Genomic DNA, 72089 nt, shown 5'->3' on the forward strand with positions numbered 1-72089 from the left:
CTTACTCAAATATCCCACCTAAAACTTACACGCAGCAAGTTTCATGAGTCTGTGGTAAAGGGAACATGGAAAGTGGAAAAGCAGGGGTCACTTTAACTTTACATATACATATACCTGGCCCCTGGCTTATGGTGCTGGGTAGCCAAGGGCAACAAGAGGGCTTAACCTTTATTATGAAGCGTGTTACCCTTGCCCCTCACGCCCAGGTTCTACTCACTGTCCCTTACTTTTGGAACACACCAAGCACCTTCTCTGCCCACCTTTAAGACAAACCGTAAAACTCACCTCTTAAATGTAGCGCTCCAATAGCCTAGACTCATGGCTACTATCCCACACCCACAGTCACTTCTACCGATGACTGGCATCTACTGCACTTATTCCCTCAACTGCTGTTTATAAGTTTCCCATCATACCACTAGTTTGTAAGATCTCCGTGGCAGGAATTTCCCTTTTTTAATGTCTGATCTTATTGTACTATAATTCCCTGTACTGTTTGTCTCTCTGGTAGAGCGCTAAGTACAGCTGTGGGTGCTATATAAATAAAGATATTAATACATTAGTGATATTGCCGTTTCTAGCTAGCTGACACTACGCGTATGGCAGTAGCGTCCCTCACTGTTAACGGAACCTTTACACGATGGCTTATTAACCAGCTCCCTAAATCATTAAGCTATAAACTTTGAAGGCGGAGAAACGGAGCTTGGGCTACTAGCCACAGTCTATAAGCCCCTCCAGGTACACACCAAGTCTGGGTTTGGGGCTATTACTTTATCTGGAGACAGACTCAGCAGTATCACTGATTTGACCCATCAGGCGCCAATCTTGCACACCAGTCTGTCAAATAATCTAGGTCTCAAGCTCAGTCTTCAAGGGCCACCAACAGGCCAGGTTTTATGGATATCCCTGCTTCAGCGCAGGTGGCTCAGTCAAAGACTGTGCTGAAGCAGAGATATCCATAAAACCTGGCCTGTTGGTGGCCTTTGAGGTCTGAGTTTGATCTGATCTGGGTGGTCGGGCAGTACCACTGACTGTACCTCACAGGTATGAACACTATACTTTAGTGCCAACAAATATTTAGGCGTTAGTGTGACAGATCAATCTGAACCCCTTAAGTGTCAATCTAGCACTGAAGTTACAAACTTGTAAGGGGATCAACAGAGTTTACCTTGTCTATCTGTGGCTTCTGGCTGTGTTACAGTACATTCGGTGCTACTGTGTATCAGGTTACGTGTAACTTGGCAACAGATCAAAAAGCTACTGTAGGGAAACGCTGAATTTGCTACTGTGCATTATATGGTGTACTACTGGGCAGGCAGCTAACTTAAAAGCCTCCATGGAGCAACAAAAGCATTGGCACGGTAATCAATACCCCTTTAATAGAACTACCTCTCGTTGCCATCCAGACATACACGTAATCTGGGTTTGGGGCTGTCACGATAGAGCAGGTCTTTTAACACATTTATGTGTTTGGGATCATTCAATAGGCAAAACAAGGCAGTGAAATAAAATGGGGTTATTTGGATAAAACCTCGGAAATACAACAAAACACAAAATATAGATATATATACACACTTACTGGGGCCTGAGGGTTGAGATCTAGCCTTTCCTAGGTGCAGTGAGCTCGATTGCAAGGGCTTACCCCGATCGGAACCTTGTTGCAGACATCCTGGATCGAGATTCATCAGAAAATCCGGACCGGCACCTAGTCCTGACAGTCCTGGAATGGTTTTCGGCAAGAAATCTTGACCGCGACCGCTACGTTCTAAAATGAGAACTTGGTCCTCGCGTCTGACTTAGTCTCTGCAGGGCAGACTTTCCTAGCTTCAAAATGAAGCCGGTTGCTCTGCCATTTGGAACAGAACAACTTTGAAAGCCCGACCTAGCTTCCTCGACTCAATCCACAAAATCGTCTTGCTCTGACTCGGCCGTCTCCTTACATACACTTCGCTAAGCTATCCTTAGCATGGAGGTAGGAGGAGCGACCAGAGCGTGGGAATTCCTCCCCGCCAGCCAACAGAAACAGGGGCTTGTCTCTGGGCTGAAGTCAGAGGAGGAGGCGTGCCAAGCCGGCTAGAAAAGCCGGGTGAGCGGAAAATATGATTTAGCCAATGGGAGAAGCGCCTACGAGCTGTGTCTCCCTCAGCTAACTCATTGCCACCTGCTGGGCAGGCTCCACCAAGTCTGGCAAATACAAAGGTGTCCCCAAAGGGTGCCCTTTGTTCTCCGACTTGGCAATTCACCCTGCCTTGCCCACCAAACGGTCTCACCTCTGGACATCCTCTCCTCTTTGAACTATGGACGCTATACAGACATGCCGGTGTCTATGCTTATGCCCTGGCTGACTGTATAGAGCCTTATAGTAAATGTCTAAAACATTATACAGTACACTTTAATAAAGTATACACATTGGGGAACCTTATACTTATAAGGGTAATTGATTTGGGATATTTGGGCTCAAAATCCAGGAGTCTGGGGGACACTGGGTTGCCCCGGTGTAATTCACCCCTTGTACCAGCAAATCATGCCTGCTCACCGGGGAGAATTAAAGGACTACCGGTAACATCGGGCGCCGAACTTCTCAGGGACAAGGAAGGCTTCAGCATAGGCACTTCAGCGCAAGGGAAGGTCTCCGGAACACAGCAGCTACAGTGCAGGGGTTCCAGTGTAGATGCTCCAGCATAAGAGGTCCTCAGGAATAAGGAAGGCTGTAGCATAGAGCTTCAGCATAGGCGCTTCAGCGCACGAAGGCCAGGCGGGCCAAGCAGGGTTGCTTCTGCAAAGCACAGATGCAGCATAAGAAGTGATGAAGGCCTCTGGAAGCAGGGTATGCAGACAGGCCACAGGAACCAAGAAGCTTTAGTGCTGGGGATCCAAAGCTTCAGCACAGGAACGGGAAGACCCAAGGTAGGCCACATAGATATGCTTGTAGCCAGCACAGGTTACCAGGAATACAGTGATTCAAGAATTATGCTCAGCCACTTCCTGATGGAAGGGCTGAACCTAAATAGCACGGGCAGCCAATAGGGACAGAGCTGCATAGCTGGCAACATGAAGCAGACTGCAGTCTAAGTCCAGAACCAGGTGATTCCAATTGCCCAGTACAGGGAGGGATTTGCCTGGAAGCTCTACAGCCCTGTAAGGGTGAGTTCCAGCCAAAGCCAGGACCGGAACCCTTACAAGTACTAATCTCACCTCATGGGTGATAATTGTGAACATTATACCTTCGTGCCTACAAATATTAAGAGTTAGTGTGACAGCTCAATTTTAACTTTATACCGTAGGCAGAATATTACAGACACTTATAGTGAGTACACCATATTATTTGAACCATATACCTAATAAAGTTTTCTTTTATACCATTCACTCATTTTTGCATATCCTTCACACTAGTAGTAAGGTGACCGAGTGCGTTCTTGACTGGAATCGTTCTCAGTTTCTTTGTATGTATATTCTATATATCATACATGTGTAGGGAGAGGGGAAGGGAGTAGGGAGATAGGAAGGCTCTTGCTAAAGTCTAATGTGTTTGGAGCGGTGCTCTCAGGAGCAAATATGCATTACTTATAGACAATACTTGCAGAAGCAAGAGAAGAGCTCCTGTTTAAAGCACTCAAATTCAGTTGAAATTATCAAGTTATTAAGACTTAACACGTATTAGAATCAGAAATATAAAAAATGCAAACACAACACGTAAATAAAAATTGCCAGATTTCGCAATCATCTGAGACCCTTTTGATTTTATAGTAATAATCCCAGAAAATAGCGGGGTTAAATCCTGATATATAGAATGCCAGAATGTAATATAAATACTTTAATTTAAATAATAATTAATTTGCAACACCATTTTCCGCCTCCTAATATGGCGCCATTCAACATGAATTGTTCAAATAGTCACATCATTCCAGGCCCTGTCTTTCCTCTAGTTTGATGTACTGTGTACACCTCATAGCCTGAAACATATTACTTTTATCATTTGTATAACTAATATAATTACGTACCGTTGCACACTCACATAAAAAGTTAAATAATCTACTATTTTATCTGAAACAACCCTTCACGTCGTATATCATCATGAGGAATGAGCACATTATGCTTTTAATTGTCTTCACCATCACTACCATTTACTCACAGAAAGAATATACTTTTATTTTGCCGCAAGGCTCCTCCAAAGCATATTGTGTTAAAAGAGAATGAACTCAACGGGATATATTGTGGAAACCTCTATGATACAACTAAGCAAGATGATGGAATAACACAAAGACAAACCTAGACAATGAAAAGAAACAAAATATGAGTAACAGATTGTCAAGTCAATGTTATTACCTTGGGGGGGGAGGGGGCCTCCAGCCCCGCTGCAATGCTGCTCCGGTCCCGCGCACAGATGCAGAAGTTGGAACCTCCGGGCGGGCCCAATTTCTGGCTCCGACCAGCGGAGCACCACTACAGCAGCTGGGGCCCAGGCACTGCCCGGCAGCAAGTGAAGCAGATCCACCCCTGGTCCCCAGCATGCCTTAACCCTGTATCACATATCCTTCAGCACTGTTAGAAATCGGGGAACACGTCCTCTGCGACGTATTCCCTCCTTACCTGTTGTCTCGCAGTCTTCTACTCTGGCACCAGCGCGTGCGCACCACCCCGCTCTGCTTATAGAATGCGCGCGCACGCGCAGCCCTTCTAGAGTGCCACGGAGCTTAGCTATGCCCCCTCTAACGCACCACACATTTCTCACGCACGGCGCGCACACACACGTGACGTCACGCCTTGCTCCCCAGCTGCGTGGCAAGTACTTACAGCCCACTTGTCTCCTGCAGCCAATCCTTGCCTCCTCGGAGGCCGCGCCTCCGTTCTGCCTCCCTTGTGACTGGTTCCTGTGTGCTATAAATATCCTGCAGTTCCTGTCTTACCTTGCTGAGCATAACTAGTTGTAGCCTTGTGCTTCCACGTCTGTTGTTCCCTGCTCACCGTCTTGTGCTTCTCTCTACAGTTAACCCTTTGTGTACCGACCCGGCTTGTAATTGGAAACTCCTGTGGATACTGACCCCGGCTTACCCTCGACTCTGCTGACTTCTCCAACCCCGACCACAGCTACACGGACTATCACTATTCTGACCTCTCCAACCCCAGACCACGGCTATATGGACTTTGACCATTCTAATCTCTCCAACCCAAGACCTTGGCAAGTATCTAACAAGACTAACCCACTCTCCAACCCAGACCCAGCTACGTTGACAATCCGCCTGCCAGGTACGCTTCCGCTGCTGTGGGTGTGTGGTCAGTTACCATCGATGTAGTAATTTAAAGGAATTATCCTTAATTATAGTGCAAATTGAACTTTTGCCAGCACATTTGCAAATCTCCCTTCCGTATCGAATTATTTATCCAATTCCTCTGCTCATTTACTCATAAATGAGCATTTGCTTTCCTGATCAAGACATATCAATGATATGTAGATTCAGTAAATTACCCCTTTATCTAGAAACCTCAAACTGTATAGGGATTCAAATTGTCATTGGTCATTGGGGGTGAAACTATGAATGCAGAATTCCCTCCGGCAAAAATGTTTTAATTGGAGGTATCACATATCTCACTAGAGGGTAGACAGTGTCAGACAGTGTGGCAAACGAATATCCACCTTCTCTATCAAATGAATCCTGGAGAAGCCCCTAGCTATCCACGGGTCAAAGTACTTATGGTGTAGACCTGACGCAAAGTCTGGTTATTAAACACTGGGGTAATACTAGGTTTGGCGGTGGTCAAGTTTCAAAGAGTCCCATAACAAAAGGGAGTGTATAATGACAGGGTGGTGAAAGAGTCCCTGAGGGCGATCAGATTTGGGTTGCAATAGCAAGAAGTCCAGCGCCACCATGGCACATTAATATTGTTCAATATCAACCCAAGCTCTCTCACTTCTTCCTGAATTCCATAACAGCAGCTGTCGTAGTTGGGAAGTCTGAAAATATGATCGCAAATTTGAGACTGGTAAGCCACCATACTCGATTGCTCGCATCAGAACAGACTTCTTTAGCTGAGGTTGCTTCTCGCCCCAGATGAACTTAAAAATGTGCCTTTTGTAAATATCCTTTGATGGGACGGCTATGGGAAGACTCCAGAAAACATACAATATTCTCGGCAACAGGTTCATCTTAACGGAGATGATTCTCCTGATCTATGATATACTGTATTATATTTTCCTCAGCACTAAGAGGTCCTTTCTAAGGATTTTGATCAGTTGAGGATAATTGAAGGGCATACAGAGACTCAAAGGAGCCTGATGTCTGCCAGTGAAAATTCAAAAATGATCGATATTTTTGCTACCTCTTTAGGCAAATTTTAAATTGAGTTCCCGACGCCCTTCCGAACCAGTTAACCAACTCAAAAAGGTTTAGCAAGGATGTAAGACGGTTTGACAAGGTCAGGAGGACATCGTCGGCAAAATGGGATCTTTCAAATTCTATGCTTGCCACCTGTATCTGGATTGGCTCTAATAAGCGCCACTAACAGTTCAATTGAGAGCGCAAAGAGCAAGGGATAATTGGCATCCCTGTCTGTTGCCATTTGCTATGGTGATCACGCTGAGCAGTAGTCCTGAGCATTGGACTTTTACATGGGTGACAGGTACAAATAATGCTGTGATGGTCGTCATGAAATTATTTGAAAGGCCATACCCTCCAGTAACCGAAAGAGAAACCCCCAATCCAACCTATCAAAGGCCTTTTCCACATCTAATAACAGCAACATTGCTGGGATCTTAGATGCTCCAGCTTTATGGACCAGGTTAACCGTTCTCCTGGTGTTATCCTGGTCCTGTCTCAAAGGTATAAATCCCACCTGCTCAAAGAGGTATGTACAGTCATATGAAAAAGAAAGTACACCCTCTTTGAATTCCATGGTTTTACATATCAGGACATAATAACAATCATCTGTTCCTTAGCAGGTATTAAAATTAGGTAAATACAACCTCAGATGAACAACAACACATGACATATTACACCGTGTCATGATTTATTTAACAAAAATAAAGCCAAAATGGAGAAACCATTTATTAAAGGGTAAGAAGAGGTAATGCCCACTTAAAGAAGGAAAGAAGTATGAAATCACATAAAGGTATCTTTATCCTTGTTGTACAATACCACTGGGGAAGGTGCAAGACTGCCTGAGGGGTAGCGTGGGACCGCCTTTCAAGCCTTCTAACTGGGTCACTGTTGTTATGGTGTATAAATGTCCTCCGACGTTGGATACAAACAGCAGCAGTACCCGACAGGCAATGGAGATAACACACGCAGCCCACGGTTAACTCCCTCCGCAAACACAAACAGCTGCCCAGCCTCCGGTAGTGTGTAGAGATTACTTTCAGTAAACAGACCGCTCCTCGCTGCAGCGTGATGACGTCACACAACGCGTTTCATCAGCATCAGCTGACTTTTTCAAGATCCCGACACTGGGAATTGAACCAGGTTCCCCTGCTTCAAACTCAGTGCCAGTCAGTGTCTTTACTCACTGAGCTGCTCCTTCTCCATATACATATATACACAGCAAATTGAAAATAATGAAACGTCTATTGCTATTTTTTGCGATTCTGAAATGCTGCTATTCTCTGGAAGAAAAGGAACAGTTATGCTACAGGATTCTTCAAAGAAAAGCAGGAGGAACCGCAGATACAATGTGCCTTTCAAAGATAAGCCAGTGTATATACATTCATGGACAAGTGAGGATGCAAAAGTAACCTCTACTGATTTGAATTGATCTGTCAATGGAACAGATGAATAATGTAGCCAGGTATATTTCATGGTCAACAGCGACATCTACAGGAGTTTGTGCCGACACTGCAAGAAATATTGCTGACATCGCATAATAAACATCGACCTGATTGGCTGGGACTGTTCTTAGGACGTGGAGTGATTTGGAAAGTAGAATTACTATAGCTTTCAGTCTATCATGTTGGTACACGTGCATGTAAGAGGGCTGGTGTGTGTGCACGCACCATAGCATACATTCTGTGAGGCCTTATTAGCTGAATAAACCATCGCCTATTTGCCTACTTGATCAAGTATTTTGTATACAGTTATTTAATTGGCGACCACGAAGGTACTGAGGACACACGCTAACCTCGGACATAGTACACAGGACTGGACTACATGGTGACCACCTTTTATCCAGGTCTCCTGATGCAGAACGCCTCGGGATGGATGAGACTCCGGTGCCAGACCAACAAGAGTGTGTGAGCGTAGAACATTAATGGCAGTGGTGAGGAGGGCTGTCTACTATTCTGTGATTGGCAGTCGTGATCCGGGGGTAATCCCAAAAGGCTGTACACCGGTAATCAGTACAAAACACAGAAACAGGTGGTCATTATTAATAGGTTAACGGTTAAGGTTTTATGTGCCCTACCCTGAGTAAGAGGGTTAGACATAAAAAGTGGACTGATCACCTGCTTTATTCACTATGGATACTTTAAGTATATATGCTGAAGCAGGGATATCCTGAAAACCTCACCTGGAGGCCCTTGAGGACTGGAGTTTGCCACTCCTGCACTAACCCATCAACTTCTCCATCAAGCCCTTTACTTACCTATGGCATTAATTAAAACCAGAAAACCGACTACAGGAGAGGGTAAGGGAGAAGTTACTATGACAAAGCATGAGGAAGATAAGCTCCTGTTAACCCTGCAGCATGTAAAATTGCATGAAAAAGGACAATCTGAAGTACAAATGTTTGTTCTGCTTCTTAAAAGCAGAGCCTTATTGCTGCAGCTTAGGCTGCGTCCATAGAGGGGCAGACCTTGAATAAAGGCAGTGATCGCGTCTATACAGCGTGCGGGCGCGAGCTGAAGCGGGAGGGGATATGCGATGCGTGTGAAATCAGTCAAAACTGATTTCTCGGGCGGTCACGTGAGCGGTTCGTCCAATGAGGGCGAACCAGCTCCGTGACGTCACTGGCCCGCCCATAGACACGCCCCCGGATAGCGCACGTACTACTGCCAAGGAATCAGCCTCCGCGCGCCTGTAATGTCTATGGACGCAGCCTTAGTAGTTTAACGTAAATAAAAGACTATCTTCAGTTTTAAAGTAAATATGGCATATGACAAGGCATGTACTGTATTAAGTTAAAAAGAAAATTATGTTTTTTGTTTTATGGTAAACTGAAGAGGTGTAATTCATATTGGATAATATGTGTTATTGTGTATATGCGTTGTAAATAACGTATAATACAATTTCGAGATATTGATATTGACGCTTTTTCCTCCGCAATATAACAAAGATACGCACTTTCCTCTGTTGCTCGACTGCTAAAACTCTGACTCAGGCCCTCATTCTCTCCCGTCTTCATTACTGTAACCTCCTGCTGTCCGGCCTTCCTGCCTCTAACCTGTCTCCCCTACAATCTATCCTAAACGCTGCTGCCAGAGTTACGCTACTCTTTCCTAGATCTGTCTCAGCATCTCCCCTCATGATATCCCTCTCCTGACTTCCGATCAAATCCCGCATCTCACACTCCATTCTTCTCCTCACTTTTAAAGCTTTACACTCTTCTGCCCCTCCTTACATCTCAGCCCTAATTTCTCGTTATGCACCATCCAGACTCTTGCATTCTTCTCAAGGATGTCTTCTTTCTACCCCCTTTGTATCTAAAGCCCTCTCCCGCCTTAAACCTTTTTCACTGACTGCCCCACACCTTTGGAATGCCCTTCCCCTCAGTACCCGACTAGCACCCTCTCTATCCACCTCTCTATCCACCTTTAAGACCCAACTTAAGACACACTTGCTTAAAGAAGCATATGAATAGCACTATGGATATTCTGAACACATGATACATAAAGCTTGGCCCCATGCAGACGCACTTACCAGAACTCCCTCCTACTGTCTCTGTACATTCTCCCTACCTACCAATTAGAGTGTAAGCTCCTCGGAGCAGGGACTCCTCTTCCTTAATGTTACTTTTATGTCTAAAGCACTTATTCCCATGATCTGTTATTTATATTATCTGTTATTTATTTGATTACCACATGTATTACTACTGTGAAGCGCTGTGTATATTAATGGCGCTATATAAATAAAGACATACAATACAAATAAAGACATACAATATCTGCTGGGTGTGTATTCCAGATCTCCAAAGATAGTGACGGTAAAAGGAAAAATGTAACATTACATGGTTTTTGTTTTATAGTGATAACCTAAGTGCTGAGGTGCCACTCTTACATAGTGCATTCAATTGACGGAACAAAGTTAAAAGTATTTAGTATTACTTAATAGTGAAAAATTATAATTAAGGTAAAATAAATTGCAGGAATATTTACATAGTAACTGTTGCAATATTATGCTACAGTAGATAGTCAAATACTGATATGAGAAAAGCATAGAGAACTGCTAAATCTAACTTAAAGCAACAGCCCAAGCTGCCGTTTTCCCCCTTTAATATGAGCATCAATACAATCCACACAATAAGTAATTAGCTATGATGCCGATCGATCCGTTCTCCTGTGATCGATCGGCAAAGATTCGGCTCGGGGGTTCACTAAATGGTTGTCAGTGCAGCAGAAAAAAAACAAAGATGCAAAGGTCTGTGGGGAAGATCATGTGACCAGGCAGTCACTAGATACAATTGGTGCACTGCTAGAGAGAGGGCAGGGCTCAAAAAGGGGTGTGCCAGAGCCTGTTCCAGAAGAGGAAAGTGATGTGACTTTGTAAATGGTTGCTATAGAAACAAAAAATGCTGGTTACATTATAATACATTAAAAATGAAAAAGTTGTTGTTTTTTTTTTTTAATACTACACGTATTTTCTCATAGTACAGAACTGATTTATTAAAAAAAAAACATGTAGGATATTGCTTGGTCTTCAAAAGCGGCTAGTCATCCCAAATTAATAGGGATATCCCGACTCAAACTCCGTTGTCCACCCCTGTTTTACTCAGTCCCCCCTAAACAATACTCCCAAATCGACTTCATACTAACCTCCATCAAATTTTCAGGTAACATCGCAAAAGTAGACATCGATAACATGACATGGTCTGACCACGCTCTGGTAACATTAACCCTTAAAAGGCATTAAAACAGACAGCCCTCACACCAAGGTGGAGAATAAACAATATTCTCTTGGGGATCGCCCGAGACGAGAGACATAAGGGATGCCCTTCTTCAATACTGTTCTTCAAACAGAGCTCCTTATACTTCCTCCCAAATCTGACTCTATTACCTCCTTCCACACTACTGTTGGAAGTACCATCATTCCCCCAGTAGCCCAAGCACGCTGCTTAGGGGCCACACTCGACTCCTCTCTCACATTCTCCCGTCACATTCAAAACGTATCTAAAACCTGTCGCTTTTTCCTCCGCAGTATTACAAAGATACGCCCTTTCCTGTTACTCGATTGCTAAAAGTCTGACTCAGGCCCACATTCTCTCCCTTCTCGGTTATTGTAACCTACTGCTGTCCAGCCTTCCTGCCTCTCACCTGTCTCCCCTGTAATCTATCCTAAACGCTGCTGCCAGAATTACTCTACTCTTTACTAAATCTGTCTCAGCGTCTCCCCTGCTGAAATCACAATCAAATCCTGCATCTCACACTCAATTCTCCTCACTTTTAAAGCTTTACACTCTTCTTCTCCTGCTTACATCTCAGCCCTAATTTCTCGCTACGCACCATCCCGAGTCTTGCGTTCTGCTCAAGGATGCCTTCTCTCTACCCCCCCCCCTTGTATCTAAAGCCCTCTCCCGCCTTAAACCTTTCTCACTGACTGCCCCACACCTCTGGAATGCCCTATACCTCAATACCCGACTAGCACCCTCTCTATCCCCCTTTAAGAACCACCTTAAGACACACTTGCTTTAAGAAGCATATGAATAGCACTGTGGCTAATACTATACATGATACATAAAGCTTGGCCCCCTGCAGACGCACTTACCAGAATGCCCTCCTACTGTCTCTGTACGTTCTCCCTACCAATTAGATTGTAAGCTCTTCGGAGCAGGTAATCCTCTTCCACAATGTTACTTTTATGCCTGATGCACTTATTCCCATGATGTGTTACTTGTAGTTATTTGTTATTTATATGATTGTCACGTGTATTACTGCTGTGAAGCGCTATGTACATTAATGGTGCTATATAAATAAAGACATACATACATACAATACTATATCCACAATGACAACAATCAAGTCTCCCTCGCTGGGTGGCCCACAAAGCTACAGTGAGGGGAACATTTATAAGCATGGCATCATATGGGGAAAAAAACAAGGACACCAAAATCAGGATACTAAATGAAAAATTGTACCAATTAGAGAGGATAAACCAGCATTCCCCCTCCCTCATTCTGAGGACGGACACAGGCAAACACCAAAGTCAAAAGGTCGTTGCTCCTATAGATTACACATGCTTTAAAGTGAAATACAAAATCTCCTAGACTAGGTGAATATAATAATTGCAACAAAACAGTTGTGATAAACTTGACTAAATAATTGTGCACATAAAATGAATTAAAAAAATTTCTCTATATAAAATTGAATAAAAAAATATATGGATAATGACTTCCTGCTCAAACCCTCTGAAAGGCCCTCTGTCTTCGATAGTCCCTAGTAAGAGATAGGTCTTCAAAATCCAGGGGGAGCAAGGGAGAACACAATAGAAAAAAAGAGAAAAAAATGAGTGTAGATGTCCTTTTAAATAGTGAATAACACAGGTGTCTTGGCTCCTATAGAGTGCCTACTTACCGTGTATTAGAATATAGTGGGCAAATCCAAAACTGTGGCTATTTTCTTCCTTTGAATGGGGACCAGAGGATAACATGGAGGAATGGTACCTCAGAGAAAGAGAGAATTGGACACAATAGCGCTGATCAAATGAGAAAAATCTTTATCAATAAAAAGGGTTTTGAATCGTACTCACAAGGTGTACATTCTTTAAAAGCATTAAAACCAGGAGAACTAGACAATCGGCACCGAGGACATATCACAGTCTTACCGTATCAGGCATGGCTCAGACAACACATCCGCCTTCCCCAGTTTCTCGTGTCTTTGCCGACGTCCCACGGCGTCACGGAACATTACTTCCAGGTTTTTCGAGACTTCCAGTTTTGTTTTCCCCGTCACAGAAGGTAGCGTGTCTAGGCTCACTGCAAGTCTCTGTTGTAGCGTGTCTAGGCTCACTGCAAGTCTCTGGTATAGCGTGTCTAGGCTCACTGCAAGGCTCTGGTGGTTTACTCACCCTTTTGGCTTCCACTTCCAGTACCTAAACGTCCATGGGATCCATCTCAATGGACTTCATAAGGGAATTGTCTCCATCCTGAGGGAACAATACCAACTTGGTAGCAGTAGATCGTCCCACTAAGATGAGTCACTTCATTGCCAACAAGAGTCTCCTTAGGATCGGACAAGACTGCCGATTTTGGTAATCGAGGGAATCTTCCGCCTTCACGGTGTACCGGATGAAATTTCTATCTGACAAGAGAGTAGAGTTCACATCCAGATTTTGGAGATGTTTTTTTTTTTTTTTTCAACCCTGGTAATCAGCCAGAATTTGTCCGCTTTCTACCCATAGTCTGATGGCCGGACAGAGGACTAAATCAGACTCTTGAGCAGTACATGTGCTGTTTTGTCAAAAGAATTTGCATATAATAATGCCCAACATAACTCGATCCAGCAGAACCCATTCTTTGCTAATTATGGCTTTCATCATACCTTCAATTCCCTGCCTTCCAGTTTCTTGCCCCCTTCCTGCGGTCTCAGAAAAAGTTTCTTCATTGCAGAAGATTCAAGAAACCTTAAAAAGAGACTCTTCGGGGACTCAGGAACAGTATAAGAAAACTGCTGAACTGGATTTTGAGACCAACTCCTGTTTTTCATGTCGGAGATAAAGTCCGGCACTCCACCAAGAATCTACATTTGACAGTTCCCACCATTAAGCTTGGCCAGAAATATATTGGTATCTTCAACATCTGTGCTCAAATCAATTCTGTTTCATTCCATCTGAAACACCCTTATTCCATGAAAATATAACTTGTGTTCCATGCGTCCCTATTAAAACTATTCCGGAATAATCCTTTTCCTGGGCGAGCCCTTTCTCCACCTGACCCCATCCAAGTTGATGACGATGAAGAGTGCATAGTGGAAAAGATTCTGGGTTCCAAATTTTCGAGAAGATTCAGTACCTGGTACAGTGCATGAGCTATGGTCCTGAAGCGAGATCCTAGGAGCCAGAGCAGAATGTCTTGGTTTGGAATGCTCCACAGTTAGTCAGGATTTACCACAAAATATATCCGTCAAGGCAAATATTGTTCATAGGACCCTCCTTGGAAGGGGACTGTAATGTCAGGGATGTCACTGGTGGGTCTGGAACCCTGGTCTCCACACACCCGACTAGAGTTCTGCCTGTCTGCCACCAGGACTGTTGATTGTGTGGTGCTATCCTAACAGGCATCCTTCTGACGCGGCTGATTCCCTCACGACTATCACCTGTCTCCATCAACTGCCAGGCCTTTATAAACCTCTCCTTCCTGCACCATGCTAAAACACGTGGTACTGTACTTCCCTCAAGTGCTCTGATGTTCAAAAAAGTGAAGCCTCACAATACTATAGAATTAGACTAAGGTCCCCTCAAAGTAATGGTTCCTGCTAGCACACGTTCCGCTTTACGTGTAAAATAATGTCTGAATTATCAAAATGGTATCCGTGCACGAAAAATGTCTTAATTTGGGTTTTTGACAAATAATATGTATGTATGTAGATCTTTATTTATATAGTGCCAAAAGTGTACTTAGCGCTTCACAAAGAATACAGTACTTTTACAACAATACAATTGTGTAGTAAAGTGCAGCAAAATTAGACAATTTGAAAGGAAATCCCTGCCCTGAAGAGCTTACAATCTAAGTGGTATGATGGGCGACTTACAGAGACAGCAGGTGAGGGAGTAAGTGCTGTAGATGGCAGTGCTTGGCCACAATGGTTGGTAGGAGTGACTGTGGGTGTTGGACAGGAACCATGAGTGCAGGCTGTTCGGATGCTTGATTTGTGAGGCGAGTTTTAAAGGTTAGCCAGTATTAAATCAGAAGGTTAACACCATTAGCAGGGACGGAGGTGGCAGGGCGGCGTGGGTGAGAGCAGGTGTGTATATGGCTGGGTCCAGGATTAGGAGAGATATCCCCAGCAGCAGGAAGGAGTAGATACAGGGTGTGATTAGAGGATTTGTGGGGATGCTTTTTATAGAGGGGTAAAGAAGTTGTTGGGAAAGAGGTGTATAAATATCGGTGCAGTGTATGGGCACAGGAATAATTTAAATTGATCATTCATATTGCTGATTTAAAATGCTGAGTGGGAATTCTAAATTGTTACGTTGATTGATTTAAAAACTTGTAATGTAGCTTTTGTTTAATGATTTAAGTAAAGAGAAGTCCATTCTCGCCACCCTCATTTCTTCTCTGATGCTACAGTACAGACCTCTACAGCTAATAATGAAACACGGCTATGCTGAGGGGAGATGCAGAGGAAATAATATGCAATGCATTGCAGACCATTTCCCCCCCTTGAAAAGGTTGTGTGTGGCACCCATTGGTGCTTTATTCATGTTTTACCAACACCTTGCTTTCCTTTGCGAGAGAGCTTCAGAGACATTTAAATGCAGCAGATACGTTTGATTTCATTTCAGTTTCTTTCCTTCGTTTTTGTTTGGGGAAGAAAGAAATATGTCAAATATGGAAATGGCCAATGTGATTGGTTGTTTTAGATCTTCAATACACGTTATCCATGCTGCAACTTTAAACACGTTAAGTGTGTTGTATGTTTTCTGTGATGTCTGTGTAACCGAGGGGTGTGAAAACTGGGGGGAGCGCAAGATTTTTCAAGGGGGCGCGGTGGTTGCAGACGCCCCACGCTTTCCCCCCCAAGGCATTTAAATTAATGCGGGGGGAACGCATGAGGCATCTGCAACTTTACTTACCTTGTCTTCGGCAACGCATTGCCACGGCAACGTGACATCAAATGAAGCCGCGGGATCATTTGATGTCGAGAGCCGGAGACAAGGTAAAGGAGGGTGGGCGCTGAGCGCGAGCAGAGAGGGAAGCCGACAAGGGGCGCTGCAGGTAAAGATTGCACACAATGTGTAACCCATCTATTTCCCTTAGACTGACACCCACTACAAAGGTTACATAGTTTCATAGTTACATAGTAGATGATGGTGAAAAAAGACATACGTCCATCAGGTTCAACCTATGCTAAATTTAGATGACAGATACTTTATCCTATATTTGTACTTACAGTATAGTTGGGGGCTCCTCCATTAAGTGTCACTTGACACGTGGCCATAGATCAGACAACAAGGAACAAACCACAAATCTGTCACTTTTTTTATATGCCAATTTTCTATATTCTCTAAAACAGCTAGATTCCTTTATTCTGAGTCTATATACAGTATAATACAGCAAGTTTCACTCACTGCCGGATGATATTACGCTGAAAGCTTGCAAAATCAAACACTAAAATTTAGCGACATTATTTGCGTTTTGACTTGTCAAAATGTTTCGCAAGGAGTCGATGTTTCGTAAAGAAGCTAAATTAGTAAGGGGGGGGAAGTAAAATGTTGCCACTGTGTTTTGGATAGTTTCACATGAGATTGACAATGGGCCTGTGAGAGGTTATTATACCAAGCTTGTGCTTTCTTCCACCAACTCTGTGTACGGTGTATCCGAGTGTTTGTAATAACGTCTTCCCAGGCTCCTTGCTATTGTGCGACCCAAAGTTTCTATAGGACTAACAAGGCAGCATTTACTGAGTGGATAGAGGGAAGAAAGAAGACGGCACTCCAGTGGTTTGGCAAAAAAGGTTTTAGTAGTGCAAAAGTACAAGGATCAACGTTTCCGTGCTAGTGTGGACCTTTGTCAGTAAAAGGTCCACACTAGGAATAAAACGTTGATCCTTGTGCTTTTGCACTACTAAAACATTTCTTTTTTTTTGCCAGGGCCACTGGAGTGCCATCTTCTTTCTTACCAGGATCTGCCATACCCCAACTCGCTGGGGTTTTCTGAGCACCAGTGGCTGCTCTTCGCCGTAACTGTGAGAGCACCCAACTTCTCCTTTATCATTTACTGTGGCCAGTCAGAGTCTCCTTGTGCGGTCTTCAGATCCACACCTGGATCATGGGACACCACTCAGAACCGGACTGGATTTCACTGCCTTCTCCTTTTTAACCATAGCTGGCTTCCTGTTAGCTGGCATCTCATCTGTCGCATTAGTAACCCACCAAAGCTAAATCCGCTAATTCCGTTTGGCTGGCAATTTCCTTTTATACATCTATAACCCCTCCCTGAAGTAGAAATGATTGGGCTTAAAATAAAACAACGAACCAGAAACTAGAACATGAATTCCAACTGAAACCCTGCCCGACTTCTATAGATAACTCACTAATTATGGCCTAATTACAAACCATTCCAGACCAATTATTGTGACATTGAAGGTGCAATTTACATTTACAATGAAGTAAGCAATGTTCCTCCAAATAAGGTATTGGATTTGAGTTCACTGATGTTATAATGTATTTCAATGCAGATTTCTATAAATAAGCACATAGGCAGTCATTTATCAAAGTCTGCTGCCTGGAAACATGGGGAAAAAATAGTGCAAAATGACTGCCCAATATTTATCAAAGAAGAAAATAACACTGGTTTGAATGGAAATGTTTTTCCTTGGTAAATGTGTTACTTTTGTGTTGCCTATTTTGCAGATGTGAGATTTTGAAAAACAGACACCAAAATAGATAAATTGCAGTTTCATTATCATTCCTCATTTCTAGATATTTTTCAGTCAAGAAGAGGGGGCATAGGGGGGAGTGTATGATTACATTACCATTCTGGCAGATGAAAAAATATACTTTAAACTACACAATCAATAGCCTCTAATCTCCAAAGTCCCCGTTGTCAATTCAAACTTTAAGAAAAATGATTTGAAACCTTTTATTGGTGCAATCTCCAGTAACTGACCAAAATGCATTTGAATCTAACTGTATTTCTTAAACAAATGTAAAGATGCTAAAATCAAATACTTGTCTGCTTTTGATTTCTGTTGAAATTTACCTTGAATTCCTGCTCTTTGGGGCATCTGAATGTGAGAGTGTTTGTCAGCCCTTACCCCTCTCTAGGGTAGATACTCGAAGAGCTTTTAAATCTGGGCTACTAAAGTGACGTTACCTAAATAGGTACGGTACGGTTTTTTCCCCTCACTTTAACGGATATCCACAAAGTGAAATGATATGCACAAATAGCCATTCACCAAACTAGCATCGTTACGTTAGCTGTATTAAAGAGGATTCTCATTGCGCAGAGACGCGTTAACCAATACACTGCACTCGCGCATTGGCCAAACTTTAAAGTGTGTTCCATTTAATGCGCAGACGTGTTATCAGGGAACCTGCCACAAAAAAAGGGGAGGAGGTGATTTCTTAGTTTTAATGATATTTTCCCTGTTAATTATTTCTGAATGTATTTTCCACATAATAGTGAAGTAACTGTGTGTAAATAAAAAGTTTTGTTCACAACTTCTGTCTCTTGGTAATTCTTGCTATAATATGTAGACAGTATTGTACACTGATACTTAATACAGTCAGCGAGCGAAACATATCCGACATTCACTTTAATCAATAAACCATAATAGTTTATTACACAAACTTCTACAAAATATCCAATGCATCTCTTGATGTGTTTCAGATATTTAAATGGTCCCCAAAATATATTTTTGTATGACACATGTAATGAAAGGGTTAAGCCCAACACTCAGTACAATAAGTACCACTTAAGACCTTAACTTTTGGCTTGCAGGCGAATTCACAGAAATAACTATGATAATCATTGTCTGGATGTGAGTAACAGCAGGTGTTGCTGTGACGTAATTATCGTAGCGTTATTTCCATGCACTAACATTAACAGAGGTTTGTGGATCTGCGATGTTAGGATAACGGCTCATTAGGCTATGATTTGCATATGAGTAAGGCTGCGCTTATAGTGCCTTGCGACGTCGCTCCAAAACAAATGCATTGTTGCCGTCGCAAGTGCTTATAGTAAGAGCAACGCGACGGGAGCGACGTCACGACCAAAAATTTGGTAGACGGTCAAATTTGATTTTTCAGAGGCTGTCGCTACATGTTACAGCCTCTGAACCAATCAATGGCCAGGTCACTAGCGACATTGCTGCAAAGCGAAATTCAACTTTCGCGGGTGGCGACAGCGACAGGTGCCGTCATCCGTCGCCGTCACTATACGCACGGCCTTAGTCAGACTTCCGTTAAAATGTATTGATGCGATGTCTCTCTGGTTAATGCAATAGCATTGTAACTAGGGTGACCATGTTTTCCCTGGGACAAATTCCGCGCTTGCGCGAATGGAAAACACCCATAGCACATGCGCAAACACCCGTCGTGTGTGAGCAGCTGGCAACTTCCCTTCCACGCATGCGCAATGGGTGCTTGCTTGCCGCGCATGCACACTCGGCACTTGCCAGCCACTGGCATGCACAATCGGTGCTTGCCGCCCGTGCATGCGCGATGCGAGCTTGTCACCGCGCGCATGCACAATCGGCGCTTGCTGGCCACTCATGCACGCCAGCGGCTGGTAAGTGCCAATTGTGTCTGCGTACGAGTGGCTAGCAAGTGCCGATCATGTATGCGGTTCCAGCAAGCACTCATTGCGCATGCGCGGTAGGGAAGCACCGGGGAAAAAAACAAGACTTTTTTTTTTTTTTTTTAAAGTCGGGACCCAGGAGAATCTCCCCATAAACGGGGCTGTCCTGGCTAAACCGGGATGTCTGGTCAAGCTAATTGTAATGCTAATCACCTATGTGAATATGCGTTACGACCAGGGTTGCCACCTTCTATTGACAATATTTTTACATTTATCGCTTACCTTCGTCTCCCAGCATCCTCTGGCATTCTTCCAACATCCTCCAGGCATCTCCCCCTGCAACCCATCAATATGGTCGCGAGGCGACAGATGGCGCTGCGTTGCCATGACAACGGGATGCTATGTAACGTCATGTGGTGTCCCGTTGTCATGGCAACGGGCATCACGTGACACTGTGACATCACGCAGCATCCCCGTTGACATGGCAACACAGCGCCATTTGACACCGCGCGGCCATGTTGCAGGGGTAGTTGCCGGAAGACGCCACCTGACTTCGCCACCCGGAGGTTTATTAGGTAAACCCGTAGCTCGGAGATACGTGGCCAAAACCCGTAGTCTCAGGGTGAAACCAGGAGTGGTGGCAACCCTGGTTACGAATATCGATATGTGGGGATAACGTCAAGATAAAACATGTAACGTTCCTCTGAGGATCTACTTCTCTCTGTCCTCAACTTAGAGAAAATAAAGGAAAAGGGAGAGAATGGGGGTTTGCCTGTACAAACGCTTCATGATCCCACGGGTGTACCACACAAAAGGGAGCAGACAGAGGAAATCAAATCCCTCTCATGTCTCAGTTCACCATGTTTACAAAATAACAAAAATAAATAAATACAGGCTTTGGTAGAAACAAAAATACATGAATCATCCAGATGTATCACTTCCACGTGTCACTGCTAGCACTACATTTAAGAGGGACTGCCCCTTTAAACATTCTAATACCAGCAATTCCTTTTTATCATTTACTGAAAGTAAATGAAATCTCATGAGATATTCAGAGTACTTCACATTTAGCGCTTGTGTTTTCAATTAGTTTTTCTTGGCTTTTATATGGTCACTCAGAACAGATAACAAATCTAATTATTTTTCATTCCACTGGGAACAAAAGGTCAACAAAAACTTTAAAATGGAGGGGGGGAAAAGTATTGAAAATTATATATTAAAACTTCCAGGGGTGGAGGACTGAGGTTTCCCAAGTTATACTATACAAAGAGTCCAAAGCGGCAGGCACTCCAGGGTATTGAAATGATTGGTAGTGCAAATAAAAGTTATTTACATTTCCCTACGTGGACCACGTGGGCTGAAACGTTATATTAAAGGGGCAGTTCGACGCAGCAGGCGAACAAAAAATGTCTTTAAACAAATTAAATGTCATTTAGAAATATTCAACCTTAAAGAGGCAATCCAAGATGACTTATTTCTCTTTTTCAAGACAGGATATGAGCAGGGGGTGTCTGGAGCTAAACCCCATTAATTTCAACTCATGGGGACCCCCTGCTTACGAAGATACATACCTCCATAGGGGTGCCGGGTAGCTGCTCCGGCTCACGAGCCGGGGTTCCCGTAATGGCTGCTTGCCAAACAACCCTTCCCTTCCCATGCGGGCCATAGGAAGCCGTGACGTCATCCGGTGCAGCTTGATATTGGCCCACGGTACGAGGGTGAAATGAACGGGATTCAGCTCTGGAGACCCCCCTGCTTCAATCCTATTTATTAGGGCCACTTGGATTGCGCCTTTAATGTCAGTGAGACCTCATGTGGTGTATTTAAGCTAAACTAGGTCTAAAAAAAACGACACCAAATCTACCAATAAAAATAATTCTCATTGAAACCAACAGGATATTGTTCTTCCATAAACTGGTGCAGTATTTTTGCATCAGATTTCCCCCACTTTTGCAGTTCGGTTGAGTAGGGTAGAGGGGAGGACCCCTGATAGGTCTCTGAGTATACACATTTTTAAGGTTACATATACATTTATTTATGCAAGTCTCCCGCATGCAAATCTGGTGCAACAATTGTGCACCATCTTTTAACAAAGAAGAAAATGACATTAACTTCAGTGGGACCTTCTATATGATTAATAGCTCTGTTTTTCTGAATAAAAAGAATATATCTGCAAAGGTCAACATGCTAAAACGTAAGGTTAAGATTCAGGACTAGCTTTGAAATTCGTTCCAGCCCTCCTGTCAGCAAAGTGATAAACCTGTCTAGACACCTGCGGTGCAAAACCCCTTTGATCTGCAGTGCAATGGCTATTTCAATGTTCAACATACATTTGTAAAAAAGAAGTATGTAATACCTGGACCACAAAACCTTATTACTCTGAGATTTTGGAAGATCTAACATCTTAGTTATTTGTACGTTCTTGCCAAGATTCTTTCCAGCACTCATTTAATATCCTGATTAGAGATGGGCAAGTGTGTCAAAATTCGATCTGCAAATTATTTAGAGCAGTTTAGGACAACTTTCGATTCGCGTTGGGGTAGGCGTTGTAAAATAATTAGAATGTATCTGAACCTGCTGCCATATTAACCTCAGCCTCCCTTTTTTTGCGAATGTTATAACATTCGATCGGCTAGTGTGTACATATACGTTCGCCGATCGAATGTTATTAAATACGCTCAAATCGAATATCGCAACATTCAATTTGCTTGAGCGCATGCACAAAGACCCTGCCACGTTGTCACTGTTGTTGAGATTGCAAGAGGGGTAAGGCTGTGTTGGGGCTGGGCTGGTGGCTGGGTTAATGTGGTCAGGTAGGGAGTAGGGGCAGGCAGGCACAGGTGAGGCAGGGAGAAGGGACTCAGCAGGAGAGCGGTTTTTTTTGTTTATTTCAATTTTATTATTGTAACACCCCTATCCCCCCCAACCCCCCCCCTAAGGGAGATTTGTAGGTTACTATGATGTTAGTGGTGCTCACCTGTTGGTTCACAGGAGGACTGAGTCTCCGCGATGGTATAGGCACGGTGAAGGACACAGGACATTCTTCATTATGGTGCAGCGCCTCCATCCTGCAGGGCTCTGCCAGGGACAGAGATTCACCTCCACAGGAACCTTTGTAATAAGATATTCACAGGCCGGGAACGGTACAACAGGATTTATTGGTGGACCAGCTCACACTTGATATTCCTCTCATGCAAGAGGGGTGCATTCCCTGAACCCCTTCTCAATACAGGTCACTGACACCTCACAGCTTGCAATCCTTTCCATGGTCAGAGCTCTGCTCGCAGGACCATTTCCCTTGACTAGGCCCCCAACAGCTTGAGGCCCCTGGGCTAGATTCATCCTCTTTACCCCCTGATGGGGCAAGGTAGAACCATGCCTACTCCCTAAGGAGCAGGCAAAATTGGGAGAACCCACTAAATTTAAAAGGGAGCAATATTTTATACCAGGGGTGTGTCCCACTCCTAAGCCCCATTGACAGGACAGCACTACTGGAGTGACCCCCCATGCTCCAATGGTTTCCAGACTTGCACATGGAAACCACAACAAAATAACTTCCCAGTGAGGAGGCTCACGTGCTGGCCCATGTGAGAGGAGTTTAACCTCAACACTGAGAGATAACAAATGACACAAATATAACACAGACAATAATTCCCTGGCGCACTATCAGATAATAAACCTGACGAATCGGAGTAGTCCCATGAATCAAAAGATGGTATAAAGAAGATCCACAGTCCACAATGTCCCGTTCTTTTACACAGAATGCTGGTCTGAAAATACAAATAAAACAACCATTGCGCAGTACCCTATGGTCAGTATTCCAAGACCCCACCGTTGCTATCTACTTACTTAAAAATAGATAAGAATGGGCCTCAAAAGGTTTCTTTAAGTCCCCCCACGATTGGCTCCGACTGATTCCTGCTGCTGGTATCACGCTTTACACTTCCAGCATCAGCATCACCATACCGATTGGGAACAGAAAGGGGCACCAATAGTATAGCACTATAACATTTATTGTTAAAAAATGACAAGCATAAAAACATGCACTCACATGCGAGAATGCCCTATGTGTGTCCTACAACGTGCCGTCCGCTTCACATGGGAGGATGCCGAGGGATTGCAGGGGGAGGCTGGAGCCGCGTGGGTCCCCGCTTCGTGGCCGCGACTCGGAGCGCCTAGTCCCTCCTCCGATGACGTTCCCCGTCAATCAACCTCCTTTCCTTCCACAGGGTCTGCACGTTGCAGCACGTTCAACAAGCTCCACCCTACGCGCGTTTCGTGACTCTGACGTCACTTCTTCAGGGGTAATGGAGCTGTGGGGGCACTTGAGGTATTTTATACCCTTGTGCAAAGCTGACAGGGAGTTCCCATTGGTTGAATGTCTGATTGGGAACTCCTATTAATTGTCCACTTGTTGGCTGATACCTGGCAATTCGTGTATTTAGCAGGTTTAACCACTTCATGCCTGGATAGACAATTGCACTAGATGATTACATTCTAGCATGCTGTAAAACACTTTACAAAAAAATATTTTATACATCAGTATCATAAAAACCATAATAAAACTCTATAAATTGTAGAAATAAAAAGTAATTAGCAACCTTGTGGCTTATTATTCAATGTGCGAGATAGCTATTTGTATTAATCCCTGTTGCTAACAGCATAAAGGACCCAGAGGTGGAAAGAGATTATTTGCATAGCAAAAAAACAAAAACAGATAACCTGGTTATGCAATATTCAACATCAGCAGTTACAGACCTAACTGTCCCTCAAAAATGCTGCCAGGTCAAATTCGATGTTTAGTCCTCTCGGCGTTAAGGTTTTGAGGGTATATATCCAGTAGCTTTCGCGTCTGGATATAAGATTGATTTTATCACCCCCCCTCCAATTCTGCTTAGGGCAGTCAATCCCTTTACAGATTAACCCTTCCGGATTTTGCCCATGTTTATTTTTAAAGTGACTGGAGACACTATGTGTCTCCAGACCCCTTTTTATATTATAAACATGTTCTGCAAGACGTCGTTTCAATGGTCTACCTGTTCGCCCTACATATTGTAGTCCACAAGGGCACTCTAACAGGTAGACCACAAAAGGAGTCTTGCAGGAAATGAATGATTTGATAGGAAATCTGACACCTGTAACATTGGATTGAAAATGTTTGCATTTACTGCTGTACCTACAGCCAATACATTTGTCACATGTAAAGAATCCGTCCAATTCCTTAAGCCATGTTGTACTTTGTGTTTTTACGGAATTGAACGGACAGCTCGGGGACAGTTGAAGCTTTAAATTATTGGCCCTTTTAAACACTATCTGGGGGTGTTTAGGTAGTATTGTTTTAAGTATAGCATCCCCCTGGAGAATACTCCAATGTTTCCTAATTATTTGTGTTATTTTGTTTGACATCCCATTAAACTTGGTTATAAAGGGGATGAACTCTACACCCTCTATTTGTTTTGATTTCTTATTGTCCATACTGATAAGGTCATTTCTATCTATGTCCTTTACACTTTCTAAGGCCTTCTCAACCATTTTGGGATTATATTCCCTCTGGATAAATTTATCCTTAAGATCATTGGCCTGCATCTCAAATATTTCTGGTTGAGAGCAATTTCTTTTAGTTCTTAAGAACTGGCCCTTGGGAATATTGTTAATCCATCTATGGTTGTGATGGCTAGACGCCAAAAGGTATGTATTGGCATCTACTTTTTTATAAAAGGTCTTAGTTTGAATAGTCCCTCGCTCTATGAACAATGTAAGATCTAAAAAGTCTATACTTGTGGGGCTGATGTTAAAGGTGAATTTTAAGTTCATATTGTTGTTATTTAAGTATTTTTGAAACTCCCCAAGTTTCTCAACACCTCCACCCCAGATACATAGCACGTCGTCTATATAGCGTTTCCATAGTACAAGGCCCGCCCCAAGTGGGCCGCCGGAATGGATGTATTCCTCCTCCCACATGCCCATAAAGATGTTAGCATAACTAGGGGCGAACCTTGTACCCATGGCAGTGCCACATATCTGGAGGTAGTGGCTGTTGTCATAGCTGAAGAAATTATGTGTAAGTATATAACGTATCCCTTCTATTATAAAATCTCGAAATCCCTGTTCTAGACTATCATCTTGATTTAACACCCTACTGATTGCTCTGATACCCAGGTCATGATTTATGACGGTATACAGAGACGTCACGTCACACGTGACCCAAATATAATGATCTTCCCATTTTAGGTCCCTAACTAGATTTAATACGTGTGTGGTGTCTCTTAGAAAAGACGGGATTTTAGGGACATATTTCTGCAGAGTGGAGTCAATAAACTGCGATAAATTGGATGTCAATGATTTGATCCCTGATATTATGGGGCGTCCAGGGGGATTCCAAAGATCTTTATGGATCTTTGGAATAAAATAGAAGATTGGAATCCTTGGTTGTGATACATCCAAGAACTCCAATTCACCCTTTGAGATATTACCATCTAAGAAACCCCTACTAAGGTATTCCTGAAGTTCTGTCTTAAACGCTATGGATGGATTACCCTGCAGTTTTTTATATGTAACTCCATCACTTAGGATTCTCAAGGACTCTTTTTTATAGTAGTCAGAGTCCATTATAACTATGCCTCCCCCTTTGTCCGCAGACTTAATTACAATTTGCTTGTTATTTTCCAGACTCTTTACTGCATCTTTTTCTAGCTTACTAAGATTGTTTTTGGGGATTTTAAACTCACTGGTTGCCTTTTCCATGTCCTGAATGACTAGTTCAGAAAAAGTTTCTAAGAAACTACCCTTCATGTGTTTAGGATAAAACACTGAGGGTCTTTTAAATGGAGTGGTGGAGGACGATCTGCTCTCACTATTTTTATTACTCTGGAGAGTTTCCCTACTTACAGCATCTTTTATAAAGTACTTTTTAAGTGTTAACCTTCTTACAAATTTTTGGGTGTCTATGAATAAGTCAAACATATTGGGTCCTTTAGAGGGAGCAAAGTTAAGGCCTCTGGACAAAACTTTTTCCTCAACCTCAGTGGTTTTGTAACTGCTGATATTGAATATATTGCCAACCTCTACCGGTGATTTGGCTGCTCTGACTTTTTTCTCTTTCCTTCTTCCACCTCTTTTTCCTCTGAATCCTCTATTCTTTTGCGTCTCGCTGACCTGGGGGTGTCTTGTCTCCCCACTGCGTTCTCTACCTCGCTGTTTTTCCGTATAGGGAAATTGTACTCTCTGTCGTGATCTAAAAAAGACAATTGATGTTGATTATTTTCATAGTTGAAAGAAGGTGCATTGAAGGGCCTGAAATTGTTAGATCTAAAAACATTATTATCATACCCTCTATATGCTTCTCTGGGTCCATCATGATAATAATCATGGTGCCCATACCCATCATTCCCATTGGCATACCCTCCTCGTGGTAGGCCATGGTATCTATGATGTTCCTCCCTTACAGGTGCTTGTGGCCTAGCTCCCATGTAGGGCCTATGGGGTCCCATCTTTCTATTTGATATTTTTTCTTTTTCATTGTCTTTTTTTGATTTTGGTTTAATATCTTCCTTTTGTAGCACTTTGTTATTTGGAGTGGATTTCACCTCAACTGTGGATGTATCCTCTGCAATAATTACCCTCTTTTTCTGTTTTCCAGTCCCTTTGTCTATTCTGTTCATAATCTTTCTTGTCCCTGATAAATTTTTTCTGTTTGGAACTAATGACCTCTTTCTCTAATTTTTCTATTTTCTGAGTAATCTTTTCGTCTAGTACCTTGTACTCTTTGAGATCAGAGAATTGGCCTAATTTTTCTTGGATTTCTATAATCTCTTTATCCAAAACTTCTAGGGATTTTGTTCTGTACTGAATAGACAACTGGACTAAACCGAATGCACATGTATCCAGAAGATTGTTCCACTCTTTCATAAAGATCTCATTATCAGTTTCTAGAGTGGGTACCTTGAGGACCCTAAGTCCCCTTGGTATTCTTTTGTGTTCTATATATTTTCTCAATGCTACCACTTCCCAGATCTGCCTCATTTCTTGTGTGAGGAGTTTTTCTACTTTATTAAGGAGTGTATCTAAATTCTCAGTGTCTACATCTATATTCTCTACGTCTGCATCCTCTGAAAATATTTTATCTAGATTACAACTACGAAGTGCTCGACTAGAAAAAAGTGACATGTTTGTGATATGGTTGGCTGCTGATATGCAATAATGGATAGAACAGATAGTGAGGAAAATTTAAACTAAAAGCATGTGATCAGCGCTCAAACCTATAAAACTATACCTAAATATTAGCTAAAATAACCAGGTGCTTACAAAAATAAAATAAATATTTAGGGTGTCCCATATAAGAAAAAACCTAATGTGAATTCCTCACAGCCTGTTGTGGCAGGTTGGGGAATGGCTGCCTTGGGAATATAACAACCCTATCCACAAGGGCTGTATGGCATACACAGAGAGATAACAAATGACACAAATATAACACAGACAATAATTCCCTGGCGCACTATCAGATAATAAACCTGACGAATCGGAGTAGTCCCATGAATCAAAAGATGGTATAAAGAAGATCCACAGTCCACAATGTCCCGTTCTTTTACACAGAATGCTGGTCTGAAAATACAAATAAAACAACCATTGCGCAGTACCCTATGGTCAGTATTCCAAGACCCCACCGTTGCTATCTACTTACTTAAAAATAGATAAGAATGGGCCTCAAAAGGTTTCTTTAAGTCCCCCACGATTGGCTCCGACTGATTCCTGCTGCTGGTATCACGCTTTACACTTCCAGCATCAGCATCACCATACCGATTGGGAACAGAAAGGGGCACCAATAGTATAGCACTATAACATTTATTGTTAAAAAATGACAAGCATAAAAACATGCACTCACATGCGAGAATGCCCTATGTGTGTCCTACAACGTGCCGTCCGCTTCACATGGGAGGATGCCGAGGGATTGCAGGGGGAGGCTGGAGCCGGCGTGGGTCCCCGCTTTGTGGCCGCGACTCGGAGCGCCTAGTCCCTCCTCCGATGACGTTCCCCGTCAATCAACCTCCTTTCCTTCCACAGGGTCTGCACGTTGCAGCACGTTCAACAAGCTCCACCCTACGCGCGTTTCGTGACTCTGACGTCACTTCTTCAGGGGTAATGGAGCTGTGGGGGCACTTGAGGTATTTTATACCCTTGTGCAAAGCTGACAGGGAGTTCCCATTGGTTGAATGTCTGATTGGGAACTCCTATTAATTGTCCACTTGTTGGCTGATACCTGGCAATTCGTGTATTTAGCAGGTTTAACCACTTCATGCCTGGATAGACAATTGCACTAGATGATTACATTCTAGCATGCTGTAAAACACTTTACAAAAAAATATTTTATACATCAGTATCATAAAAACCATAATAAAACTCTATAAATTGTAGAAATAAAAAGTAATTAGCAACCTTGTGGCTTATTATTCAATGTGCGAGATAGCTATTTGTATTAATCCCTGTTGCTAACAGCATAAAGGACCCAGAGGTGGAAAGAGATTATTTGCATAGCAAAAAAACAAAAACAGATAACCTGGTTATGCAATATTCAACATCAGCAGTTACAGACCTAACTGTCCCTCAAAAATGCTGCCAGGTCAAATTCGATGTTTAGTCCTCTCGGCGTTAAGGTTTTGAGGGTATATATCCAGTAGCTTTCGCGTCTGGATATAAGATTGATTTTATCACCCCCCCTCCAATTCTGCTTAGGGCAGTCAATCCCTTTACAGATTAACCCTTCCGGATTTTGCCCATGTTTATTTTTAAAGTGACTGGAGACACTATGTGTCTCCAGACCCCTTTTTATATTATAAACATGTTCTGCAAGACGTCGTTTCAATGGTCTACCTGTTCGCCCTACATATTGTAGTCCACAAGGGCACTCTAACAGGTAGACCACAAAAGGAGTCTTGCAGGAAATGAATGATTTGATAGGAAATCTGACACCTGTAACATTGGATTGAAAATGTTTGCATTTACTGCTGTACCTACAGCCAATACATTTGTCACATGTAAAGAATCCGTCCAATTCCTTAAGCCATGTTGTACTTTGTGTTTTTACGGAATTGAACGGACAGCTCGGGGACAGTTGAAGCTTTAAATTATTGGCCCTTTTAAACACTATCTGGGGGTGTTTAGGTAGTATTGTTTTAAGTATAGCATCCCCCTGGAGAATACTCCAATGTTTCCTAATTATTTGTGTTATTTTGTTTGACATCCCATTAAACTTGGTTATAAAGGGGATGAACTCTACACCCTCTATTTGTTTTGATTTCTTATTGTCCATACTGATAAGGTCATTTCTATCTATGTCCTTTACACTTTCTAAGGCCTTCTCAACCATTTTGGGATTATATTCCCTCTGGATAAATTTATCCTTAAGATCATTGGCCTGCATCTCAAATATTTCTGGTTGAGAGCAATTTCTTTTAGTTCTTAAGAACTGGCCCTTGGGAATATTGTTAATCCATCTATGGTTGTGATGGCTAGACGCCAAAAGGTATGTATTGGCATCTACTTTTTTATAAAAGGTCTTAGTTTGAATAGTCCCTCGCTCTATGAACAATGTAAGATCTAAAAAGTCTATACTTGTGGGGCTGATGTTAAAGGTGAATTTTAAGTTCATATTGTTGTTATTTAAGTATTTTTGAAACTCCCCAAGTTTCTCAACACCTCCACCCCAGATACATAGCACGTCGTCTATATAGCGTTTCCATAGTACAAGGCCCGCCCCAAGTGGGCCGCCGGAATGGATGTATTCCTCCTCCCACATGCCCATAAAGATGTTAGCATAACTAGGGGCGAACCTTGTACCCATGGCAGTGCCACATATCTGGAGGTAGTGGCTGTTGTCATAGCTGAAGAAATTATGTGTAAGTATATAACGTATCCCTTCTATTATAAAATCTCGAAATCCCTGTTCTAGACTATCATCTTGATTTAACACCCTACTGATTGCTCTGATACCCAGGTCATGATTTATGACGGTATACAGAGACGTCACGTCACACGTGACCCAAATATAATGATCTTCCCATTTTAGGTCCCTAACTAGATTTAATACGTGTGTGGTGTCTCTTAGAAAAGACGGGATTTTAGGGACATATTTCTGCAGAGTGGAGTCAATAAACTGCGATAAATTGGATGTCAATGATTTGATCCCTGATATTATGGGGCGTCCAGGGGGATTCCAAAGATCTTTATGGATCTTTGGAATAAAATAGAAGATTGGAATCCTTGGTTGTGATACATCCAAGAACTCCAATTCACCCTTTGAGATATTACCATCTAAGAAACCCCTACTAAGGTATTCCTGAAGTTCTGTCTTAAACGCTATGGATGGATTACCCTGCAGTTTTTTTATATGTAACTCCATCACTTAGGATTCTCAAGGACTCTTTTTTATAGTAGTCAGAGTCCATTATAACTATGCCTCCCCCTTTGTCCGCAGACTTAATTACAATTTGCTTGTTATTTTCCAGACTCTTTACTGCATCTTTTTCTAGCTTACTAAGATTGTTTTTGGGGATTTTAAACTCACTGGTTGCCTTTTCCATGTCCTGAATGACTAGTTCAGAAAAAGTTTCTAAGAAACTACCCTTCATGTGTTTAGGATAAAACACTGAGGGTCTTTTAAATGGAGTGGTGGAGGACGATCTGCTCTCACTATTTTTATTACTCTGGAGAGTTTCCCTACTTACAGCATCTTTTATAAAGTACTTTTTAAGTGTTAACCTTCTTACAAATTTTTGGGTGTCTATGAATAAGTCAAACATATTGGGTCCTTTAGAGGGAGCAAAGTTAAGGCCTCTGGACAAAACTTTTTCCTCAACCTCAGTGGTTTTGTAACTGCTGATATGGAATATATTGCCAACCTCTACCGGTGATTTGGCTGCTCTGACTTTTTTCTCTTTCCTTCTTCCACCTCTTTTTCCTCTGAATCCTCTATTCTTTTGCGTCTCGCTGACCTGGGGGTGTCTTGTCTCCCCACTGCGTTCTCTACCTCGCTGTTTTTCCGTATAGGGAAATTGTACTCTCTGTCGTGATCTAAAAAAGACAATTGATGTTGATTATTTTCATAGTTGAAAGAAGGTGCATTGAAGGGCCTGAAATTGTTAGATCTAAAAACATTATTATCATACCCTCTATATGCTTCTCTGGGTCCATCATGATAATAATCATGGTGCCCATACCCATCATTCCCATTGGCATACCCTCCTCGTGGTAGGCCATGGTATCTATGATGTTCCTCCCTTACAGGTGCTTGTGGCCTAGCTCCCATGTAGGGCCTATGGGGTCCCATCTTTCTATTTGATATTTTTTCTTTTTCATTGTCTTTTTTTGATTTTGGTTTAATATCTTCCTTTTGTAGCACTTTGTTATTTGGAGTGGATTTCACCTCAACTGTGGATGTATCCTCTGCAATAATTACTTTCTTTTCAGTTTTCCAGTCCCTTTGTCTATTCTGTTCATAATCTTTCTTGTCCCTGATAAATTTTTTCTGTTTGGAACTAATGACCTCTTTCTCTAATTTTTCTATTCTCTGAGTAATCTTTTCGTCTAGTACCTTGTACTCTTTGAGATCAGAGAATTGGCCTAATTTTTCTTGGATTTCTATAATCTCTTTATCCAAAACTTCTAGGGATTTTGTTCTGTACTGAATAGACAACTGGACTAAACCGAATGCACATGTATCCAGAAGATTGTTCCACTCTTTCATAAAGATCTCATTATCAGTTTCTAGAGTGGGTACCTTGAGGACCCTAAGTCCCCTTGGTATTCTTTTGTGTTCTATATATTTTCTCAATGCTACCACTTCCCAGATCTGCCTCATTTCTTGTGTGAGGAGTTTTTCTACTTTATTAAGGAGTGTATCTAAATTCTCAGTGTCTACATCTATATTCTCTACGTCTGCATCCTCTGAAAATATTTTATCTAGATTACAACTACGAAGTGCTCGACTAGAAAAAAGTGACATGTTTGTGATATGGTTGGCTGCTGATATGCAATAATGGATAGAACAGATAGTGAGGAAAATTTAAACTAAAAGCATGTGATCAGCGCTCAAACCTATAAAACTATACCTAAATATTAGCTAAAATAACCAGGTGCTTACAAAAATAAAATAAATATTTAGGGTGTCCCATATAAGAAAAAACCTAATGTGAATTCCTCACAGCCTGTTGTGGCAGGTTGGGGAATGGCTGCCTTGGGAATATAACAACCCTATCCACAAGGGCTGTATGGCATACACAGAGAGATAACAAATGACACAAATATAACACAGACAATAATTCCCTGGCGCACTATCAGATAATAAACCTGACGAATCGGTGTAGTCCCATGAATCAAAAGATGGTATAAAGAAGATCCACAAAGAGTACAAGGTACTAGACGAAAAGATTACTCAGAGAATAGAAAAATTAGAGAAAGAGGTCATTAGTTCCAAACAGAAAAAATTTATCAGGGACAAGAAAGATTATGAACAGAATAGACAAAGGGACTGGAAAACTGAAAAGAAAGTAATTATTGCAGAGGATACATCCACAGTTGAGGTGAAATCCACTCCAAATAACAAAGTGCTACAAAAGGAAGATATTAAACCAAAATCAAAAAAAGACAATGAAAAAGAAAAAATATCAAATAGAAAGATGGGACCCCATAGGCCCTACATGGGAGCTAGGCCACAAGCACCTGTAAGGGAGGAACATCATAGATACCATGGCCTACCACGAGGAGGGTATGCCAATGGGAATGATGGGTATGGGCACCATGATTATTATCATGATGGACCCAGAGAAGCATATAGAGGGTATGATAATAATGTTTTTAGATCTAACAATTTCAGGCCCTTCAATGCACCTTCTTTCAACTATGAAAATAATCAACATCAATTGTCTTTTTTAGATCACGACAGAGAGTACAATTTCCCTATACGGAAAAACAGCGAGGTAGAGAACGCAGTGGGGAGACAAGACACCCCCAGGTCAGCGAGACGCAAAAGAATAGAGGATTCAGAGGAAAAAGAGGTGGAAGAAGGAAAGAGAAAAAAGTCAGAGCAGCCAAATCACCGGTAGAGGTTGGCAATATATTCCATATCAGCAGTTACAAAACCACTGAGGTTGAGGAAAAAGTTTTGTCCAGAGGCCTTAACTTTGCTCCCTCTAAAGGACCCAATATGTTTGACTTATTCATAGACACCCAAAAATTTGTAAGAAGGTTAACACTTAAAAAGTACTTTATAAAAGATGCTGTAAGTAGGGAAACTCTCCAGAGTAATAAAAATAGTGAGAGCAGATCGTCCTCCACCACTCCATTTAAAAGACCCTCAGTGTTTTATCCTAAACACATGAAGGGTAGTTTCTTAGAAACTTTTTCTGAACTAGTCATTCAGGACATGGAAAAGGCAACCAGTGAGTTTAAAATCCCCAAAAACAATCTTAGTAAGCTAGAAAAAGATGCAGTAAAGAGTCTGGAAAATAACAAGCAAATTGTAATTAAGTCTGCGGACAAAGGGGGAGGCATAGTTATAATGGACTCTGACTACTATAAAAAAGAGTCCTTGAGAATCCTAAGTGATGGAGTTACATATAAAAAAACTGCAGGGTAATCCATCCATAGCGTTTAAGACAGAACTTCAGGAATACCTTAGTAGGGGTTTCTTAGATGGTAATATCTCAAAGGGTGAATTGGAGTTCTTGGATGTATCACAACCAAGGATTCCAATCTTCTATTTTATTCCAAAGATCCATAAAGATCTTTGGAATCCCCCTGGACGCCCCATAATATCAGGGATCAAATCATTGACATCCAATTTATCGCAGTTTATTGACTCCACTCTGCAGAAATATGTCCCTAAAATCCCGTCTTTTCTAAGAGACACCACACACGTATTAAATCTAGTTAGGGACCTAAAATGGGAAGATCATTATATTTGGGTCACGTGTGACGTGACGTCTCTGTATACCGTCATAAATCATGACCTGGGTATCAGAGCAATCAGTAGGGTGTTAAATCAAGATGATAGTCTAGAACAGGGATTTCGAGATTTTATAATAGAAGGGATACGTTATATACTTACACATAATTTCTTCAGCTATGACAACAGCCACTACCTCCAGATATGTGGCACTGCCATGGGTACAAGGTTCGCCCCTAGTTATGCTAACATCTTTATGGGCATGTGGGAGGAGGAATACATCCATTCCGGCGGCCCACTTGGGGCGGGCCTTGTACTATGGAAACGCTATATAGACGACGTGCTATGTATCTCGGGTGGAGGTGTTGAGAAACTTGGGGAGTTTCAAAAATACTTAAATAACAACAATATGAACTTAAAATTCACCTTTAACATCAGCCCCACAAGTATAGACTTTTTAGATCTTACATTGTTCATAGAGCGAGGGACTATTCAAACTAAGACCTTTTATAAAAAAGTAGATGCCAATACATACCTTTTGGCGTCTAGCCATCACAACCATAGATGGATTAACAATATTCCCAAGGGCCAGTTCTTAAGAACTAAAAGAAATTGCTCTCAACCAGAAATATTTGAGATGCAGGCCAATGATCTTAAGGATAAATTTATCCAGAGGGAATATAATCCCAAAATAGTTGAGAAGGCCTTAGAAAGTGTAAAGGACATAGATAGAAATGACCTTATCAGTATGGACAATAAGAAATCAAAACAAATAGAGGGTGTAGAGTTCATCCCCTTTATAACCAAGTTTAATGGGATGTCAAACAAAATAACACAAATAATTAGGAAACATTGGAGTATTCTCCAGGGGGATGCTATACTTAAAACAATACTACCTAAACACCCCCAGATAGTGTTTAAAAGGGCCAATAATTTAAAGCTTCAACTGTCCCCGAGCTGTCCGTTCAATTCCGTAAAAACACAAAGTACAACATGGCTTAAGGAATTGGACGGATTCTTTACATGTGACAAATGTATTGGCTGTAGGTACAGCAGTAAATGCAAACATTTTCAATCCAATGTTACAGGTGTCAGATTTCCTATCAAATCATTCATTTCCTGCAAGACTCCTTTTGTGGTCTACCTGTTAGAGTGCCCTTGTGGACTACAATATGTAGGGCGAACAGGTAGACCATTGAAACGACGTCTTGCAGAACATGTTTATAATATAAAAAGGGGTCTGGAGACACATAGTGTCTCCAGTCACTTTAAAAATAAACATGGGCAAAATCCGGAAGGGTTAATCTGTAAAGGGATTGACTGCCCTAAGCAGAATTGGAGGGGGGGTGATAAAATCAATCTTATATCCAGACGCGAAAGCTACTGGATATATACCCTCAAAACCTTAACGCCGAGAGGACTAAACATCGAATTTGACCTGGCAGCATTTTTGAGGGACAGTTAGGTCTGTAACTGCTGATGTTGAATATTGCATAACCAGGTTATCTGTTTTTGTTTTTTTGCTATGCAAATAATCTCTTTCCACCTCTGGGTCCTTTATGCTGTTAGCAACAGGGATTAATACAAATAGCTATCTCGCACATTGAATAATAAGCCACAAGGTTGCTAATTACTTTTTATTTCTACAATTTATAGAGTTTTATTATGGTTTTTATGATACTGATGTATAAAATATTTTTTTGTAAAGTGTTTTACAGCATGCTAGAATGTAATCATCTAGTGCAATTGTCTATCCAGGCATGAAGTGGTTAAACCTGCTAAATACACGAATTGCCAGGTATCAGCCAACAAGTGGACAATTAATAGGAGTTCCCAATCAGACATTCAACCAATGGGAACTCCCTGTCAGCTTTGCACAAGGGTATAAAATACCTCAAGTGCCCCCACAGCTCCATTACCCCTGAAGAAGTGACGTCAGAGTCACGAAACGCGCGTAGGGTGGAGCTTGTTGAACGTGCTGCAACGTGCAGACCCTGTGGAAGGAAAGGAGGTTGATTGACGGGGAACGTCATCGGAGGAGGGACTAGGCGCTCCGAGTCGCGGCCACAAAGCGGGGACCCACGCCGGCTCCAGCCTCCCCCTGCAATCCCTCGGCATCCTCCCATGTGAAGCGGACGGCACGTTGTAGGACACACATAGGGCATTCTCGCATGTGAGTGCATGTTTTTATGCTTGTCATTTTTTAACAATAAATGTTATAGTGCTATACTATTGGTGCCCCTTTCTGTTCCCAATCGGTATGGTGATGCTGATGCTGGAAGTGTAAAGCGTGATACCAGCAGCAGGAATCAGTCGGAGCCAATCGTGGGGGGACTTAAAGAAACCTTTTGAGGCCCATTCTTATCTATTTTTAAGTAAGTAGATAGCAACGGTGGGGTCTTGGAATACTGACCATAGGGTACTGCGCAATGGTTGTTTTATTTGTATTTTCAGACCAGCATTCTGTGTAAAAGAACGGGACATTGTGGACTGTGGATCTTCTTTATACCATCTTTTGATTCATGGGACTACTCCGATTCGTCAGGTTTATTATCTGATAGTGCGCCAGGGAATTATTGTCTGTGTTATATTTGTGTCATTTGTTATCTCTCTGTGTATGCCATACAGCCCTTGTGGATAGGGTTGTTATATTCCCAAGGCAGCCATTCCCCAACCTGCCACAACAGGCTGTGAGGAATTCACATTAGGTTTTTTCTTATATGGGACACCCTAAATATTTATTTTATTTTTGTAAGCACCTGGTTATTTTAGCTAATATTTAGGTATAGTTTTATAGGTTTGAGCGCTGATCACATGCTTTTAGTTTAAATTTTCCTCATTAACCTCAACACTGCCTGCTCCTTACCAGGACCTATAATGTTAGGGCCAGGAATGTATAGCCATGGGCATATGGCTACATTATTTTTATGGAGAGTGGTGGTAGGGGCTAGAGGGGTTGTGTTGGTTCCCCTACGGTGAAACTCAGGGATTATTCAACAGGTTCAAGTGCAGGTAGAGTAGCAATAGATGTACCAGTTGCTTTTCCTGGTACCAGCAGTAAGAGAAGCAGACCCCTGCTTCTCTGTTCAGCCTGTATTAGAGGAGCAGGTTGTGTCTGAATTCAGCTTGGGGGAGCTAATAATTTTACCTTGCTGGTCAAACAAGAACGTAAAATATAAATATAATGCCATTTTAAATTGTTCTCAATGAGATGATATGCCGGGCCGCCAACAAAAATCATGGGACTCAGGACAAATGAAAGGAGCAGGGTCCCCCCCAACCCATAGCGCACCTACTCCAAAAAAAATTTTTAGCGCGCCAATTTTACTTAACTGTTTTCTTCTTGTAATATGGAAAAAAAAACATTGCAATGCAATCTGTTTATTACACCTCCACCCCCCAATACATATAAAAATACACCCCACCCTCCAATACATATGTAACGGGTATTGCCCCCCCCCCCCAATCGCAGATCTGATGTGGGTGCAAGGAACATACGGTGTTACCATAGGTGTGGTGCATTACCTGTTGGCTCGCAGGAGTGCTGAGCTTCCGCCACGGGGAACCTGGGGCAATTATACTAGGGGTAACCACTTACTCAATTCAGCGCCTCCACCTGCGATGGCTCCCACCAGAGGGGGAGTGGTTCCTCGCAGGTCAATCAATAATAATGTAACGGGTATTCCCCCCCCCAATCGCAGATCTGATGTGGGTGCAAGGAACATACGGTGTTACCATAGGTGTGGTGCATTACCTGTTGGCTCGCAGGAGGGCTGAGCTTCCGCCACGGGGAACCTGGGGCAATTAAACTAGGGGTAACCACTTACTCAATTCAGCGCCTCCACCTGCGATGGCTCCCACCAGAGGGGGAGTGGTTCCTCGCAGGACAATCAATAATAACATACACGGTGAGGTATAATAACTAAGGACTTTACTAACATGCAAACAACATATATCACTCCAATACAATAATATAACCTGTGTCCCTCTCTAGAGGAGACACCTACTGCGTCGCGCAGGACGCTTCCCCAACACCAGGTGGTCCCACCCAGTGTCCCGAGAATCCCACCCAAGTCCCGCACTCTTGGAGAGAACGTGGGTGACTGCGCAGTCACAGTTACACTAAGGGGCCCGTTGGTGCACTTATGACTATATGGTACCTGCCGAGCACTCCGGTACTCGGATCAGCAACTGGCTTCGCAAAGGGTCAGACGTGTGATGAATCCGTCTGATCCTCCAACCGAACTCCTTTGTACGCAGACCGCCAGGGCGGTCTCCCTCTGGAATAGTCTCTGCGGACCCCAACGTGGGTCCGAACCGCTTCACAGGGACCGCAGCGTCCGCTGAGTCCCTAACTAACACTTGGCTCTAACGTGACAGGAACCCTAACCTAGGGCCTGTCCCTGTGGTACCGCAACCTAAAGTGGCTTTGGGGAAAACTCCTAGAGGCCTACCGGGGTTAATAACCTGCCCCACTCCCCTAACTCTTCCCAGCCTTGACTGTACTTACTAAGACCTAACGAGTCCCAGCGCCTACAGCAGCAAGCTGTAGCTCACTGGATGCTGCAGCCAACGTGCTGCGCAACAAGGTGCCTGCCTGTCAGACCTCACAGCACTAACAGCCGTGACTCTGACAAGGCAGCACTCTACACTAAGGGCAGCGTCCCTATCTTGGGCCTCCCTAAGCACTTACCCACTAAGCTAGTGGGGAGTTGGGGCCTACCTGGGGTGTGGGTACCTATGTGGGGCAGGAGCTGCACTCGCTCCCCGCACCCTTCCTTCCCTCACAGCTCCCTGACTCCAACTCTCTGTAACCTTCCTTTCCCAGCTCCCACTAATGTAAGTGGCAGGGTCCCTAACCTGAGGGCTGCCCCTGGCAACACTCACCTTACTGGGGAGCTGAGCTATCTCGGGCCCTGGGGGTGCTGGCCTAGTACAAGGAGTCCCCGACTCCTGTACCCTACCTCCTTACCTGGGCTGCTCCCGTCTCTGACTGACTAGTGTGCTCCAACTGACAAAAACCCTGTCTGCACACAACATTGTTGCAACTCTGCAGCATGAGAATCTGCCAGCTCTATTGGCTTCAATGCTGCCTGTGACAAGGGTGAAAGTGCAGTCCCCAAAGGCTGCTGGGAATTGTAGTCCTTGGTACAGCTCTTTTCTATGGGGACCGCGTGCGCGATCTTTACTGCGCATGTGCGAAGCTCGCGCCATAACCAAGAGGGAGGTGCCCGCCGGGAGAAGTCGCCGTCCCCTTCCTCCACTGCCACAGGGGTAAGGCAGGGGGCAAAGGAAGATCAGGGAAACCGGGGGTGAGACCCTTACACTCTTGGAGTGGAGTCCCCGCTTGGAGAACAGCGTCACATTACAGAAAGTTACACAATAAAAATGCATTGCATAAACTGTACAACTTAACATGTTGACTTTAACATCTCTGATACATGGCCTATCACACACAGTAATACCCGAGGCCAGCTGAGTATTAGCTGTTTGCTGAGACCAACTGTGGGGTGTCCTTAACTGATAATGTGGGGGTACCTCACTCTGACTTTGGTGAGCCTCCGCCTGGGTAGTCTCCGTTACCGACACTGGAGTCTCTGTAGACTCTTTGAGATTGTGGTCATGTGCAACAGTCACTGGTTCCATACTACTTCCTCCCCCTGGTGGAAGGAATAGCACAGTGTCTCTTGGCCAGACCTTTACCCGGCCATCCGCGGCATGGATGCGGTAGACCAGGAGGCCAGGACCTTTCCCGCGGTCCACTACTTGGCGGATGGGCCGCTTCTTCTTGGGTGCAAAGGAGGCAACTTCTACTAGCTCCCGTGCCACACAGTCCTTGTCCCTACGTACGTACACAGCTTCCATTGAGAAGCGAGAATAGGACATTGTCTCTTTACTCAAAGTCTCTGCCTCGCCTGGCAGGGGGTAAAGAGTAGATACTTTACCACTGCGGTGATTCGCGGTGGCCAACAGGTCCTCGGGGACGCTGTCAGTTCCCACCTCGGCTGTATCGGGACCTGTCCACAACACGTCTGGGACAGTCCACTCACTGTCCTGAAACTCGGGAGCGTTTGATCCCAGTCCTGGGACCATATGGGTTGGAGCGCACGGGCTCATACTCAGTTCAGGAGCCGTAACTCTGGCCTTTTTCCCGGCCACCTCCATCGGAGCCTGTGGGGGGCAAGGGGGTTCCTTACCACTCTGCTGGCTTGCAATGGTTTTCTCTTCTTCTGGAACACTGTCAGGTATTTTCTGTGCTTCACCTGACACCACGACAGAGCTGACTGTTCTCTTCAACTGAACGGTATGCGGTAGATACTGGTCCACTCGCACGGCGGGACAGCTTTCTTCTAGGGGGGACACCTCCGCCAGGACGCGATGTCGAGTGGAGCCATTCGCCCGGGTGTCCAGACTTAAGAAGCTATCGTGCTCCGCGGTCACCTGGAGGCTCACACCCGACACCCCTGGGGCAGTCAACTCACCCTTGTCGTCGGTAGCAGGTACTGATCCCACGCCTGGGACCGATGGTACCTCTGTAGGCCGGACTGGCTGTTGTAGGGCACACGGGCCCACAGCACCTGAATACACTGTAACTGAAGTAGGTGATTCTTTGGCCCCAACTTCACTGGTGTGGTCTGCCGGCTGGCGCATCACCACGAGTGGCTGGCGGCTGAATTCACTGAAAGAAGATGGGGGTACAGACACCTTACCAGGTGATTCCTCTGTCTCACTGCTGGGGTGGTTCGCCGGTAGGCGCATCGCCACCGATGGTTCGTCCTTTTCCGTAGCTGGCTGGGCCTCAGTCCTTCCCTCTTGGTTGCAACGGGGGACTAGGGCAGCCTTGTCTGTCAGCTCCTCCACCTCCGTGGTTGAGGTAGAGCAAGTAACAGCATCTTCATCTCTGTGTTCTGCCATCTGAGATTCCTGCTTGGGATCTGGGACTGTAGACTGCAGCAGCACAGGCTTTAGAAACTGTGCCCCGCAGCTGGCACACTTGGGACCCCAGGTCGGTTTGCCACCTGGGAAGTCACACTGGTCACAAACACATCTTATGCACCCGTCATCAGCCACCACTGCCACCCGCCATTCTATTGGTAGCCTAAAGGGGTTAAAGTCCATACCACCAGATAGATTCAAATCCTTTTGTAGGCACGGGCACAGAAGAAAGGGTAATTTCCCTCCTTTTGTCCGCCATGCTCCATACAACTGCGGGTGTGTTTCTCTACATTCTGTACTGTCTTTAGTGGGAACAGCGGTTGCTGATCGCTGTTCACGGAGCTTGCTCCCCCTGGTGAAATGTGAAGGAAGGGCGAGTCCTACAAGGGAGGGGCTCTGGCTCTGAGCGGAGTCACTCACATTGCGGGGGCGGAGCTCTGGTTTTCCCGCCAGTCCCGGACGGATTTCTGCAACACAATTTGGTGCAGGCTTGCAGTCAGCAGCACATGTGCTCTCCTGCTTTGGCGGGAGACGCCATTTTAGGTGTGACTCCCTTGATGAGGGAGCCTCCATTTTGATCACAGTTCTGGTAATCTCACTAAGGCTCACTGAGTATGCAAGAGGGTAGCCTTCTGGTGGGGCCCCTGGGAAATGTAAGGTCGGAGGGACATTTTCCCGGCATATTTCCTGATCCATTACTAGCCATAGTCTACAACACTGGTCAGTGGGGTCGTACCGGTGCTCTATCCTCTTCCACCCTTGGTCTATGCCCAGGAGTCTCCCTAGGGCCTCACAAATTTCCCTCAACTTCACGGCACTACTGGGAACATCCCCTACTACTAGCACATGTCGCGGGGATACTTCTGTCCTCTTGGTTCGTTCTTGGGCCTCATGGCTTGCGGGCCCAAACATGGTGAAAAATGTAAATTGGACAATTTGGAAAAAATGAAAACAGGGCACCCCAGGTCTATCTCAGCAGCGCCTCCAAATGTAACGGGTATTCCCCCCCCAATCGCAGATCTGATGTGGGTGCAAGGAACATACGGTGTTACCATAGGTGTGGTGCATTACCTGTTGGCTCGCAGGAGGGCTGAGCTTCCGCCACGGGGAACCTGGGGCAATTATACTAGGGGTAACCACTTACTCAATTCAGCGCCTCCACCTGCGATGGCTCCCACCAGAGGGGGAGTGGTTCCTCGCAGGACAATCAATAATATCATACACGGTGAGGTATAATAACTAAGGACTTTACTAACATGCAAACAACATATATCACTACAATACAATAATATAACCTGTGTCCCTCTCTAGAGGAGACACCTACTGCGTCGCGCAGGACGCTTCCCCAACACCAGGTGATCCCACCCAGTGTCCCGAGAATCCCACCCAATGTCCCGCACTCTTGGAGAGAACGTGGGTGACTGCGCAGTCACAGTTACACTAAGGGGCCCGTTGGTGCACTTATGACTATATGGTACCTGCCGAGCACTCCGGTACTCGGATCAGCAACTGGCTTCACAAAGGGTCAGACGTGTGATGATTCCGTCTGATCCTCCAACCGAACTCCTTTGTACGCAGACCGCCAGGGCGGTCTCCCTCTGGAATAGTCTCTGCGGACCCCAACGTGGGTCCGAACCGCTTCACAGGGACCGCAGCGTCCGCTGAGTCCCTAACTAACACTTGGCTCTAACGTGACAGGAACCCTAACCTAGGGCCTGTCCCTGTGGTACCGCAACCTAAAGTGGCTTTGGGGAAAACTCCTAGGGGCCTAACAGGGGTTAATAACCTGCCCCCCTCCCCTAACTCTTCCCAGCCTGACTATGCTTAATAACACTTAACGAGTCCCAGTGCCTACAGCAGCAAGCTGTAGCTCACTGGATGCTGGCAGCCAACGTGCTGCGCAACAAGGTGCCTGCCTGTAAGACCTCACAGCACTAACAGCCGTGACTCTGACAAGGCAGCACTCTACACTAAGGGCAGCGTCCCTATCTTGGGCCTCCCTAAGCACTTACCCACTAAACTAGTGGGGAGTTGGGGCCTACCTGGGGTGTGGGTACCTATGTGGGGCAGGAGCTGCACTCGCTCCCCGCACCCTTCCTTCCCTCACAGCTCCCTGACTCCAACTCTCTGTAACCTTCATTTCCCAGCTCCCACTAATGTAAGTGGCAGGGTCCCTAACCTGAGGGCTGCCCCTGGCAACACTCACCTTACTGGGGAGCTGAGCTATCTCGGGCCCTGGGGGTGCTGGCCTAGTACAGGGAGTCCCCGACTCCTGTACCCTACCTCCTTCCCTGGGCTGCTCCGGTCTCTGACTGACTAGTGTGCTCCAACTGACAAAAACCCTGTCTGCACACAACATTGTTGCAACTCTGCAGCATGAGAATCTGCCAGCTCTATTGGCTTCAATGCTGCCTGTGACAAGGGTGAAAGTGCAGTCCCCAAAGGCTGCTGGGAATTGTAGTCCTTGGCACAGCTCTTTTCTATGGGGACCGCGTGCGCGATCTTTACTGCGCATGGGCGAAGCTCGCGCCATAACCAAGAGGGAGGTGCCCGCCGGGAGAAGTCGCCGTCCCCTTCCTCCACTGCCACAGGGGTAAGGCAGGGGGCAAAGGAAGATCAGGGAAACCGGGGGTGACACCCTTACAATAACATACACGGTGAGGTATAATAACTAAGGACTTTACTAACATGCAAACAACATATATCACTACAATACAATAATATAACCTGTGTCCCTCTCTAGAGGAGACACCTACTGCGTCGCGCAGGACGCTTCCCCAACACCAGGTGATCCCACCCAGTGTCCCGAGAATCCCACCCAATGTCCCACACTCTTGGAGAGAACGTGGGTGACTGCGCAGTCACAGTTACACAAAGGGGCCCGTTGGTGCACTTATGACTATATGGTACCTGCCGAGCACTCCGGTACTCGGATCAGCAACTGGCTTCGCAAAGGGTCAGACGTGTGATGAATCCGTCTGATCCTCCAACCGAACTCCTTTGTACACAGACCGCCAGGGCGGTCTCCCTCTGGAATAGTCTCTGCGGACCCCAACGTGGGTCCGAACCGCTTCACAGGGACCGCAGCGTCCGCTGAGTCCCTAACTAACACTTGGCTCTAACGTGACAGGAACCCTAACCTAGGGCCTGTCCCTGTGGTACCGCAACCTAAAGTGGCTTTGGGGAAAACTCCTAGGGGCCTAACAGGGGTTAATAACCTGCCCCCCTCCCCTAACTCTTCCCAGCCTGACTATGCTTAATAATACTTAACGAGTCCCAGTGCCTACAGCAGCAAGCTGTAGCTCACTGGATGCTGGCAGCCAACGTGCTGCGCAACAAGGTGCCTGCCTGTCAGACCTCACAGCACTAACAGCCGTGACTCTGACAAGGCAGCACTCTACACTAAGGGCAGCGTCCCTATCTTGGGCCTCCCTAAGCACTTACCCACTAAGCTAGTGGGGAGTTGGGGCCTACCTGGGGTGTGGGTACCTATGTGGGGCAGGAGCTGCACTCGCTCCCCGCACCCTTCCTTCCCTCACAGCTCCCTGACTCCAACTCTCTGTAACCTTCATTTCCCAGCTCCCACTAATGCAAGTGGCAGGGTCCCTAACCTGAGGGCTGCCCCTGGCAACACTCACCTTACTGGGGAGCTGAGCTATCTCGGGCCCTGGGGGTGCTGGCCTAGTACAGGGAGTCCCCGACTCCTGTACCCTACCTCCTTCCCTGGGCTGCTCCGGTCTCTGACTGACCAACGTGCTGCAACTGACAAAAACCCTGTCTGCACACAACATTGTTGCAACTCTGCAGCATGAGAATCTGCCAGCTCTATTGGCTTCAATGCTGCCTGTGACAAGGGTGAAAGTGCAGTCCCCAGAGACTGCTGGGAATTGTAGTCCTTGGCACAGCTCTTTCCTATGGGGACCGCGTGCACGATCTTTACTGCGCATGTGCGACGCTGTAATGGCCGCCGCTACGCTTAACTGCGCCTCCCAGAGCTCCGGCACACTGGCGATGGCCACCGCTACCCTGGTCAACCTCTGCGCATTGCGCGAACCTCGCGCCACAACCAAGAGGGAGGTGCCCGCCGGGAGAAGTCGCCGTCCCCTTCCCCCACTGCCACAGGGGTAAGGCAGGGGGCAAAGGAAGATCAGGGGAACCGGGGGTGACCCCCTTACACATATAAAAATATACCCCACCCCCCAATACATATAAAAATACACCCCACCCCCCAATACATATAAAAATATACCCACACCCACAAAAACATATAAAAATATACCCCACCCCCCAATAAATATAAAAATATACCCCAACCCCCCCTCCCCCCAATACATATAAAAATACACCCCACCCCCCAATACATATAAAAATACACCCCACCCCCCAATACATATAAAAATACACCCCACCCCTCAATACATATAAAAATATACCCACACCCACAAAAACATATAAAAATATACCCCACCCCTCAATACATATAAAAATATACCCCACCCCTCAATACATATAAAAATATACCCCACCCCCCCTCCCCCCAATACATATAAAAAATACACCACCAATACAAATAAAAATCAGACTTACCTTGTGGATGGTCTCAGGTCAGGCCGGTGGCTGCCGGATGGGCGGTTAGGGAGGGCTGGTGGCTGAGAAGAGGGGGCCGTTGCTACGGGAAGGGAGGAAGCGGGGCGCGGTAGGCTGGAGGACGGCGGCAGGTCACAGCAGTTGCCGCCGGCCCCAGCTCTCCCTCGCTGCAGGCTTCTCTCTCAGTGTCCATGAGGTGTCTCGCGTGCCGGAGGCATTGCCCAGCTGACTTCCCGCGCTGTCAGAGAGACCCGACACCGGGTGTCCCGCAGCCACACTGTTTTTTTTTTATAATGGCACAGGCACGGCTGCGCAGGGGGCCCGGACAGCTGGGCCCCCAGACGCCAACCCCGGCAGACCCACCCTGTTGGCGGCCCTGATGATATGGGTGGTGGCTTCAACACTCACTGACTTTCACTTTTCCCTGAAAAGGATTTTTTTTTTTGTACAGAACCACATCTTACTCGTGTAGCCGCCTTTCCCCCATGTCTAGGGAAACTACTTGTGCTGCTGTTACCTGCGTGGCCAACAGGAAGCCTGATCCTCCGTCGCCGGGAGCCTGGGGTGATCACGTTCGTTACACACAGCGCCTCCACCTGAGAGCGATCCTAACGTAGTACGAATACCCCTCCCAGGAACCAATAGTCAGTAAACACACATAGTATGTAACAACATATTTACTGACATATAAACAGACACTATAATAAGGCCATGCAAGGCCATGCCCACAGTACCTCCACTGTGTACGCCCACCACCTTGTCCACACCCCGGTGAGGTCTCCCCAATGTTTATGAGGGTGCCCTGGGCACCTAACCACCCGGTGTCCATAAGACAGGCCCACCCCGGGGGGGAGAAACTGGCCTAGTCCAGCAGAGCACTGCTCCCTGGACACTACCTTCCCCCTCTCCGTCCTGCTCCCGACTAGTGTGGTCCCCAGCGCGCCAAATGTATCTCCTTTAGCCTGCCGTGCATCTAGCAGCCCTATTGGCTGTCGGGCCCCACGTGGTATACAGCCACTGGGGCTGCTGGGACTCGTAGTCCCTTGCGGAGTTTGCCTAAGGCTGAGCTCAAATTGAAAGCTACCTTGCTGCGCGTCCGCGCCTCTACTGGGCGATGTGTGCTCATGCCCAGCAGACAGAATGACACGACTGGAGCCGGAACTTAAAAAAAGGGTGAGTGTTTGTGATTGGCTGGCGAAGTACACGTGACGCGGTTGCTGCTTTAAATTACAATTTCAGTGGTCTGCTTCAAATGCAGCGGCGTCAACTCTGTACTTCGCCGCCGGAGAGTCGTTTTCAGTTTGAAAGCTCCCATAGAACACAGCGAAAGAATGGTGAACGTGCACGCGCACCGCTTTCTGTCTGAACGAGCCCTAATGGTCGCCGCACTATACTTCTGCACTGCGCATGTGCAACCCGTCTGTCGTGCATGCACGACTAACCAAAATGGCGGCACTCTACATATCGGCACCGCGGAGCTCCGGCGACCCACTCGCTACAGTCCCCTATACCTCTGCCGGTCTGCCCGCAACCGTCCCCCAGCCAGGAGGTGAGGGGACCTGGCTACACTTCCTCTAGTAATGGGTACCAGAGTACAACTGCTTATGTACAGGTCTGGAGAACCACTATGTATTTTGATTACAAATGCTCCTTTCTTACAGAAAATGGAAGTTATATTAAAAGCACACTCTGCCTTTCTGATTTTATTTGCATAAAAAATTATAGGACTTTTTTCATGTGATTTTCTGAGAACGTTTGCCTCATTGTTTAACAAGTTTTGCATCTCTTGCAGTGGGGGCACAGTCCCACTTTAAGGCACCGCTTATTTCGGTCATTAAAAGATAAACCCTCTCCTGCCACCAGCACCCCCCACCCTTCCCCCCAGGGAGAGCGCCATACAGGGGTTAATAAAGCCCACGTGCCTGGAACGTTGGGCTGTCAGGTGAGGCCCGAGGCGCTGCCCTGGTGACGTCGCGCGCGAACACGGGAGAGGGCGTGGCTTACTCACAGGATGTTTGACGGCTGGAACTGGGGAGGGGGCGGGGCCTCGGTCTCGCTAGAAGAGTCCTCCTGAGCCTCGAACCGGGCAGCGTCGTCATCATCGAATGTTCGCAGACAACAACCAATCCCACCTGTCCACCGCCGCCGAACGTTCAGACCCCGTCTCCGGGCAACCAGGTGAGACTTGGCGGCCTGTCTGGGAGGGAGGGAGTAAAGCCGGGTAACCCCAGCAGGTCCTCCGCGTTGTGCGCCGCCATAATCTGTGTGTGGGGAGGGGGCTGTGTAACCCCCTCAGTGAGGAAGGGGCCCCGCTGTAGCTGCAGACCTCGCTGGCGCTCAGAGAGGTCCCGCGCCGTGTAGCACAGGGGGAAATGGCGGAGGGGGGTTCATGGAAACTTGTCACCAGCTACAGATGAAAATAGGCCAACGTTGTTTATTGCCTGATAAGTCGGGGTATTTCCACCCGGACAGCAACAGGTTAAACCGGTTGCCCGTGTAAACACGTCACGCGTCTGAGATGTGATGACGTCATGTCTGAGGCCGACATGTCTGAGGCCGACATTAGTTATGCTTCCTCCCCTCCAGGGAACAAGGTTTTATTCCATGTCAGCCTGTCATCTCCCGGCGGGGTCTGCGCGCTGGCAAGATCACAGCTGTTCTGTATTGATGTTATATATTGATATCACATTACTTTCATCCGTGTAGTTTACATTGGGGGGGGGGGGGGTGGTATCTCGGGGTTGCAGGCTCTGGTAGTACCGGGGATAATTACCACCCCCTCCCCCCGGGGATAATTACCACCCCCCTCCCCCAGTGTCTGACACTTAGATGGACCCGCCTCATCAAGGTGAGAGATTGCGTGTCGTTGTCTTGATGAACTATATTAATATCTCATTGTTTTCCTAGCACTGTTTGTCAGGTGGGGGGGGGGGGGGGAGTCGTGATCAGCTGTTAGGAGGGGGAAGGTTTGTTTATTTATGGGCTGTGCGTGTGACGTCAGACGCAGCGGGAGGTACATCTGGCACGTCACCCTCTGCAGTGTTTAATGGCTGGGATGAGTCTGTTGTGTATGATGACAGCAGCCTGCTTTTTAACACCTTCAGCCCTGAAAGGGCTTAATCAACCGAGGCAGCACAATGCTAACTTATTTTAGATGTGCCACCCAGCCCCCCTTTTATCACTGCAGAGAAGCTGGTCCACTATCACAGTATTTAGAAAGCGGTTGGTTCCGTGGAAAACTGCAGATAGGATGTGACCCTTCTTCCCAGTAACATGCCAGTGGGGAGATTTTTTTTTTTTTTTATAAATGCATACAAAAATAACCGTAAAAAATAGTGATGACATTCCGGATAGGTTAGAATCTTGTCATTGATGATTGCATGTAGGAGCTTTCTGTTTCCGAGTGGATCTTAATATCATTTATAAAAACGTATCTTTCCTCCATTTTGGTTTTAACTCATCTCTCCATGTCCTCACCTCCTGGTGGAATCGATCATCCTGTGCCTCTCGCCTATCTCCTCTCAGCTTTGTCTCTCTCTGGCTACATCACGGTGGTATCAAGATGTGCTTCTATCTCGGCTTAACTGCTGTCTATTTATCCAGACAAAACTACCCAGTCAGCCATCTTAACTTTAAGTATTATGTCCTAACATGGTATTTACATACAGTATGTTGTACCACTGTTGTCACAATATCTCCTTGTGAACATATAAGGAACTCGAGCTTCTTGTCAGAAATGATTACTTCCGCATGTTATCAGTTGTCCATGGCAACTGTCTCACTCTCGCTGTCCTTTCCCCAAACATCTCAAAACACATATGCCTCTTCTCTCAGCTAGTACCTACAGTTGTCAATAATCTCTGTGACAAACTAAACAGGGCTGTTCAGGCAACTTAAAACCATCCTATAACCTTTCCAATGTGACCGAATATATACCAATTAAGAATATGCAACATACCATATGTAATATAGGAAGAACCATCAGACAAATATACAGTATATTGTGACATTTTGTCTTGATAACTGGATTCACACATTAAAATATAATTATTACTGAATTGGATTTTGTACAGAGATAAACACTCACGCTGCTGACATACCGTGCTGGTGATGGGGGGGGGTGTTGTTACTCAACAAAACTGCCTGGTTCCTAAGATTGTCATTTTGTTTTTTGTTTTTTATACATACACATTTTGTGGCTCGTGCAGCCAGAGGAACTTACCCGGGTGCATCTGAAACAAAATAATTTTTTTGTAAAAAATTGCAGGACTTTAAAAAATATACAAAATAGTGACTTATTTAATCATCACATTTATATTTATTTTTCTCCACCACAGTTTTACAGTAAGGCAAAAAGCATCTAAAAATACATTGTACCGTATTGTGCTGTTTACAATATACTGTAAAGAAAATTTGTGCATATATATATATAATATAAAAAAAAAAAATTATATTATAACGGGATAATTTTTCCAGATTAATTTATTGAAAACTGCACATATTGCTGTATAATATTTTCTGGCTGATTTTTGTATTGCAGTAATTAAAAATGAAACGATAAAATCCCACTATACTGATGTTACCAAGGAGCATGGATACATCATATCTGCAATGAATAGGAGAGTCTTTCTTTACACTGTTGTGAAAATGGCACATAATGCTGTGTAATTTGTTTTTCGGCTGATTTTTGCTTTGCTCTAAATGGAAAATACTATATAAGTCTACAGTAAAATCCCACCATACTGAAATGTTAGCAGTATGGATACGGATGCATCCTATCTGCAGTGAAATATGTTCAGCCAAATGGGTTTTCATATAGTGTCTGATGGCTTGACTGGCTCCATTGAGATTATATGGTTTGATATCTTAACCGGCTGTTAATAGCAGCCTGATAACTGCAGTCTTTTGTTTTAGGCGCACCACCCAGACCCTTTATTGTCGAGCAGAGAACAGCTGTTCTAGACTTGAATATGATTGTTTGCTGGTTGGAAAGCCCAGCATACTATTTCCTCACTGGTTAATTAACCCATTAGATGCCGTGGGCGCACGCAATGTGTGTGCCCTTCAGGCAGTGAAAGGGTTAATAGGTGGAAGTATATCTGGCAGTCTTTTTTTTTTTTTTATTCATCTCATTTAAAATTACAAAAACTACTGATGACTCCTGTATATGCTGGAACAGAATGGGACATTTGGCCGTGACCAAACCGCTGCCGGGCCTTCATCGCATCGCGCCACCTGGAAAACTCACTACTGACACGTTGCTGCCACCGCCATCTTTAAATGTCGAGGCTGCCACTCCAAATGTGAATGCACCTGCAAACCAGGACCCTCTCAGCGCGTTAACTTTTGGAGTGGAGGCCCGGGACATTTAAAGATGGCGATGAAGAAGCGGTGCGTTTTACCGGCAGCGACTTGCAATTCGACGGAGCTGTGTTTTTTGGCCGCTGCCAACCGGTCTAGACCGATGCCAGAATGTTTCTACCGCTGGTCGTCTGCGAATGACACATTTCAACATTTTGTAAAAATGTATATGATGCAATAGGTGATACACTGTGCATGTAATGTCCCAGAATCCCTGGCTGCAGTGGACGCCCTGTATACTAAGAGATTACGGGGAAAGGCTGGGTTGTGGACCTGTCTGAGGCATGTGAATGTGCTCACAACGTGGTATTTTTTTTATTAGCTGACCCCTGGTTGAAAGTCACATGATTTGCAAGTGACTGGGGCAGTATCCAACAGTCTGTTTCTTTCCCCCAAGTCTCGCATTCGAATGATCTGAATGGTGGGCTTACAATAAGAAGAGTACGTCTCTTGTAACCTCCCATCAATAGGTGTGGCTGAACAAAACCAAATTACATGACTACGCTAAAAAAACGACTGTTTTTGGGGGGGGGGGGGAGTGGGGAGGGGTTAGCATCGAAACGGTAACTTACACTGGGCTAAATGTGTTTTAGAAGTATCACAATGCAGTGACAGACGTTAGCTTGCATGTATTGATCGACTAGTCTCATCTGTAACAGTATTTTTGCTTGAGCATACAGTAGGTGATTATTGTAAATGAAGTAGAAGGGAGAGAGGGTGCTGCAGGTCAGCGTGCACTCGACAACGTATATCTTCACACCAGTCCAACTGCTGTGCTTTTGGCCTATATACATTTGGCAAAGGCTTTGCTAGAGAGAAGATTTTTTGCTGCAGTCTGTCTGACGGTGATTTCGTCCAGGATGCAGGGGACAGTTGGGTCCGATAGTGGTCTGATGTTTTTCCTTTCAGTAGATTTTGCTTGGGGAAATATTCAATAAAGTTGTATAGCAAATGAGAACTAAAACATGGACTCGCCCTGCCTACCCACAAAGCCAAGAGCAAGCAAAGTATACACCGTGCTCCTGCATACGGGTGAAGCCAATCTGTGCATAAAGTTTATATCCAGCATTTTTATTAAGTGTTGAGCTAAAAAGGAATACAAATATCCTACAGACCTGGATCCAGTTTTGTCTTCTGTTTAACTTCTTATGTAACTGGTAGCTGTAAATCAATGTGGTAATAATGTTGGCAAAGCTGTGTATCTTCAGTTGTAAGAGTGCTTTTTTTTTTTTTTTTGGGTGACCGTAGTTGTTTAGGTGAATTTAAAGACACCCCGACATACAATTGCAGTTTTTTCTAGGATAGTCTGTCTGAAAACGGGTGTTCTAAACGACTAAGTCTAAGGAGTTCACTAAAGTTTTGGTGGTTGGAAGTATGCATTTACTCGATTGTTATGTAATGCAGTTTTTCTCTCCAGAACACTGAATTTTCAAACACGTGGACCCCTGCTTTGGAAAGCAGACGCATAACCGTGTGGATTAAATGTATTTAATTACTCTCACAAGCACTACAGTACATGGTTACGGAAAGTTCAAATGAAACACGCCGTTGTCTGTTCTGTAATCATAACGCTTACTTTGCCTTTAGCATACAGTATTTTTCTTTACTGTCCATTCATATGACTCGCATAAGGGAGATTATCTACACTATAATTCTAAGTTTTCCATTTGTTTGTATGTCAGAAGCATCGATATCTCACAAACGGCACCACGTAGCACAACAAAACTTTCACTGTACATTCTGCTGCGGATTTGTAGGGAACGGAGAGAAGGGGGATAGAGGGGGCCAGGAGAGAGAAATGGGAGAGGGGGAGAGAGAGCGTGCGCAATGGGGGGAGGGAAGGTTGTAGAGGGGAAAATGGAGACACAGACAGCCCACTCCCCTAATAGCCACCACCAATCCCCCCCCACCCCTGCTCCTGCTCTAAAAAAAATTACAGGACAGCCGATCGTTCATGCTTGGATAGCTGGTGACGTCACCGCTCTAAAGCATGAGTGAGCTCAGCGGCAGGGGGAGGGAGGGGGGCAAGGAGCTGTGGCGGCAGCGAGGGGAGATGCGGCAGCAGCGAGGGGGATGGGGGAGATGTACCAGCGGGGGGAGGGGAAGAGGCGGCAGCGGGGGAAGATGTACCAGTGGGGGGGAGGAGGGGCGGGGAGATACATTCCCCGGGCAAAGCCGGGTACAAAAGCTAGTATTATATATTCTAAAAAAATTAGGTTATTGAATTATCTACTAATTTACTTTTTATTCTTGTAAAATGCTTATTGCCTACTTACTTGAGGTAAATAATACTGTATTATGCATAATACCTACACTTTGTTTACCCCTTTCTCTTTTGCAGTCATTGAGTGCATTTAGAAGATTGTGAACTAGAAAGATGGGCAGAATTTTCTTGGACCACATTGGTGGCACTCGCCTGTTTTCCTGTGCAAATTGTGATACGATTTTGACCAACCGCTCAGAGCTTATCTCCACTCGCTTCACAGGTGCCACAGGGAGAGCGTTCCTTTTCAACAAGGTAATGAATGATAAACCCCAATCCCAGCGTAATATATTTCTGACTAGGTAGCCGTATTATTAACCGAGGTGCTTATTTGCAGTTCATTGGAAGATTCTCGCTAGTAGTGGGTTCATTCCACTAGAGCAGAATAGAAGAGGTTCCTCAAACACTCCTATAACAAAAATATAGAAAATAAGCAGTCACCGGTGCTACAACTCAAAAAGGCCTTCCTGGTCGGTAAAAAAAGAAATACTTTGTCAGCTAATTTGTATTAGGGAACAAAATGAGTGATTAAGTCTTTATAGCACTGGCAAGACTTGAGTAATGGGCAAGGTTCCCTAAGGTGCACGCATCAACCCTTGCACACAATCATTCTTGAAGGGTGTATAGCATGCACAGTCGGAGCTGCAGAGAGAGCTGGTGTCGCACAGCATGCACAGAGAGAGTTGGTGTCGCACAGCATGCACAGAGAGAGCTGGTGTCGCACAGCATGCACAGAGAGAGCTGGTGTCGCACAGCATGCACAGAGAGAGCTGGTGTCGCACAGCATGCACAGAGAGAGCTGGTGTCGCACAGCATGCACAGAGAGAGCTAGTGTAGCACACAGCATGCAGAGAGCTGGTGTAGCACAGTCAGAGCTGCAGAGAGCTTGTGTAGGGCTCTGTAGCCTTTTACCACAAGGGGCATCATAAAAGCTTCACCCTGTACTGTGCTCTGAGGCTCCTCGTACTCTGAATTGTCTGTACTAAAGATGCAGAAGGGTGGATGTAAGCAACAACCATGTGTTTAGGATGCAATTCCCTACCTTTGCCTGGTTTATGGACTTTTACATTTGAAAGGTACATTCTCTATATCACTGGTTGGATGTCTATTTTTCCTATTAAACAAGTGGTTTTTACACTTCCATCAAAATGTCCCTGGTGAATCTAATTTGTCATGTAGCTATTTTGTGTGTTCTATAGGTTGCACTGTAACTTGTCTCCTAATGAAAGCATTAACCCATGTAACAATCATTTGCTTCACCCCTTTGTTTCTAGAGGCAGCAGCAACACGTTGCTGTTCCCTCTAACGGAGAAGGAGTTAATGAATTAAAATGCTTAAATGTATTTTATGAGCATGCGGACATGCCACAAAGTATATCTACCCTGCTATATCATTAGACTTGGATGCTTCTATAGAGAATTAATGTATGCTGTTATCCCTTTTTGTTACAGTGATCCGCATTGAACTTAGATACATTATAAATTCAGTTATTTTTAAGGGTGCTAAAGCTTCTCACATTGGTTTCTCCAAAATATGCACCATTTTTTTAGTGGGGCTAGGTGGACCTGTTTTTAATTATATGAGAAGATCTCAAATGAAACTCTGAAAATTGTATTTTTATAAAGTATGAATTAAGAATAGAGTTTTGTTGGTTTTTGGAATAGATCGATGAGCGCAGAAGTGGCGCTCTGCCTCGCGCTCTTAAATTATTGTACGCTCAGCATCTGCTAAAAACCTGTAAATATTTATAGCAAAAATACTTCCAAAATGAAGTAATGGAGGTTTCCTGTGTTATCTTTGACTAAAATGCTTTCCATCCTATCCTCTGGTAGGTAGTAAACCTGCAGTACAGTGAAGTCCAGGATCGGGTCATGCTTACTGGCCGTCACATGGTTCGGGATGTCAGTTGTAAGAACTGTAATAGTAAACTCGGCTGGATATATGAATTTGCAACAGAGGACAGTCAGCGTTACAAAGAAGGTCGAGTCATCTTGGAACGAGCCCTGGTACGGGAGAGCGAGGGCTTCGAAGAGCATGTGCCATCCGACAACTCCTGAAAACCCCAAGGGGAACTTCTAGTTACTCCAAGTTTTTTCTTCAGAAAATGAAACTAATCTAAAATGTTATTGAATACGCTGTTACCTTGGCCTCAGAGTCGGATAATGTTCTAGAAGAAGACTGATAAAGAACTGAAGGTGATTATTTGTTTTCTCATTTTAGGTATGTTTCCCATTTAAAGAAGTTTTTGTTGAGGGGAAAAAATTATACTAATGTGGTCTTAAATTGTATATTTTCCCCTCTTAACAGATTATAATACCTAAAATGGTAAGGGAGCAGTTGGAAAGGGCGCATATTGTTTTTATTTTTTATTCATGTTGGTAGATGCCTTTTAATTAAACATGTTTGCTTTGAAACGTGTGCTTTTTTTTTTCCCTCCCTTATATTTCAGACTATACTTTTATTTTAATTTTTTTATAAATATTATTTCTCTAAATTTACCAGTTTCAGTATGAAATTGTTTGTACAAAGATCTAAAGGTTCAGTGTTGTCATGGCTTGCGCTGGCCAGTACCTCATTTACCTGCCGGGAGGTTACTGGGGGAGTCGGATCCCTTTTTGTCTTTCATGTTTCTGACCCAAAGATTCCACCATATCAAGATTTTGTCATGTTCAAATTGTGATCAGTTCGTGTGGATTAAAAAAAAAAATATTTTGAAATGCAGCAACAAAAGGGTGTTGTGTGACTGATGTACATAATGGTAGTATAATAAAGTAATATTTCTGTGGTTCTTGTGTTTGCACTCTGATGCTCCAATTATTGTTTACTTTTAAATTATTTTTTGGGGGGGTATTCCCCCAAAGGGATTTCAGCTGGACAAGTGTTACTTTAAGACTTTACACACACACACAAAAAAAAAAAAAAATGTATACCATACACATTAAAAATATTGGCCACTTAGATCACCGGAAATTAAAGTCAAAACCAAAAATTTGTTGTAAAAATAAAATCTAAATCTTTTCGCTCACGAAAGACCCATGTTTCCAGAAGGACATGACTTTGCACTCTCTCGAAGGGTGATTAAAATGGTGTATGATCTACATCAGGCCTGCACAACACGCGGACCGCCTGCACTCCCTGTGCGGCCCGCGGCGGCTTTCTGCTCTCCCCCTCCCGAGTCCACTCTCCCTCGCCTCTCCCGCGAGCCTGCTCTCCCCCTTGCAGCGCGCTCTAGCATTGAGGCACTGCCTGTCTGCTACTTGCTAGAGCGTGCGTGTAGTCCTGCCTGCTCTGCCGCCGCCTCCTCCACCGCAAGTTGGGAAGCGGCGGGGGGTGGCGGTTTGAAGTGCAGAGGAGGGTGCTTGGAGATGTGGGTGATTGGAGGTGTAGGGGGAGTGATTGGAGGTGCAGGGGGATATTGTGTGTTTGATGTGGAGGGGGAGTATTATGTGTGTGGGTGAGGGGGAGAGATGGGGGTATGCGAGATAGAAGGGGAGTATCGCAAAGGTTGATAGTGAGGGGTTCTGGGGGAGATATGATGAGGGGTGCTGGGGGAGATATGATGAGGGGTGCTGGGGGAGATATGATGATGATGATGATGATTTTACCCGTGTGGCCCAAATTTTTTTTCCTTGGAGCAGTTCGGCCATTCTCGCTTTACGAGTTGTGCAGGCCTGATCTACCTGGTGAGTTTTGTGGTTGGGGGAGAACACGGAGGTGGGGATATGATTTGAAACTTTCAAATAAACCATTGATATAACAGAGTACAGGAGGGGAGCCTATTTCAGAGACAGATGTGCTGGAACAAGAGGTCATGCTCTGAAGCTGGTGGTTGATGGGCTTGGCAAATGTGAGGAAATACATTTTAACGGAAAGGGTGGTGGATTTGTGGCATATCTTCCCAACTTAGGTGGTAGAGGCTGATCCAGTATGCAAATTCCAAATGCTTGAATATGAAAGCATGACAAGGATCATATAAGGTCTGAGGTTTTACAACAGGTAGTAAAATGGGCAGACTAGGTATTGTATTGTATTGTATGTCTTTATTTATATAGCGCCATTAATGTACATAGCGCGGTAATCAAATAAATAACAGATCATGGGAATAAGTGCTTTAGACATAAAAGTAACATTAAGGAAGAGGAGTCCCTGGCCCGAGGAGCTTACAGTCTAATTGGTAGGTAGGGAGAACGTACAGAGACAGTAGGAGGGAGTTCTGGTAAGTGCGTCTGCAGGGGGCCAAGCTTTATGTATCATGTGTTCAGAATATCCAGAGTGCTATTCATATGCTTCTTTAAGCAAGTGTGTCTTAAGGTGGGTCTTAAAGGTGGATAGAGAGGGTGCTAGTCGTACTGAGGGGAAGGGCATTCCAGAGGGCAGACTAGGTGAATCAAGTGGTTCATATCTGCTGTTTCTATGTGAATGTGCTCCCTGATTTATAATGTAGTAATATGTTATTGGCAGTAAATATTTTTTTTTTGTGTTCCCCATGTACAACAATACCAAAAAAAAAAAAAAAAAAAAATTAGAGTACGGTTTTTTAAATTAACATTGGAAAAAAAATAAACTGGAAGTCTTGCATCCCAAATGTCCTCTTTCACAATTGATATTAAGCAGAACATGGCCCTTTGTATAAACAGATTGAATATGTAAGAGTACATAATGTAGCAGGCCTCGATTCTGCTACTCAGTAACCACCACTTCCCCCAACAAGCAATAAGAATAACATGCAACAACACAGAGGCAATCCAAGCTGTTGGAATGTTTTTTGTTTTGTTTTTGTTTTTTTAAATAAATATATAGAATTGGAGCAGGGGGTATTTTGAAGCTGAACCCCGTTCATTTCAGCTCTGGGGACCTCCTGCTTCCGGAGATACCTCCGAATTAGGGGCCGGTAGCAACTCTCCTCAGCTGCCACGGTCCACAATAAGTCTGGTCCTGTGGGCCATTAGGAAGCCGTGATGTTATCAGTGCGGCCCATGTACGCAGGAGCTTTAAACTTTAAAACCCTGCTTGCTCATCCGGAGCGGCTACCGGCACCTACTTCAGAGGTAAGTATCTCTGGAAGCGGGATACCTGGAGCTAAAATGAATGGGGTTCAGCTCCAGAAACCCCCTACTTCAATGCTATATAAATAAAGTTGGGGGGAAAAAATGCCGTCTTGGATTGCTACTTTTTAATGGGGTTTTAATGACTGCTTTTATTGATGGCCGAATAATGTCAATTTAACCTTATCAGATTGCACCTCCATGTTGGAGTCACTAGCTCACCAACCAACACCATTAAATAGTAAATAGCGCATTAGCCATACTACCCTTGCACGGATCATCTTGAACACAGCGGGCCAGACTGGAAGGACACTGCCATACCTGCTGCACTTGCATTGTCCACCTTCTCTATCACAGCAATCAGCAAGAGACAAAACCATAATTCGAAGCGAAATCTAATCCGGTCACCACCTCCCAACTGTGACATTAAGTAACAAGCAGTTCAACCAGCAAGTCCCACATTGTTTTATTGTAGTGAAAGATAACGAGTGCAAAAAATGCACTGTATAATAAAAAAATATATATATATAATTGCAGGGCGGTCTCATGGTAGGTTCAGAAAAGCATCCAAACGGTATATTTAAGGCTTTAACAACCCTTCAGGGGGTTTACCATATAAGGCTGCACTTATAGTGCTGGTGATGCGACCAAGGACGTCGCCACTAGTGAAAGTTATTTAGTTTTCAGCTACGTTGCTGACGAGAAGGCCAGTGATGTCATGAAGGGGGCGGGCAGCGCTCTCTGATTAGTTTAGAGACAGTCACATGTGGCGACTGTCTCTAAAAACTCAAATTTACTCGGCTTCAACAGTTTTGGACGCTCCATCGCTGTCGTGTTTACTATAAGCGCTTGCGACGGAGTCAATAAATTTGTTTTGGAACAATGTCGCCAGGCACTATAAGCGCAGCCTAACAAAAATGATGTGCACTGTCCTTTTTTTTTTTTTTTTTTTTTTTAAGGCTAACATAAACCATAAAATAAAAGCCCACTCCAAAGTAGGGGGGCTAACTACACAAGATAGTCTGACTAGGCCAGTTTCAGTCACAAATATTACAGGTTATAGAATATGGTATAAATAATAAATTGTCCTTAGTTGTTGTGCTGGAAATCCATCCCAGGAAGGTCTAGGCAATCCCCCTGGCTACTGCAGCACCTTGCAGACAGGACAGGTCTGCTCCCTCAGCAGGGTTGGAACGCTGGCTCTTTGTTTACAAGCCTTGCATCGAGCAGGCTTGTTTGCTCTCGTGGAGATTCTGTTCCTGGGTGTGGGTTCTATCGTCCAGCAGGCTTGGGGAACTGTACCAACCATTGTCATTCCTGGTTAGGGAAAGTTCTCTTTCGGCAGGCTGCTAACTGTCTTTAAACCCCTTTTCAGTCAGTTTAGTCTGCCTTAATTACCTGCAGCTAGCTTCTCCACTTGGAGTTTAACCTCCCATATGCTGGAAAGTACACATACTGCACCTTACTCTAACCTACACAGAAAGTGACTGTCACAATATCCTGAAAGGGGGGCTGCTTTCAGTTCACAGGTTTCCTTCCCTGTTGATGGGATAGTAGAGAGCAAAAAATAGAGCGCAAATCCTAAAAGGTAAGTGTTCAAAAAATATATACTGTAATGATGGCAAAAATGTACTTTTGAGTATGGGACTGAAATCTGCGTCAATTTGATGGTTCTTATACAGAATTTAATCCAATCCTAGATTTCCCTTTAAGAAAATTAAGGAAGGAAAAGGAGACAGTGTGAAACTGTAAAAGTATATTAAAATGCAGATAAATGCAAGCATTGGGTGTATTCGGGGGACACGCGCACCCTGTTTCTTAGTCTTTTGATTAGCTATAGGCAGTGTTCGACAAACCTATACATTTGCTCGCCCCGAGCGAGTGGATTTAACCCCCGGGCGAGTAAATATTGGCCCAAGCAGCACACGTTTGGTACTAGGTGGCGAGTAGATTTTTTTTGTGTGGCGAGTAGATTTTTTGGTGATTTGTCAACCACTGGCTATAGGTGTCCTGTTCCGCAGACTTCCAGCTTCACGCCTGTGATGTACAGAGGACGCTTACACACCGCGTCTCACTCTGGGAACGTGGACTCCCAAGATGACCGATACTGCTAACAACGGAGACCACAGAAGTACAGAAAGCCCTACACGTTTCACAGTCTTTGTGGCTTCCTCAGGGGTTCTAATGACGGTGTTCAACCGCTCCCTAAAGCAGCAGTCCAAGCCGATGTTTTTTTTCTTTACACATATTAAAGGGAAAAAAATTCAATGTATCAATACAATCCACACAATAAGTTATTAGCTGAGTTGCCGATCAATCCGTTCTCCTGTGATCGATTGGTGAAGATTCGGCTCGGGGGTTCGCTAAATGGGAAACACAAAAATAACTTTTTTTTTTAGGACTGAGATTTTGAATGTATTATAATGTAACAAGCATTTTTTGTTTCAATAGCAACCATTTACAAAGTCACAGCCCCTTCCTCTTCTGAAACGGGCTCTTGCACACTTTTTGAGCCCTGCCCTCTTTCCAGCAGTGCACCAATTGTATCTAGTGACTGCCTGGTCACATGATCTTCCCCACAGAACTTTGCATCTTTGGTCCTCTTCTGCTGCACTCACAGCCATTTAGTGAAACCCTGAGCCGAATCTTCGCCGATGGATCACAGGAGAACGGATCGATCGGCAAGTTAGCTAATTACTTATCCTTGTGTGGATTGTATTGATGCACATATTAAAGGGAAAAAAACAAAAATGGACTGCTGCTTTAAACAGCAAGATTAAGATGAATTAATGTACTATTAAGCAAGGGAAAAGGGGGAGCACAGGTTTGAGAGGTGATGGGAAGAAATGAATTCAATGTGATTAAGTCAAATATTCCTGAGCTGATAGGAGCGGGGATAGTGGTGTGTAAAATATTGTAAACACTTACACGGCCTTGTGTAAATGCTGTCACATCTTTAGAGACACCACTATCCCCGCTCCTATCAGCTCAGGAATATTTGACTAAATCACATTGAATTCATTTCTTCCCATCACCTCTCAAACCTGTGCTCCCCCTTTTCCCTTGCTTTTCTGTATCAATAAGGATCCTGGATAGGTCCTACGGGGGTTTTTGAGTCACAGGAAGAGACTTTGAAGCAGATGGGAACCTTATATACCACATAAGGTTGTTACGTTCTGGAAAACATTCCATCATCATTTATTTTCTGTACATTTCGCCTAGAGGGGGCGCCCTGGGACTTTTCCATTGTTAATGTACTTATAACCTGTACTATTTACACTAAGGAGCCTGCGCTGTCCCTTTTTGTTTTATTAAGAATATTATATATATATATATATATATATATATACACACATATATATATATATATATACACACATATATATATACACACACACACACACACACACACACAGTTAGGTCTGGAAATAATTGGACACTGATACAAGTTTTGTTATTTCGGCTGTGTACCAAAATAAATTCAAGTTACAGTTAAATAATGAATATGGGCTTAAAGTGCAGTCTATCAGCTTTAATTTGAAGGTATTTACATCCAAATTGGAGGAAGGGTTTAGGAATTACATCTCTTTAATCTCTTTTTCAAGGGACCAAAAGTAATTGGGCAATTGACTCAAAAGCTGTTTCATGGACAGGTGTGGGCTATTCCTTCGTTATTTCATCATCAATTATGCAGGTTAACGGTCTGGAGTTGATTCCAGGTGTGGTATTCGCATTTGGAAGCTGTTGCTGTGAACCCACAATATGCGGTCAAAGGAGCTCTCAATGCAAGTGAAACAGGGCATCCTTAGGCTGCAAAAAAAAAAAAATCATCAGAGAGATAGCAGGAACATTAGGAGTGGCCAAATCAACAGTTTAGTACATTCTGAGAAAAAAAGAACGCACTGGTGAGCTCTGCAACACAAAAAGGCCTGGATGTCCACGGAAGACAACAGTGGTGGATGATCGTAGGATCCTTTCCATGGTAAAGAAAAACCCCTTCACAACATCCAGCCAAGTGAAGAACACTCCAGGGGGTAGGCATATCATTATCCAAGTCTACCATAAAGAGAAGACTTCACAAGAGCAAATACAGAGGGTTCACCACAAGGTGCAAACCATTCATAAGCCTCAAGAATAGAAAGACCAGATTAGATTTTGCCAAACAATATCTAAAAAAAAAGTCAGCCAAGTTCTGGAACAGCATTCTTTGGACACGAAACTAAGATTAACCTGTACCAGAATGATGGGAAGAAAAAAGTATGGAGAAGGCTTGGAACGATCCGAAGCATACCACATCATCTGTAAAACACGGTGGAGGCAGTGTGATGGCATGGGCATGCATGGCTTACAATGGCACTGGGTCACTAGTATTTATTGATGATGTGACAGAAGACAGAAGCAGCCGGGTGAATTCTGAAGTGTATAGGGATATATTGTCTGCTCAGATTCAGCCAAATTCAGCAAAGTTCATTGGACGGCGCTTCACTTTACAGATGGACAATGACCCAAAACATACTGCAAAAGCAACCCAGGAGTTTTTTAAGGCAAAGGAGTGGCATATTATGCAATGGCCGAGTCAATCACCTGATCTCAACCCGATCGAGCATGCATTTCACTTGCTGAAGACAAAACTTAAGGCAGAAAGGCCCATGAACAAACAACAACTGAAGACAGCTGCAGTAAAGGACTGGCAAAGCATCACAAAGGAGGAAATCCAGCGTTTGGTGATCTCCATGCATTCCAGACTTCAAGCATTCATTGCCTGCAAAGGATTCTCGACAAAGTATTAAAAATGAACATTTTATTTATGATTGTGTTAATTTGTCCAATTACATTTGAATCCCTGAAATAAGGAGACTGTATGAAAATGGTTGCAATTCCTAAACGTTTCATACGATATTTTTGTTCAACCCCTTGAATTAAAGCTGAAAGTCTGCACTTCCATTGCATCTCGGTTGTTTCATTTCAAATCCATTGTGGTGGCGTACAGAGCCAAAATTATGAAAATTGTGTCAGTGTCCAATTATTTCCGGACCTAACTGTATATATATACTAGCTGAGAGACCCGGCGTTGCCCGTGAGTGAAATTTCCTGCTCCCTCCTGTCCCCCCTATTTGTGTGCTCCCCCTCTCCCTCCCCCCAGGGGGAGGGAGGGACAGTGGACAGGAGGGGGGGGGGACATTGGACAGGAGGGAGGGGGGACAGGAGGGAGGGGGGAGGACACCCCACACACCGACTGGCTATGTCTGGATTGTGACTGACCCCGCAGCGCGGGTAAATCCTGTAGCCTCTCTGATAGAGGGAGCAACCGTCACGCGCCGAGGGGGGAGGGGGCCAGGGGGTGAGCGCGCGGACAGTGACGGGTCTTTGGGCGGGAAAACACGCACCTGACAGGAGCTGGGCGGGAACAGACCGCCTCACTATTGCCAACGCCGCCATCTTGTGTGACATTACGCGAGTGCCCAGCAGAGGGGGTGAGCGCGCGGACAGTGGCGGGTCTTTGGGCGGGAAAACACGCACCTGACAGGAGCCGGGCGGGAACAGACCGCCTCACTATTGCCAACGACGCCATAGCCTGAGGAAAGAGAGAGCGACATCTGGTGGGAGCAGCTGCAGGAGGAAGAGGGTCCTTCCGGAGGCTGCCTGGCCACTGCCTGTCCCCCCGCCGGGAGGGAGGGAAGTGAGTGCCGGGAGGGAGTGTGTGTGTGTGTGTGTGTGTGTGTGTGTGTGTGTGTGTGTGTGTGTGTGTGTGTGTGTGTGTGTGTGTGTGTGTGTGTGTGTGTGTGTGTGTGTGTGTGTGTGTGTGTGTGTGGCCATATTAATATGTAGGAAGGGGAATTTGAAAGTGGGCATATTAATATGTAAAGTGTGTGTGTGAAACAGGACATATTGTGTGTGTGTGTGTGTGTGTGTGTGTGTGTGTGTGTGTGTGTGTGTGTGTGTGTGTACACGGTTGAGAGTGTGAGATGAACTTAGCAAGGACTGTGCAGGGCTTCTTTGGGGGTATGCTGTCAGTGCAAGTGTGTGACAGTGAAGTAGGTGTGTGTCAGTGATGTCAGTGTAAGTTTTGGCCAATGACAGTCGTGTGGGCGGTGTGTGTCACAGTGGGGCGTACCTCTTGGGCAATGACAGTCGGGCTGGCCACGGACCAATCACATTCACCGCAGCTAGTACCAACCTTTGATTTTATATATTATAAGATAACTGAGTTAGTATTCATATGCAGCACCGCCAACAGCTTGAAGGGACGAGGGCCTGAACCTGTTGATGAAATTAGTATCTTAGTATGATTTCTAACTTATACCTAAAGCACGTATTCACGTTAAACATTTATGGCACAAATTGAGACCTATCAAGAAAATAGGGCTAAATTATCATATTATCCATTAAAAATATTAATAAAAACAAATGCAAAATATGCAATTAGTAATATCTATAAACAAATGCATCAATAATATATTAACAATATAACAGCTTGGGAAGTATAGTAATCTCATCATAACATATTTTTACATTATGTTGGTACAAAAAGCTTATATCTACAATACACATCTTTAATAAATACTTTTCATTAATTTACTTCAAAATACATATACCACCCAAGCAATATAAGAGGGTTGGACTTGATACATAGAATCAAACTCTCAGTGGAGAAGTCCAGGGAATAGAGATAATGACATAAAATATGAGAAGCTAAATAGCCACACCATACAATACAGGCAGTCCTCGGTTATCCAACGGAATCCGTTCTGGAAGTAGCGTTGGACAGTGAAACTGTTGTAAAGTGAGTCCCATGTTAATCAGTGGTGGTGAGCGTCGGATCACGCATTCCGGCATCGGATAACGCATTCTGGCGTTGAAAAACGGGCCAGAGGGTTGCATTGTAAAGCGTCAGATATGCCATTCGTCGTAAAGTGAAACGTTGGATAGCGATGACTACAGTACCTGCATACAGAAAACATACCAGATTATTGTGTCCATTCATCCCAAATGGTGAAACTGATTGGAACTGGTAAATCCAGCAAGATTCTCTTAGAAGCAATAATTACTTCCCGTCATCCCTTATACTACGTCCTTTAACTTGTTTGAGTTCAAATATTTTTAAATTGAGACACATTTTGTCTTTTTTCAGTGAAGTGTCGAGTCACAGGATTCATTGTTCATCATCTGATTTATGTTGGTATAGACGTAACTTAATCGTTCTAGATGTTTGACCAACATAAATCAGAAGATTATTTCTATCGATCTGCTTAACATATACTGTAAATCTGTTGTTAGCCTCCTGCCATTTTTTTATATTAAAACATCCACAAAATGTATGGTCTCAAGATCATATTCTAATGTAATGTTAGATTTGGTTAATTCAGTGAATATAACCAATACATTTAAATTAGAATATGATCTTGAGACCGTACATTTTTTGGATGTTTTAATATTACAAAAAAAAATGGCAAGAGGTTGTGGAAGTTGGGCCTGACTACCGGGCGGGCCCAACTTCTGGTGCCGACCAGCAGGTGGGGAGGCCCCGCCACAGCAGCTGGGGCCCGGAAGCAAACCGAGGCCTGGCAGCCAGACAGAAGTTGGGCCCGATATCTGGCTGAGCCCAACTTCCAGCATTGGCTGTCCAGACTCCCCACACCCGCCTGGCCTTGGACAGTTGTCCCAGTTCTCCCCCCTGTTAGCGGTCCTGGATCAAGGCACTAAAATACAGGACAGTTATGCATCCCGATGGACCTTTCCAGGACAACACAGGACCTTTCCAGGACAATGCAATGAAATAAGGGACAATCCCATATATACGGGACGTCCGTCAACCCTATTAACAATGCTACCTATATATGTAACGTAATCTTAGTATTTAAGACCTGTTTCTACATATTTATTTATTTATATAGAATACATTGCCATTAGCCTACATGTTACTAGAAAAATTGCTATGAATAGAAATGAAGCTATATGGGATATTTCCCTTTAAATGATATCTCATTATATTTATAATTGAAAACACAGGTTGAAGGTATGGGATGAGCTTGAATCATTGAGTGAGTAGGACGTGATGACATCACCTCATTACGTATGACGTGAAATTCTATGTAGGCTGAGTAGTGATATGAGGGTATATAAGTTTATTTGTGTGACACCTGAGGAAGTGGTTTCCCCGAAACGTTGTGCACCCAGACACCTGCAATAAAATGCAAAGATGAAACATAATGTTTTATTGTGAGACTGATTTCTGAACAGTGCGGCCATCGAAGGTTTCAGTTGTGGTCCTATAGACACGGTACACAGGTCATCAAACAGTACTCATGCCGAGATTTGAAATTAGATTATAATGGCTGCCAACTTAATTTTATACCGGCAGCCTAGAGTTACATTTAGTTATGCCGAAAACCATGTTTCCCATTATATTTAAATGTTTCCATTTTAATTGTGTGATTTGTTTACGCAATTTGGCATTTTTTGTGTACGGATGTAAAAATACATTGGTGAATGTGCCCGCACATCTCCGATCTGGGGCGAACTGTCATGACTCTCTACACTACTAGCACGGCAGTAGTTGTTATTTCTCCTGGTTCCGTGCACACGTGCATCTGTCGTCACTCTTCCATGACTCGGATTCCTGTACATGGCACGAACCCGGGCTTAGGGAAGTAAGATTCACCTAGGAATAGCCATTTGGGCTTCATGTTTAGTGGCCATCACCTTGAGAAAGGCACAAATGTACCAGATGGCATATACTTGAATCTGATTTCTTGATGGCAGAAGGATTTGCTGCTGAACTATTAAAGCCCACATTTACCAGATGGACAAAGTCCCTTTGGCATTTAAAATGTTACATTCATGAATGTCCTTCAGTACATTACCAGTTTGAGTTACACATATTCCCATCCTGCTCAAACATCCTGTGTGGACACTGATGTCTGTACACGTTTGTTGTAACTTTACAGCACATTGCAACTTTGTAGCGCAACTGGCCAGTGATCTTAGAGCCATACGGTATATTATATTTTCAATACAATTAAAGCATTCAGGCATGTGACTCCATATCTGACAGTTTTAACCTTTGGTATGCAGTTTAATACATTTTAAATAACTTTCCCAATTTATGTTTAAAAGTCGTATGTTCTAAGAAATACAGCATCCAATTCAATGGAATATTAGTGGTTTCATTTTCATTATTGTAATGCATTCTATTGGCGTTTTGTCCTCTAAATGATTGGTGTGGTTTATTTAATGAGGCCTTCGCCCTACTTATCAGCGGGACTTTATATGTACTAAACTATGTTAGACCACTTAATGTTAAGCTCAGGGAATGTCATGGTAAACATAAAACAGTTATTCATGTGACGTTGCGATTAAAGCATAGCATTAAAAATAATGGCATTAGTCAAAAGTATATGCAAGTTATTTGCCCAATTATGATAATAACCACCAATCTCCCAGTTGAGCCCTGCCCTACTAACTGCTATAAAAGCGAAGGGGGTTACTCCTGCCATACTTTCCATGGGGGCCTTTGTATCCACATTCATATTATCATTATTGATAAGTTCATACAAATACATGCATATAAAAACATTGCTATATAATTTTATATATATCTCAATATCTCTATATATCCCTTGAACTCAAGGTGTTAATAACCGGTCTAGGACATTTGATAACGGCCATTTCGCCGCGACCAAATGCCAGCCGGCACTTTTGCCGTGACTAACCCCGCTGCCGGATGCTGGCCACTTCACTGCTAAGATATGGGCTTTTCCTCCTCCTCTCCCTCTCTCCCATCTCCCGTTATCCTTCCTGCCCCTTCTCACTCCTCTCCTTCACCGTCTACCTCTCCTCCCTTGCCGCAGCGCGTGCCCCGCAGGTCTCGCGTTCCCACAGTCCCTGCCATAATCCTCCCCGCTCCCTCTCCCCCGCGGTAGCTCCCTTACCTTCCCCTGTGGTGCCATCCGTCCCGTTGCCTCCTCCGCCTGTGGTGCCCGCAGCGTGGCGTTCCATGCGCCTAGTGACGCATCCGGTGCGCGCGCCCCCTCTGCCCATGGGGGAAGCGCGTGCATGCTCCTCTCTGCCCTTGCGGGCCATCGAACGGGCACAGGCCTCGCCCGCGTTCCCCTCCGCTTGGCTCCGTCCCCCTCCTGCTGCCTTTCCCTGCTCCGTGCGGGCCGCGCCTGTGTTGCAGTCTGTGCGCACGCATCACCAGGTTACAGGGGCCGCGTGCACAGACTCTCCTTATCAGGATTCCCCTGTCTCCACCTCCCAAGCTGTTCAGGTCATTCCCCTGACTGCCCCTTCTGTCCCCTCCTCTTCTCTCCCTGACCTATCTCTTGCTTCTCCCACTTCTCTCTCTACTCCTCCCCTCTCTCACCCTCTCTCACCTCCCTTTATAATCCCTGTCTGTCCACCTCTTCCTCGCTCTGCATAGTTCCTGTTTCCCTGTGTGTACCTGTCCTATGCTGTGCTCCCTCTGTGCTCCTGTGAATACCTGCTCCTGTGTTACTTTGGATCTCCCTGGCTTTGACAGCTGCTCTCCCTGGACTACTCTGCTCTCTGGTTACCCCTTGAACCCTGCTACGCATACGACTTCGCTGACCTCTGGCTTCCTAGGACCTGGCTTGCTCTTTGACGACTCTACTCTCTGGATCCCCTTAACATTGGCAAACAGACACGACTATTCTCACGGACACTCCCAAGCGTTGCAAGTATATGCTAACAACTCTTTCAACAGGCCCAGCAACGCTATACCACACTCCGGGCTTGCTCCCACTGCTGTGGGTGTGTGGTATCATACCGTTCCCACCTCAGTACTGGGGTCTAGCTTGGTCTGCGGGCATACAGGCGTGAAAAAAAACCCTATCCTAAGACCTTAGCCTAAACCCTGTACCCTGTACCCTAAGACTTTAACCTAAAACCCGCTACCCTAAGCCCTCACCCTAAAACCCCTACTCTAAGCCCTCACCCTAAAACCCCTACCCTAACCCTAAAAGCCCTAACCCTAAAACCGCTAACCTAAGCCCTAACCCTAATACCCCTTACCCTAAAAACCCCTACCCTTTACCCTAAGCCTTTACCCTAAAACCCCCGCCCTTTACCCTAAGCCCTTACCCTAAAACCCCCAACCCTTTACGCTAAGCCCTTACCCTAAAACCCCTACCCTAAGCCCTTATCCTAAAACCCCTACCCTAAGCCCTCACCCTAAACCCCTTTAAATTAACCCTCTACCCTAACTACTAAAACCCATTAAATTAAACCCCTACCCTAAACAGTAATAAAATTTACCTTAGAAGCGGCCGGCGGCGGCGGTCGGTATTCCAGACATGGATTGGCTGAGGTGACGGGGTGAGTCATGGCAAAGTGCCAGCGGCCATTTGGCCACAGCGAACCGGCTGTGACCAAACGTCCCATTCTGCTTAATAATCCACATAATATCTCACTCTCTCTCTCTGTGCATATTCTAGACCCTCTCAAGGAAAGCGTAAGTAGTCTCAACGGCACCTCAGAAGTTAATAAAAGCACGTACCCCACCCATAAAGAAGGATCACATCTTCAAGTTTCAAAGGCACCCAGAAAATAATTTGCACAGGGGGATGTGCAACCATAAAAAATAACCGTACACTCCTCCATACAAGGTTTGTTGTATTTATCCAAATGTGGCCAATTAACAGCCCATGAAAAACAAAGCCATGAAAGAAATTCAGCCTCCAGTTAGGCTTAATCCTAGTCACGAGGTCCTAAATCCAATCAAGTGGCTTAATCCTTAAATTACACTTTATCTTCAATCTTTATTGAATCCTTGGCTGTCCATTTGCTTGAGGAATATTCCTCTCTTAAAAGTTGTTGGAAAAAATTACAATCTTTACTCCCTATTGGATGCCCTGATCTCACTGTATTCCCCTATCTGCCATGAAATGCCAGAGCACGGCTCCTTCTATTCCATCTCATAGGCCGTTATCCTCCTTCAGTTTTGTTTCTAGATATTGTGATGCCCACACCACGTTGTAACATCTTTTAGTCACAGATTAAGGAAGGAAACATAGTATTTTTCTAGAAGGGGTTTATTTACAGGGATAAATTATATACTAACAGGCACATCATCTTTTTAAGTCAAAACAAAATCATAAAATAAACTCCTACTCCTCTTAGGAGACTAACTACACATAAAGCTTTAACGCTTTATACCCTGATGAGTTAAACTGATTACCACCCCAAATAGGTACTATTATGAATGAACATATAAAGTCTCTGTACACAGCAACAAAGGGTTTTGCTTATCTGTTAGTCCAGGGTTTGGAGCAGACGTCCCCGCTTCAGCACGATCTCGCATCCTTCCTTCTTAGAGGAGCTCGGCCCCACAAGAGCTCAGAGAATCTCTCCTCTGTAAGTCCAATGTTAAGGATAGGGCATCCACGCTTAAGCACGGTCTCTCGTCCTTCCTTCTTCCTGGGATTAACAACCCAGGCAGTCCCAGCAGGCTCCGCGACCACCGTCCAGCGTGCCTAGTGGGCATTGCCAGTTTCCACAGCTGGGGAGAACTCTTCTCTATCCCCTTCTCTCTGTGACAGCAGTCAGTCTCTCAGCATGACAGCTTTCAGTCTGTCTTTTAAAACACTTCCTTATTCAGTCTGCTCAATTAGGCAGCAGCTACTGCTGGGTTCTCTTGGGAGATTAACTCTCTGTGCGTTGGGAAGTCCCATAGCTGCCCTATTCCAGCACTGAGAGGACAATGATGGTATCACATATCCCTCCCCCAGTGAAAAATTGTCCTGTGAAGTGACCCGTGCACTATTCCCATGCACCAGCCTCTTTTTCAGACAGGTCTGACATCCATCTCTTCTTTTTCCTTGCCTTCCAGTTGAAGAGTTTTTTCTTCGGGGCAAGTACTAGGCCTTCTGGACCTGCAGTCTGGTACTTCGCTACCTTCCTGTCTTTCACCTGTTTGATCTTAGCGTTGAAGCTCAGCTTTTGGCGTGTTACTTTTTGGGAAAGTTCCTGAGCATCCTGCAGTCTGTTGGCTCTCTCTGCCAGCTCAGTCCATACTCTATCCCGCTCTGTGACCTTGATCTGCCATCCTGAAGATGCATCTCTGTCTTCATCCTCTTGTGCTCAGAGTCTTCCTTACCCTGCAGAAGAGCCTTGACCTCCTTGGTCAGCTCATTGTGTTCATTTGCCAGTGACTGTTTGGCCTTCTTTTGTGAAGACAGTAACTCCACTTTAGCAAGAAGAATTGACTCCTTTGTTGAGACTGGTAAAATAGAAAAACAGGTCTAGCGGGTAATTACGAACATCATTCTCTATATTCCATTCTGGATGCTGTGTGCTGGGTGCTGAGCATATATATCCTTATCCACAACTATCAGCAGTAGCA

The 72089-nt window shown here is 44.6% G+C and overlaps 1 protein-coding gene across 3 annotated transcripts; it reads left to right on the forward strand.

Moving 5' to 3' along the window:
- Positions 1 to 48067: 48067 nt before the first annotated feature.
- YPEL5 (yippee like 5) lies at positions 48068 to 56466 on the forward strand. Of its 3 annotated transcripts, none has more exons than XM_075595437.1 (3): positions 48068 to 48235; positions 53760 to 53936; positions 55514 to 56466. In XM_075595437.1, the coding sequence occupies exons 2-3, from the start codon at positions 53796 to 53798 to the stop codon at positions 55736 to 55738; spliced, it is 366 nt and encodes a 121-aa protein (XP_075451552.1). In that variant the 5' UTR covers positions 48068 to 48235; positions 53760 to 53795; the 3' UTR covers positions 55739 to 56466. The 3 variants fall into 3 exon arrangements, with proteins under 3 accessions (XP_075451552.1, XP_075451554.1, XP_075451553.1); XM_075595439.1 differs by lacking the exon at positions 48068 to 48235 and adding an exon at positions 48254 to 48278; XM_075595438.1 differs by lacking the exon at positions 48068 to 48235 and adding an exon at positions 48292 to 48905.
- The last annotated feature ends 15623 nt before the right edge of the window (positions 56467 to 72089 follow it).

Source organism: Ascaphus truei, chromosome 4, assembly GCF_040206685.1.
Source record: "Ascaphus truei isolate aAscTru1 chromosome 4, aAscTru1.hap1, whole genome shotgun sequence".
Classification (NCBI taxonomy): domain Eukaryota; kingdom Metazoa; phylum Chordata; class Amphibia; order Anura; family Ascaphidae; genus Ascaphus; species Ascaphus truei.

What these genes read in the sequence shown, in the direction of transcription:
- YPEL5 (XM_075595437.1), top strand. Translation starts at nt 53,796, where the DNA reads ATGGGCAGAATTTTCTTGGACCACATTGGTGGCACTCGCCTGTTTTCC. An exon ending in GAGCGTTCCTTTTCAACAAG is followed by an intron (nt 53,937 to 55,513) that starts GTAATGAATGAT and finishes ATCCTCTGGTAG; the next exon opens with GTAGTAAACCTGCAGTACAG.